This window comes from Lynx rufus, unplaced genomic scaffold, assembly GCF_022079265.1.
Source record: "Lynx rufus isolate CCGP_SWC_20201006 ecotype Redwood Valley unplaced genomic scaffold, mLynRuf1.p SCAF_2, whole genome shotgun sequence".
NCBI classification, from domain to species: domain Eukaryota; kingdom Metazoa; phylum Chordata; class Mammalia; order Carnivora; family Felidae; genus Lynx; species Lynx rufus.
The window spans coordinates 101134959-101207047 of record NW_025814834.1 but is presented as its reverse complement, the minus strand read 5'-3'; the positions used below and the strand labels follow the sequence as shown (position 1 = coordinate 101207047).

The window sequence follows — 72089 nt, the reverse complement described above, 5'->3', positions numbered from 1 at the left end:
TGCAATTCCCATTTTCTTTTTATCTCCCCGCAAGCCGATTTTTGGTAGGGGCATTTAATTTTCAGGCCCTGTCTGTGATTGAATCTATAGGTCTTTCCTTCCAGTACCTTTTCTTTTTGTCTGCTCCTACGCATTCTCTTTATCTTCATTGTCATTAGATATTTCATTTGCCGGACCCTTTTCTCATTTGTAACCTATCACTTGATTTTATTATTTTCTCTCAGTCTCAGGCTTGTTTTGAGTAATGTGTTTTTCTCACTGTCTGTCTCCCAGGGAAATAAAGAGGAAATACAAGACAGAGGAAGAAAACATCCTTTTTGTAAAGAGTGAAAAGCCAATCTCCTTTCGCCTGGCACTGTGTCTTCTCTTTCTTCACCTTCTTTATTTTTGCAAATCTTTTTTAGGGTAAGTGAAGAGTAATCTCCTGAATCTCAGATTACACCTGAATTCTCAGCCATTTCCCAGTTAGTAAAGAGCTCATTGTGCTCCTAGCCATTTAAAAAAACACCATACAAGAAATTCGTCGAAGCATATCAAGAAATAAAATTAAGAGGAACTTGTATTAATTAATTTACCCCCTTTTATTGTCAATATCTTATTAAATATAAGACTGCAATGTAAAGTTTATCACATAACACATCAGTTGCTATACTCAGAGCTATATTTTTAAATAACTTTTTAAAAATGTTTTATTCATTTTTGAGAGAGAGAGACAAAGACAGAGACAGAGACAGAGTGTGAGCAGGGAAGAGGCAGAGAGAGATGAAGATACAGAACTCTAGGCAGGCTCCAGTCTCTGAGTTGACATCAGAGCCCAACGTGGGGCTCGAACCTGCAGTCTGTGAGATCATGACCTGAAATGAAGTTGGACATTTAACCAACCGAGCCACCCAGGTGTCCCATAATAGAACTATCTTTTAAAGAAATCATATTTACAGACTGGCTGATTGTCTTGATATTTTGTTCCAGATATGTTTGGAAGTAATTTCTGACCATGCAGTAGAGTAGTTCCACTATATGATGGCATCTCATTTTCTGACTCTCAGTCCCCATCTGATCCAAATGGCCTTGTCCTGAAGGTGGTTTCTAGGTCACCTTAGAATGTTTACAAAAATCAAATATATACCTACAGAGGTGAGCAAACGCTTGTGATCAGTAATGGTCTGTAATTCAGTTTGTTGTAAATGATTTTTTCTAAGCTCTGAAGACCCATGTTAACCTGTTCACGTGCCTTCACCTTGGCAGATATCTGTGGAACTGTGTCTTCAGGAAATAAATGCACACCATGCCCATCACCAGCTTAAGTTCTCTTCTTCTCCTTCTCCCCCTCCTCCTCCTCCTCCTTCCTCTTCAATGTTTATTTATTTTGAGAGAGAGCATGAATGGGAGAGGGGCACAGAGAGAGGGAGAAAGATAATCCCAAGAAGACTCTGTGCTCAGCACAGTACCTGACACAGAACTTGATCTCACAAATTGTGAGATCATGACCTCAGCAGAAATCAAGAGTCAGACACTTAACAGACTGAACCCAGGTGCCCCTTAAGTGCACTTCTGAGAATGGCATAAAATGGATGACAGTCTTCACTTATACTTTATTCCATTAATCTTTTGGGTGGAATAATGTCATCTTATGTATTTTACCTCTAAGGTTGCTTTTTGTAATGATTTGCAGAATTCCAAAAATAAATAGAACTTATTCCGAATTCGTAAGGGTTGCCTCACAAAACATCACCACCTTGTCTTCAAACCCAACGTCAACAGGAGTCAGTGCTTTCAGAGTCTGTCTCTCCTTCTGTCACTCATTCCACCCTCTATCTCTTTACCCCTACATCCTGGGCTGCACCCTGGGCTGTTAAAGTGCTTCCCGATTAAGTTCATCCCTTAACACTACAGCCATACTGTTGCAAATGTAACCTACTCACATTGGTTACTCATACTGCACAACTTAGAAGAATCCTCGAATCCTCTTGTTTTCTCACATCTCATGTCCAGTCCATCAGTAAATTCTGTGGGCTCCACTGTCAGCCTCCTCCACCACAAACGCAGGGATGTGAACTATCACTATTTCTCACTTGGACTACTGAACTAGCCTTCCCACTAGATTCTCTGCACTTACCTCCTATTGTCAGTACAGGGGCCAGATAGAACCTTCAAATGCGTGATGCAGATGGTGCCAAGGTTTTTCTCCAGATTTGCCTGTGACTTCCCACAACGTTCAGAGGAAAAGTCCTTGCAATGGTTTGTGGGTCCCTCTATGACTTGCCTTCTCACCATTTCTCTCATCGTCTCTCTCACCACTGTTGCCGCCTCTGGATTGTCTGCTCTTTCTTAAACATGTCCAACATGGCCCTGCCTTAAATCCTTTCTGCATGTTATTTTCTCTGCCTGGGATGATCTTATTCCAAATGTCCACATGGCTGGCAGGCAGATTTTCCTTAGGAGCTGCTCAATCATCACCTTATCAATGAAGCCTTCACTGAGGTGACCACTTCCTGGAAACAGCACCCCCGCTCTGCTACATTCCCTGCTGTTTCTTACTTTCCTTTACCCCCCCATAGCATTTATTATCCGAATATGCTTGTTTATTCATTTACTGTCTGTCTCCATGCCTCCTTGAAATTCCGTGAGAGCAAGGATTTTTGCTTAGCACATAGAGAAGTTTAATAAGTATTTGTTGAAAGAATAAATCGATGAAAAAAAGGAAAGATATCAGCAACGCGTCTAAGAATAAAGTCTTAGGCATAAAATATATGTAGGAACAAGTGGCTGTGCAATCATGGGAAAGAACTCTATTGCAAAAAGGGAACAATAACACTTATCTTACAGGCTGGTCATATGAATTAAGTCATTTATAGTGTGAAGAATTTAAAAAAGATCCCATCGGTAATGAATACTCGCACAGAACTATGCTACTGCTGCTTCTCTTGCTGCGCCTTGAATTTACATCTTTGAGAATAACAGAGCAAGTTCAGTTGCCCACTGCCACTGGTCCTCCTTCCATTGTCCCAGGGTGTCTCGGTGGGTGAGCCACCTGCTCATCTGGGCCTATGAGGCAGTATTTTTTTATCGCAAGGCTATTTCCGGATATTTTATCTTTGTGATGCACACATCTCATTGTACTAAGACATTGATGAAAATCAACAATATATAGCTGCCATTCTTGTTGGCTTTTTACTGTTGAAATCAAATCAGGGAATCAATAAAACTGAAAGAAAAGAAATCTTTACAATCCGCTTGAGGTTGACATCTTCAAGGAGAAACCTGAGTTTCTGGAATGAAGATATTTGCTATCATTGCCAGATGAGTAACTGCCTCTTCTGTTTTGCATTTTTCTTCCCAAAGGAAACACACAACAACCAAATGTATTTCGCAGCTCAAGTACACTTCACTACACCAGAGGAATCCCTTGTCAAAATAGGTCACTTCGATTGTTTGGGAGTGATCTTAACAAATGATATTGATAGATACAACTACCCCAGGCAGAGCCACCATTTGCTAGGTAGGTGCTAACTCTGGGATGGGCATTGTTCCAGATTTTGATAAAACATTACATCAATAGACCTTCAGAGGAACCCAGTGAGTTAGATGTTATTTGTCATATTTTTTGGATGCAACACAAAAAAAGTGCGGTAAGATTAGTACAGCTGGCAAGTGGCAAGGTCTGGATTTTACATTGAACCTGCCTGGACAATATGGTCTGGGCTCTTGCTACAATCCCTCCCCATGAGGCGCTGAACCATTTGTAATACATGTCTGATTGTAGATGAATTTAAACTTTATTGAGTGCACGTACAGAGTCAGTGAATCAGGATCAGTGCTTCTCTTAGCCAGGTGCAAGAAATTTCTGGATCCCATTTGCCAGTCAAATCAGGCTTTGCCTTTGGATTAGTGGTTTGTCTAGATACTTTCTGTTGTGAATAAGTGTGTTCTTCAGAATCAGTGTCCTTTAAAAAAAACTGTGATAAAAATAATCTCCAAAATCTTAGTGGTTTGCAGCAATAAACATTTATTTTTCCTCATGATGTGCATGTGGTTTGGTTGATTTAGGCAAGATTTGGTTGAGCTCTGCACTTCAGGCTTCTGGATGAGTTCAGGTTTATGCCTTCATGACCTGGGATATATTCTCCTCACGGTGGACATCAGAAATGCAAGAGAGAGAGAGAGCAGTGACACGTGATTCTTACACATCCTCAATCCAAAAATGGCCGCTATCACTCTGGCCAAAGCAAATCGTCTTCAGAGCCATAATCTCCACTGTGATGGAGACACTGAAAAGCCCTCCAAGGGTGTGGGTGTCTAATTCTAATAGATGGAGAGAATGAAGAAATGAGAATAATGTGGAAAAAGTTTCTATGAAGCAGTGTTCTCTCCAAAGCCCACTCTTGTGGCATGGCTTTATCTATTCAAAATGCAGGTGAGAGCATTATCTCATGGAAATTTAGTGAAGATAACAAGAGATGTATAAGAAACAAAGGGGGTCATTTCTGACATAGTAAACGGTCAATGATAGCCTTTAGTGCTGTTTTTCAAGTTGCACTTCTATTTTTATATTATTTAATTTTTCATGCCTCTTTGATTCATATGAAACAATATATTCTGATCACATGTTTTATCCTTAATAAAAATTATTAAAAAATACTTATTGAACTACTACTCTGGGTCAGTCTTGTCCATTGGTGATAAAATTTATCTGGTTTTCATTCACTTGTTTGTTTAGTTTCTGGGCATCTGCCTACTTGGATTCCTGGTATGTGATTTCTCCTCTAACTTGCCATGGGTAACTTCATTTCTGACCGCAGCTTTGCCTGTCTGTGTGACGGGCTTTTGATGGCAGGTGATTAATTTTTGATCTTTACTAAATCTGTGATTTTTGATTATTCATGACTCGCTGGCTTTTGTAATTTTCCATTACTCTATCATTTAAACCCTTTTCAGTTGCAAGTCAAAGAAACCCCAGTGCAAACTGGCTTAAACAAGGGGAGCTTACCTGAAGATTCTCAGGGTAAGGACAGGTCTCAGGAACAGTCTGTTGCAGAATTCACTTTCCTCTCTTCCCCTTCCTGGCACCTGTCTTGCTGACTCAACTCTGTGTTCCTTATTCTCGTTATTCATTATTCTCATTCAGAGACCATTTTCCCATTTTGGAAGCAAAAGCCCTCAGCAGCTCTATACTAAATATGAGTAGCTAAGTTACTCTTCTCTAGAAGCTTCTCTGTAAATTTCATTGCATATTATTGAATCCCTTGGGAAACAAGTTCATCACTGAACTGGAAACCTTGGATTGGAAAACTACTCTGATTGGCTTCAGCCTGTGCAGCGTGCTCTCCCCCAGGAGGTGAGGGCTGACTCAGTCTCATCTGTGTTTGTGGGCTAAAAGTGGGGGAAATGTGGTTTACAAAAATCAGCCTCAGGAGGCAAAAACAGCAACCAAAACAAAAAAAGATTACTATATTTTCTGTATGTCTTTTCTTTATCATTTTTTAGGTATTAGGTCTAAACAGTGCTCGCTACAGTAAAACTTCAGAAAATAACAACTTCTGTATATCTGTACAGACAGAGATTCTAGGTTCTGATTTAGAGGTCCCTCTCTCTTCTCTGGCTATCCCAGTCTCCAACCGTCTATCTCCTTGGATGACTGAGATTAGCTACATGCACTTATTCTACCTAACAGTATCATTAGATTTTGTTTTGGGGGCTCTATGGACCCCAGTGCTAAATGAATAGTCTTCAATTTCTGCAAAAGTGTAAAATCTGACAATAAGTTATTTTTGACTGTTGGAACAAAAAAGATGAGGTTGCAGAACACTTGTTATTCCATGTCTGTTTCTCAGGTAGTTCACTGACCTTTCAGTATTTTATGGAAAATATCATCTTCCTCTATCCCCTGATCTTTTCCACTCTAATGAACTATTTAATATATTATGATCAACGTTTCAGTGTCTATTGCCGATTATGATGATACTAATGTGTGCAGTCTTTCACATTACTAAGCATTTCCTCACCTAATCTTTTATTTAAACCTTGTAAAACTTCTGGGAGGCAAGTATTTTTATCAATTAGAAATTGAGGCCATTTTAAAGTTGTAAAAAGTCATACAAGGACTACGAGGTTTAGGTTATCTGACCTCACATTGAATATCCTTTCCAATAGCGCTGCTCTATGATTTCAGAAACAAGACAGAACAAAACAATTCATCTCAGCTAGGAGCCTTGAGGAGAAGAAATAGAAGCTTATAGACATTTGGCAAAATCGTGATTTGTGAAATAGGAAACATCCTCTCCACCCAAATTGTCAACAAGTTTCATCTTTGAAGTTGGTTTTATTGGGTCCAGGTCTATCTTCAGAGGAGAGATATTAAATAAAACTACCTATTTCATAAAAGGCACAGATGCACTTATATTTTAGAAGTTTGAAAGGGTTATGTGGGTGTTCTAAATCAATTATTTCACATTCTTTGATTTTTAGATTCACCATTAATATACTGATAGAACAGTTGTACCTTAAGAATGTTACCATATATTAGAAATCATAGGCTCTGTAATTACATAATTCCTCTTGAAACGTTATAGTGCTAGATAATATATTATTACAACCATATATTATTTAGTCTTGCTTGACTATACCAGAACCAGTAAATTATTTTTCGATACCACTCCTTTGGTTGCGGAGGGAAATATTTCATCTGCTTCATTCTTACTGGTCTATAGAATCAAGAAATGTAAGTGCTTTTGTACATGTAAGACCATAGAATCTTTTTTGTCTAAAGGATTACTTATTCTTTCTGGGAAATTGCTGTAAATAACTTCTAATTCCTGACTTAATCATACCACTATTCATCGGGAAATGACTTTGCATATCACTAAGTTATTCTAAACTTACAATGAAATTTTTCTTGGTCTTTTTGTATAAATAAACCTATGAAATGATTTCTCCAAAACATTGCTTTCTTCTTTTCCCAGCATGCTGATAATTGGTGGTTCAGGGCCCTGAATACGGATGTATGGTGGCAAATGTGAGTAGTGGAGACATTGTGTTTTCTTAGTCTCACTGAACAAAAGAGGACTAGGATTAAACAGAAAAAACTGTTTTTGTGTGTTTATTTCTGGTGAAAAACAAATTCAAAGTGATACATGCAATTCCAAATGCACTTAAGGGTAATCTAAGCCAGTGAGTCAGTACCTGTTGCTGTGTTAAGCATGGGAGATTCCAGGAAGGCTCTACTCACCTCTTCGCCATCCTAAATAATACCCACATAGCTGGGACATCAATTTACAGGAAAGAAAACCAGGGCTTTCGTCAGTAGTAAGGTGTTAAGTCAGGAATATTAATGTCATGTTTGTATCTTTTTTTTCTGTTGAGACCGAGGTTGCCCCTAATTTAAGCACCATTGTGAGCCTATAAAATATCTATATATAAAATAAAATAAAATATAAAATAAAATATCTATATATAAAATCTATAAATCTATAGATCTATATAATCTATAAATCTGTAGATTTATCTATAAATATAGATATTTATATATACTTATAGATATTTATATATATATCTATAAATATATCTGTCTATCTATATAGATATATATAAATCTACATATATATATAGATAGATAGATAGATGTTTATAGATATTTACCTATAATATCTAGATATATATATATCTAGATAGATGTTTATAGATATTTATCTATAATATCTAGATATCTATATTTATATAGATATATATAAATATAGATATAGATATCTATACTTATATATAAATATTTATAGATATTTATCTATAATATCTAGATATATCTAGATATCTATATCTATATAGATAGATGTTTATAGATATTTATAGATCTATAAATACATAAATCTATAAAATCTAAAATCTATAAAATAAAATATCTCTATATAAAATTTATATATATATATATATTTATATATACACTATGCCTTTTGGGAGTTATAAAGCTGGTTTTGAAAGGTTGTTCGTGCATGAGTTTTGTCAGAACTTTGTACCTTCCTGATATATAAATTAGATGATGGATTGGCTACTCACCAGCACTGAAAACAGGGAAACTGATGGGCTCTGTATTTGTTTGTCAGGTGGAGGAAATCAGAGACAAATAAGGTGTGTTATCAACATGCGTTATTCTCTCTCTCTCTCTTTATATATATATATATATATATATATATATGTATATATAATCTATATATATGTAATATATATGTGTAATATATGTATATGTAATATATATGTGTAATATGTGTATGTGTGTGTGTATGTGTATATAAACATGGACGGACCTTGTAGTTATTATGCTAAGTGCAACAACTCAGACAAAGACAAATACCATATGATCTCACTTACATGTGTAATCTAAAGAAAGAAAAAAAACAAATTCATAGTGAAAGAGATAAGATTTGTGGTTACCAAAGACAGAAGATAGAGGTGGTGGAATTGGATGCAGTTGATCAAGAGGTACAGATTCCAGTTATAAGACAAGTACTGGGGATGTAATGTATAACATGATGACTATTGTTAATACTGCTATGTGGTATATTGTTTGAAAGTTGCTAAGAGAGCAGAGTCTCCAAGTTCTCATTGCAAAGAAAAAAATATTTCTTCTTTTTTTTCCTTTTGTAACTGTATAAGGAGTTGCATATTAAGCAAACTTACTGTGGTGATCATTTTATAGGATATGTACGTAAAGTCATGCAGTACACCTTAAACCTACACAGAGCTAGATGCCAATTATACCTCAATAAAACTGGAAAAAAAATGGGTAAGTTATAAGCAGACAGAGAGATGAAGAGATCCTGTATCAGGATACAGAGAGATATATGATGTCTTGCAGATACATTTCCCTTTCCATCCTGCAAAGCAGCACTTCTCACAGTCTGTCTGCCCTCTGCTTATCTCTCTGCTGGTCTGTGGTCCAGCCTCAGTCTATCAGGGTGTTGTCAGGGAGCGAGTCAGGGCTCGCTGTGTGTGCCCACACCTGAATGGCTACCCTTACCTGAGGCCAGAGAGGGGAGACATTAGTATTATGTTGAGGCATCAGGAACCCCAAGAAAGTTCCCATTACCTCCTTCTTAGCCCCAAATCACCTTCAGGTCTGTAACTAATGCCTGCCTTCAAAATTTCATCATACAAGACCTTCGATGTTTGAGGGATGTATCCAAAATCCAAACCAACCGAATCATTTCTCTGTTCGACCTTTCAATGGCTCCTGTTGGCTTACAGAGTCAATGACAAACTCCTGGCATGGAGTGCAAGGGACTTTTCATTTGGTCTTTTATGGTTTTAGTCCATCTGTCGCTGTCCAGCAACCAGGGTCCTTCAGGCCACAGCCAGTCTGTCTGGAGGTGTTTTTTTTCTCTGATAAGCCTCTTTTTTCTCAGCTCAAGAATACTTCCCCATGCTCCTCACTGCCCCTGGTGTCTCCAGTAAGCAGGGACTCGTTCATCATCACTCAGCTCATACATCATCTCTTTGCTGAAGTTTTTCTGACTCGCTCATTCTTTTCTTAAATAGATCAGGTGTTCTTCCTCTTTCCTCTATATTCTCAGCTTTTTCACGACCTGCCATTTGTCTCTGTGGGATGGGGATTCATGAGACAGAGCAGAGGCTGCACCTGTCTCGTCTGCCATTGTATTTCTGGTGTCTGGCACAGGGCCTGATACATAATAAGTTCTCTCTACACTCTTGTGGAATGAATAAGTAAGGAGCAAACACTAATTGCTAGCATGGGGTGCTGTTTAAATTAGTATAAAATTATGCTTTTAGTGAATTTAAAAAATAACAATATGAAATGCTTTGTGTAAAAGAGCATGAATCCCAGAGTCTCTACAAGCTCATGAATTTGAGAAAACATGGGTTGAGGCGGGAGACCTGGGGGCCTTCACCTGTTTTGAAGTGAGGAGTGAATGAATGAGTCTGATGAGCATAAGCCTGGCCCCCATCTTTCTGTCTGCTTGTCTGAGAGCTCTCTGGGGGCCGTGGCTCCATCCAACCTGGTTATTTGGACCTCAGTGCCACAGTGACACCTACTACATAGCTGCTTTTCATTAAGTATGTGTTGGAAAAAGAAAGTAAGGAGTACATACATTCCAATATTAGGTCTGCAAAACCATACTTGTTTCTACTAAGCTTATGCTGTAATAGATAGCAATCACTGTCTGCTTTTAGGTTTGTCAATCTCAATGCCCTTGTTGAGGAGCTAAGATTTCAGTACTGCTTACAGGCTACATTTGCCTCCTGGGGTAGGATTAACGTTCAGAGGTATTGGTATCAATTGGTCTTTAACTTCCTTCCTTCCTTCCTTCCTTCCTTCCTTCCTTCCTTCCTTTCTTTCAATCTTTCTTTCTTTCTTTCTTTCTTTCTTTCTTTCTTTCTTTCTTTCTTTCTTTCTTTTTATAACCACCTTCTTCTCCCCCTGCCTGAGATTCTCTGCTGCCCCCAACCACAACTTCCATCCAGTGTTCTCAGTTCCTACCCATGAAACTCTTAAATATGGGCAGATTTTCTGCTTCCAAAAGAGGTTTATAAAATACTTATGGATGGCCTAGAAACTAGGATCTTCTTACCTACTGTTAAATTTTCCAGATATCCTGGGATTCTAGAATGTTTCTGATTTGTACTGGCCTGTCCAGACCTTGACACATTGCCTTTTCATAATTTGCACATCTACGTCCAGCTAATTTCAGGCCATCCAGCTAGTTTCAATCATTATCTGTCATGACGCCAATACAGCCTCCAGATCTACATAACACCCCACTCTTCCCCTCTTCCAGCTCTTAGTGCAAGGTTTCCTTGCTATACATTTTTGATTTACAGATGCTTATGGCCTGAAAAGTGACAGAAGAAAAGATTAGGCTCATTTCCACACCCTTGAGCACCATCAAGGCCTTTGGCTAGGATGGATTCCTTTGAGTCCAGAATGATCACTCCTGCTGTATTTATAACTGGACACAGAGGCATGCCTTGCTTTAGAACCAACATTCACACATTGACTTATTTCTTTTCAAATGATGAAGTTTTCCTAAGGTGACTCATCACCTCTCAGAGGCAGGTTCTTTGATGGAGTTCTGGTAGAAGGATGGGTATTAGTCTCAGTGTTTTGAAAGTTTGTTTTATCTTTGTGTCTCTGACTACCATTGTTAAACATTTTAATTCTTACAGGTTTTTTAAAAAGGTTTCTCTTTTTTTAAAATGTTGATTTATTTTTGAGAGAGAGTGCTAGTGGGGGAGGGGGCAGAGGGAGAGGGAGAAAGAATCCTAAGCAGGCTCCATGTTCAGTGCAGAACCCCATGTGGGGCTCAATCCCACGACTGTGAGATCATGACCTGAGCTGAAATCAGGAGTCAGATGCTTTGTCCGACTGAGCCACCCAGGCGCTCTTTAATTCTTACAGTTTAACAAACATTTCCTGAGTATCTTCTGGGAACTGCTGTGGATACTGAGGTAAATAAGCCTTACTGTGTACCTCTGAATCTCATGTAGAAAGACAGACAAGCAAATGTGGAGTTTCAATCTAAGTTGAATGTATAGTGACACAGCTGAGTAGAAGCCCACATAAAAACACAACGAAGAGGCAGTCTATCTAACCCAGGGATTCTCAAATGTTGGTGCATGTCAGAATCACTCAGAGCACTAACACACTGCTAAACAGAATGCCTGATTTAGTGGGTCTGGGGTTGGACACAAGAGTTTGCTTTTCTAACAGATTCCCTGTTAATAGTCCTGCTGGTACAAGGTCCATTTTGAAGACCACTGGCCTGTATTTAGGGTTACTAAGGAAGGCTTTTTGGAGGTGATACCCAATCACATTTAAAAGGATAAATAAAACACCAAGGGAGGGAATTTCAAGAAAAGGAAGAGTGGACACAGAGGCACAGGGCATAACAGTGTTTCTGGAGAATGCAAACAGGAAGGGAAGAGGTAGGAGCTTCCAGACATAAGAGAAATTAAGCAAATCAATAAGCTGTGGAATATTCCCCACCCCCCACCCCCCCAGCACTCAGTCCTGGGGTGGTTTCTGTAACATTTCAAATCTGTACAATCTGAAAAGAATCACACAATTGCCAAAAATTATGGGTAATTCTTTCCTCCTGGGCCACATTCAGAGACTGGCCTTATTTAATGTGTCTCTGAAAGGTGAGGGTTGTAAGAATATTTTAAGCAGGCTGGAAAAATTTAGACACACAATGATTACAGGCTACATGAAAATGATGTAGAAACCCAGCAATATTCTGCATAGTACCTGTCAAAAATAGAAGCTTGAAAAGGTTTGTTTGGTAGAAATCAAGAAATATGCTTTATTGAATGTCAACGTGAGCCTAAAGCATATGTTTGTGACTACTGTTTGCCATTTCCAGTTATACACTCAAGTACATAGAAGTTAAAGTAAAATAAAATCCAGTCTAAAAATCCTTTAAATTTGTTTTAGTTTGTGTAATTAATTACCACTTATAGATAAAATTGGAGTTTCCATTTACATAAAGAGAGAAATCCTGGGGATAGCAATGGAATAATAGTTTTATTCCATACACTTTGAGCCTTTATTTGCATATATATATATATTTAATCAATGTACAGAAATTTATAGAAATTATATATCTATCTATCTATCTCTCTATCATCTATCTATTTACCTACAAATTTATTGTCAAGTTAACTAACATACAGTGTATACAGTGTGCTATTGGCTTTGGGAGTAGATTCCTGTGATTCATCACTTACATACAGCACCCAGTACTCATTCAAGCAAGGGCCCTCTTCAATGCTCATCACCCATTTTCCCCATCCCCGTCAACCCTCAGTTTGTTCTCTGTATTTAAGAGTTTCTTATGATTTGCCTCCTTCTCTGTATTTTTTTTCTTTCCCTTCCCCCATGGTCTTCTGTTAAGTTTCTCAAGTTACACATTATGAGTCAAAACATATGACTGACTGACTTATTTCACTTAGCATACCCTCCAGTTCTATCCATGTTGTTGCAAATGGCAGGATTTCATTCTTTTGTGGTTCCATACCAATTTTAGGATTGTTTGTTCTAGCTCTGAGAAGACTACTAGTGCTATTTTGATTGGGATTGCATTGAATGTGTAGATTGCTGTGGGTAGTATAGACATTTTAACAATATTTGTTCTTCTTATCCATGAGCATGGAATGTTTTTCCATTTCTTAGTGTCTTCATTTTTTTCTTAAGCTTTCTATGGTTTTCAGTGTACAGATATCTTACCTCTTTGGTTAGGTTAGTTCCTAAGTATTCTATTGTTCTTGGTGCAGTTGTAAATGGGATTGATTCCTTGATATCTCTTTCTTTTGCTTCATTATTGGTATATAGAAATGCAACTGATTTCTGTACATTGATTTTGTACCCTGAAACTTTGCTAAATTCATGGATCAGTTTTAGTAGCTTTTTGGTGGAGTCTTTCAGGTTTTCCATGTAGAGTATCATGTCATTTGTGAAAAGGGAATATTTGAATTATTCTTTGCCAATTTGGATGCATTTATTTCCTTTTGTTGTCTGATTGCTGAGTCTAAGACTTCCAACACTATGTTAAACAACAGTGGTGAGAGTGGACATCCCTGTTGTGTTCTTGATCTCAGGGGGAAACCTCTCAGTTTTTCCCTACTGAGGACTATATTAGCTATGGGCCTTACATATATGGCTTTTATGATGTTAAGGTATGTTGGTTTTTATTAAAAAAAGATGCTGTAGGGGCGCCTGGGTGGCTCAGTTGGTTAAGCGTCCGACTTCAGTTCAGGTCATGATCTCGCGGTCCATGAGTTCGAGCCCCGCGTCAGGCTCTGTGCTGACAGCTCAGAGCCTGGAGCCTGTTTCAGATTCTGTGTCTCCCTGTCTCTCTGACCCTCCCCCATTCATGCTCTGTCTCTGTCTCAAGAAAATAAATAAACGTTAAAAAAAAATAAAAGATGCTGTATTTTGTCAAATGCTTTTTCTGTATCTATTGACAGGATCATTTTTATCCCTTCTTCTATTAATGTGATGTATCACATTGATTTATTTGCAAATATTGAACCAGCCCTACATTGCAGGAATAAATCCTACTTGAACATGGTGAATAATTCTTTTAATATACTGTTGAATTCAATTTGCTAGTATCTTGTTGACAATTTTCACATCTATGTTCATCAGACATATTGGCCTGTAGTTCTCCTTTTTAGTGGAGTCTTTGGTTTGGGAATCAAGGTAATGCTGGCTTCATAAAATGAGTCTGGAAGCTTTCCTTCGATTTCTATTTTTTGGAACAGCTTGAAAAGAATAGGCATTAACTCTGCTTTAAATGTCTGATAGAAGTCCCCTGGGAAGCCATCTGGCCCAGGACTATTTGTTGGGAGATTTTTGATAACCGATTCAATTTCTTCGCTGGTTATGGGCCTGTTCAAGTTTTTTTTATTTCTTCCCTTTTAAGTTTTAGTAGTGTGTGGGTATCTAGGTATTTGTCCATTTCTTTCAGCTTGTCCATTTTGTTGAAGAACATAATTTTCATAGTATTCTGTAATAATTATTTGTATTTCTGTGGTGGTGTTTGTGATTTCTCCCCTTCATTCATGATTTTATGTATTTGGGTCCTCTCTCTTTTCTTTTTGAGAAGTCTGGCGAGGGGTTTATCAATTTTGTTTATTCTTTCAAAAAATCAGCTCTTAGATTCCTTAATCTGTTCTACTGGATTTTTGTTTGTTTGTTTGTTTGTTTGTTTTGTTTTGTTTTTTTGGGGGGGTGGGATTCTATATTGTTTATTTCTGCTGCAATCTTTATTATTTCTCTTCTTATGCTGGCTTTAGGGTTTCTTTGCTGCTCTGTTTCTCATTCCTTTACCTGTGCGGTTAGATTCTGTATTTGGGATTTTTCCTGCTTCTTGAGATAGGCTTGGATTGTAATGTATTTTCCTTTTAGGATTGCCTTTGCTCCTTTGCTGGATCCCAAAGCGTTTGGGCTCTCATGTTTTCATTTTCACTTGCTTCCATATATTTTTTAGGTTCTTCTTTAATTTCCTAGTTGACCCATTCATTCTTCTTTCTAAAAAATTTTTTTTACATTTATTCATTTTTGAGAGACAGAGAGAAACAGAACACAATCTGGGGAGGGGCAGAGAGAGGGAGACAGAATCTGAAGCAGGCTCCAGGCTCCCAGCTATGAGCACAGAGCCCGACATGGGGCTCAAACTCACAAACTGCAAAATCATGACCTGAGCTGAAGTCGGATCCACAACTGACTGAGCCACGCAGGAGCCCCTGGCCCATTCATTCTTTAGTAGGATGTTCTTTAACCTCCATGCATTTTATTTCATGTTTCATAGCATTGTGATCTGAAAATATGCATGGTATGATCTCAATCCTTTTATATTTGTTGAGAGCCATTTTATGATCCAGTATGTGATCTGTTTTGGAGGACATTCCATGTGCACTTGAGAAGAATGTGTATTCTGCTGCTTTTGGATGAAAAGAAATGAATATATCTGTTAAGTCCAACTGGTCCAATGTATCATTCAGAGCCATTGTTTTCTTACTGATTTCCTGCATAGATGATGTGTGCATTGTTGTAAGTGGGGTATTGAAGTCTCCTACAATCACAGTTTTGTTATTTATACATTTATTTATGTTTGTGATTAATTGATTTATATATTTGGTTGTTTCACATTGGGGGCATAAACATTTACAATTGCTAGCTTTTCTTGATGGATGGATGCCTGAATTATGATATAATGACCTTCTTCATCTCTTGTTACAGTCTTCATTTTAAAATCTAATTTGTCTGATATAAGTATGGCTACTTTGACTTTCTTTTGACTTCCCATAGCATTATAGATGGAGAACCATACCTTCACTTTCAATCTGCAAGTGTCCTCAGGTCTAAAATGAGTCTCTTGTAGGCAGTCTATAGATGGATCTTGGTTTTTTATCCATTCTGATACCCTGTGTCTTTTGATTGGGGCATTTAGTCCATTTACATTCGGAGTAATTATTGAAAGATATGGGTTTAGTGTCATTATGTTATCTGTAGGTTTCATGCTTATGGTGATGTCTCTGGTCTTTTGTAATCTTTGCTGCTTTCCACTCACAGAGTCCCCCTTAGGATCTCCTGCAGGGCTGGTTTAGTGGTCATGAAGTCCTTTAGTTTTTGTTTGTCTGGGAAAGCTTTATCTCTCCTCCTATTCTAAATGACAGCCTTGCTGGATAAAGAATTCTTGGCTGCATATTTTTCCTATTCAGTGTATTGAATATTTCCTGCCACTTCCTGCTGGCCTGCCAAGTTTCGGTGGACAGGTCTGCTACTAACCTTATGTGTCTACCCTATAGTTTAAGGACTGTTTGTCTTTAGCTGCTTTCAGAATTCTCTCTTTATCTTTTTGTATTTTGCCAGCTTCACTGTGATATGTTGGGTGTCAACCTGTTTTTGTTGTTTTTGAAGGGAGTTCTCTGTGCCTCCTGGACTTGGATGCCTCTTTCCTTCCCCAGATTAGGAAAGTTCTCAGCTATAATTTGTTCAAGTAAACCTTCTTCTCCTTTCTCTCTCTCTCCTTCTTCTAGAACTCCTATGATATGGATATTATTTTGTTTCATTGAATCACTTAGTCTCTAATTCTCTCGTTGTGGTCTAGTAATTTCCTTTCACTCCTTTTCTTAGCTCATTTTCCATAATTTTATCTTCTATTTCACGTATTCTCTCCTCTGCTTCTTTCATCCTTGCTGTCACTGCATCTAGTTTATTTCGCATCTCATTTACAGTGTTTCTTAATTCATAGTGACTCTTTCTTAGGTCCCTGATCTCTGCAGCAATAGATTCTTTGCTATCTTCTATGCTTTTTTCAAGCCAAGCTATTAGTCTTGTGACTATTACTCTAAAGTCTTGATCAGATACAATGTTTACATCTGTTTTGAACTATTCTCTGGCTGTCATTTTTCCTGGAATTTCTTTTAAGGAGAAATCTTCTGTTTCATCATTTTGGAGAGTTTTCTGTCCTTTACATGTTTTAATAGCTTGGTGTGTGTCCTGCACCTGCAGGTGCTACTATATTAAAAATTGGTCATACTCAGTTCAGGGCCTGGCACTTCAGTAAGTTTTTGGAGTGCGTTACATGCACTCTGTTGTCGTGTCTTGGCATTTTCGTCTCACTACTCGTGGTGGTGGATTGGACCATCCACCAGGGATGTTTTGATTTGTTCCTTGAAGTCACCCTGGAAAAGAGGAGAAGCAGTGGGGGAAAAACCTTATCCCAAACAAAGAGAGAAATGATAGGGGCAGAAAAAGAGACCAGGCAAAGAATCAAAGAAACTATACGGCTTAATCTAGAAAGAGAGAGAGGAAAAAAAAGAAGGGGATGCAGAAAAGGTATAAAAAGAAGAGTAAAACTGCCTGATTAAACAAACAACAAGACAAGAGAAAAAAAGAAAAAGAATAAAAATATATATATAATAAGAATTGCCCAAAGATCAAATCCAAAACTCTAAGGCTGATTTGAGGGGAGGAATAAATGAGGAGAGTAGAGTAAAAGAGGGGAGTAGAAAGATAAAGCAGGGAAAAGAGAATAGAAGGAAAGAAAAGAAAAAAGAAAATAATAATATTAATTTAAAAAGAAAAAAAGAAAAAAACAGACTAATATACAAAACTGCAGGACAATTGTCTGTTGGTGTCTTGGAAACGGTGGTTGTGCTGGTCTGGAGGAGGGGCCCACTGGTTAGGTGAGTGTCAATCTCACTCTGGTAGATAAGCAGTTACTAGGCTTGCAAGGGTGGGGCTTGGTGTAAGTGGGTCCACCTCCACTGGGTGCTGCTGTCCTGTTCCCTGAAGCCCCACCATGTTGGTCATGGGGAGGAAAATGGCAACACCTTAATCTCGTTTCCCCAGAGCAGGTGTCTAAAACCTCACTGTTCAGGCTGCCCTGACAGAGCAGCACAGGTGGGCCACTGTGTCCTGATCCACTGTCTCCCGCACCTCCTCAGCTGTTGACTGGGATTCAAAACCCAATGTCTTAAAGGATCCCAATCAGCTGGACCCAGTTCTGGAATAGCACCACCCCACCCAATAGACAAAGGGCCTCTGGCTGGCACCTATAGGTTCTTTTGTCCTTTGGGGGTAAATAAGCCCTCTTCCCACAGTACTTGAGGGAGGGAACAGCTTTCTCCCAGGGCACCCTCAGGATCCTACAAAACATGGGGTTGACTCCCCTTTCCCCCCAGGCACACACACCTGTAGGGGCTCTGGCTCCAGTCGGTAGATAGTCCCCAAACCCTGAAATCTCTGATCCAACCCCCTAAGACTGTTTGCAAAGTAGAAACTGGCTTTCTTCATAGTCTTGGTTTTCCGGACCATGGTCCATAGAGGTTTTTCTCTTATCCAAATACAATCCCACACTTCCATAGCCTCTCTTTTGCTTCCTTTTGTTTCTCTACTCAAGGGGTTGCCTGTTTTATCTCTCCAAGTTCACAAACATACACCTCTGTCCTGCCAAGCTGCCTCCACATGCCCCCAGTCTGTAGCCTGGATTCCTGGAATTCCAAGTGTTCTGACCTCAATGCTACTGTGTTTGAGGGAAGAGGGAAATTCTGGTGTCCCTATTTCTCCGCCATCTTGACTCCCCCTCCCTGCATTAACATTTTTAGTAATAAAATACATAATACAAAAAACATATCCAGAGAATAGGCATAATTTTAAAGAATGTTAATAATATGAATCCTATTCTGCTTTAGAACATTACCAGCATCTTTGAGGCATCCACTTAAATCTACCAATGTAGGTAAATTCCCCAATCACATCCCAATCACATCCCCAATCACAAATTCCCTTCCATCCCACCCAGAGGTAACCAAGGTAACCAACCACTAACCTTACTTTTGTTTTAATAATTGTCTTCATTTCATTATATTTTTACCACATGTGTACTTACATTTATTTTCTAGCTCTGCCCTTTTTCTTGAAATGTGCACAAACAGAACATCACTGTGCGCATTGCAATTTTTGCATAACACAATACTGTTGAGAGTTGGCTCTGTAGACATAGCTAAAGGTTATTCATTTTCATAGCTGTTCCTGTTATAGGAACAACCCCAACTTACTTGTCCAGCCACCTTTACAGAACAGTAGGTGTTTTCCATTTGTGCGTGTGTTTCATTGTAATCAGTGCTCTTACTGTGCCTTGCTATGCTACAGGGCATGTGCATGTTTAGCTGTATTAGGTAATATTAAATTGTTTTTGAAATCATTTGTTAAAAATTCTTAGTTTCTTCCAGAATTGGATGTGAGTTCCTTTTCTTTGTGTCTTTTGGCAGACTTCTCATTTATTTTTTGTCAAAATGGAAAAGTGTTAAATCATTGTTTTTTTTAGTCAGCATTTTCCTGGTGAATAATAAAGTAGATAAGTACATTTATATCTTTTTTTTTTATTTTTTTTCAACGTTTATTTATTTTTGGGACAGAGAAAGACACAGCATGAACGGGGGAGGGGCAGAGAGAGAGGGAGACACAGAATCGGAAACAGGCTCCAGGCTCTGAGCCATCAGCCCAGAGCCTGACGCAGGGCTCGAACTCACGGAGCGCGAGATCGTGACCTGGCTGAAGTCGTACGCTTAACCGACTGCGCCACCCAGGCGCCCCAGTATATTTATGTCTTTATTCACGTTTTCTCTTCTCTGAAAATCTTTGTTCATATCTTGTGTCCACGTTTATGTAGGTTGACTGTTTTTTAATTTATAGAATTTTTAAAAAGTCCTAGAGACTCATCGTTTGTCAGATTTGCATTTTCCAAATGTTTTCTTATAGTTGTAGCATTTATTTATGCATCTTTGATAAACAGAATTTGTCATATTTCATAAGGTTGAAGATATCAAACTCTTCCTTCACAATTTGTGTTTTTTTAAAGCATAAACTCCAAAACTTAGATTTCCTCCCAAAAGTTTTTACATTTCATGTTTTTCTTTTCACTTTTAAGTCTTTATTACATTTTGAGAGAGAGAGAGTGTGTGTGTGTGTGTGTGTGTGTGTGGTGTGATGTGTGATATAAAGTGTATGCTACACCCAATGATCTGCAATTTTGGCTGTATTTACATATACATGATTTTCTGTTTCTAGGCTATTTTCAGTTTCATTGATCTTCTAGTCTATTTATATGCCACTACCACACTTTATCCATTACTACAGTTTTATTTTATTTTTTCAAGTTTATTTATGTATTTTGAGAGAGAGGGAAAGAGAGAGAGAGAGAGAGAGACCGAGGGAGGGCCAGAGGTGGGGGGGGGGGGAGGGAGTTCCATACACTCAGTGTAGAGCCCTACACAGGGCTCCAACTAAGGAACCATGAGATCATGACCTGAATCAAAACCAAGAGTCAGAGGCTTAACTGACTGAGCCACCCAGGTGCCCCTCTGTTACTACAGTTTTAAAGTGAAGTGATATTCTTTAAGGCAATTCCCCCAGGCATGGTTATTTTTTTCCAGGGATGTACCAGCTATTTAAGACCCCTTTGTATTCTATATACATTTTAGGCTTTGACTTTTCAAGTTCCATTAAAATCAGGTTGAAATTTTATTGAGGGTTTCTTTGAGTCTGCAGATAATTGGGGTAAAATCAACATTTTTCAATACTGCATTTCCACAACTAAGAACAGTGTATATCTTTTTTATTTACTTAGAGGTTTAAAATACCTTTAATTAGGTTTTTTTGGTACATGCTATCATTTTTCACATTTACTTTTAGGTTCCATATATTTTGTTCCAACAATATATGGAATCTTTTTTTTTAATTCAGTATTGAGGAATTTATTGTTGGTGTATACAGGTGCAATGAAGGCAGTAAACTTTTCTGTATTGATCTTATATCTGGCAAATCTCCTAAACTATTCTTATTTATTTTTGTTATTTGTTGATGAAGTTGACTGAATATACCATGTACAGAATCTTGTATTTTGTGACTAAAAATCTACTGTTCCTTTCTAATTTCTATACCTCCTTGTTTCTTTTTCTTGTTTTATTATGCTGACCATGACCTCTAACATTCGCATACAGTAGGATGTTTTTTATTTTTTTATCAAGTGTATCAGTCAGGATAACCTTGGCTGCTCAAACAAACAACTTCAAAAATTGATGAGTGTAAGCACAGGAGTATATTTGTTGCTCTGGTCACAGCCCGTTCTGTTTGTGAGTTGTGGCGGTGGGCACTTTGCTACAGGTAGTCATTCAGTAACTTCCATCTTGTGGGTCTTAGCCCTCAGAGTCCAGTCAGCTTTGTAGGCGACAGAGAAAGTGCACAAACCATGAGAGAGAGTTTATGGTCCAAGCATGAAAATCATGCACATCTCTTCCTCTTCCAATCTCATGTCCAGAATTCTGTCACATGATCCCATCCAGGTGTGAGGGAGGCTACAGGAGTGGCCTTATGTGCTGAACTAAGAGGAGATGAAGGATGTCATAGAAATTTGAGAAAGTTACCTTCTATTCCTGGTTTGCTTTTTGCATTTATTTAGATGATCATGTGGTTTCCTTTTTCAACAGGTTAATTTGAAAAATTGCTCTAATGCACTTTCAACTATGGTAAGCAATTTTATATCTAAGGAATAAATCCACTTGGATATATTGTATTTAAAGTTTTTTAAATGCACCTCTCCTTTTTATTGGCTTTGTTTGTTTGTTTGTTTATTAAAGTACAGTTGACACACAATGTTACATGCTTTGCTTGGAGTGTTTGTGTCTATATTCAGGAGTGAGCTTGACCAAGAATACTCCTTTCTCATTAACATCTTTGCTTGATTTTCTTACTGAGGGTAACTTAGACTCACACAATTATCTGAGGATTTTTTCATCACTTACTGTTTTTAGAATGAAATTTATCCACTTATTGAATTATCTCCTCCTTGACTATAAGGCAGAATTCATGAGATTCTGTATACATGGTAGAACTTGCAGAGAAAATTCTCTGGGCCTATTTCTTCTTGGTCACAGTTAGTGATTCATAGTTTTCTAAAAATTAGTTCATTTTATCTAAACCTTTGTGTTTGTGGGCAAATTTTTGCTTATATTAAACTCTAAATAATTTAGATTTATTTATTTATTTATTTATTTATTTATTTATTTATTTTTGAAAGAGCAAGAGAGCATGAGTTGGGGGTTGCAGAGAGAAAGAGAGAGAAAGAGAGAGAGAGAGAGAGAGAGAATCCTAGACATGGGTGTTAATCAAACGAACTGTGAGATCATGACCTGAGCCAAAATTAAAAGCCAGTCACTCGACTGACTGAGCCACTCAGAAGCCCCTCGCTTATATATATATAAGTATATATAAATTTATATACATATGCATATATACATATATATGCATATATATTATATATATTTATATATATTATGTATATATTATTATACATTAAATATATATTTATATATATTAATATATTATGTATATTTTATATACATATATATGCATATATATTATATATATTTATATATATTATGTATATATTATTATACATTAAATATATATTTATATATATTAATATATTATGTATATTTTATATATATATATACATATATATATTTGTTTTGTTTTTTTTGAGAGAGAGAGGGAGACAGAGCACCAGCCAAGGAGAGGCAGAGAGAAAGATGGAGATATAGAATCTGAAGCAGGCTCCAGGCTCTGAGCTGTCAGCACAGAGACTGACATGGGGCTCAAACTCATGAGCTGTTAGATCATAACCTGAGTGGAAGTCAGACGCTTAACCAACTGAGCCACCCAGGGACCCCCTCCCCTTATTTATATTTTTAATCTCTGCTCTGTCTGTACTTACAGCTTTCTTCCATTTTTAATAGTCTTTGGAGGATGCTTCTCTTTTTCTCTGTGTCTCTTATCTGACTTGTTTTCATAATTCTTGCTACAAGTTTATTGTATTTGGTTTTCAAAAGAATCAACTTTTATATGAGCTGTTTTTCTCTATTGGTTTTTTTTTGAATACTTAATTTTGGCTCTTATGTATTTTCTTCCTTTCGTTATCCGTCGATTCATTCTTCAGTTTGTTCTTGCTTCATAATTTGGATTCTTTAGCTATTATTTTCATTCAGTCTTCTTTTCTAACAGAGAAATCTTTGTCAAACATGGGGTTACACAGATATTATTTTATATTATCTTTTGAAAGTTTTATCACTCTACCTTTCACATATAATTCTACAAACCGGCAGAAATGTATTTTTGCTTATGATGTGAACTAGGATTTAAGATTCATTATTTTCCATACGCATATGCGATTAAACAAAAATCCCACAATTTATGTTTAAGCCTCTCTTTTCTCTACTCTTCTGCAGAATCACTCTTTTATCTACTGAATATCTCTGTATGTGTGGGTCTCCCCATGAAGTCTCTATTCCATTCCATTTCTGTTTGTATTTCTTTGCACAAAACTACGTCATTTTAATTACTAAATCTTTATAATAAGTTTTCCATCTAATAGAGTAAGTTGTCCAATTCAATTCTTCCCCAAGACTCTTTGTGCTCTAATGTCCCTGTGTATTTTCATAAAAATTGTTGAAAGCAGCTTATCAAAATTTTACAAAAATATTCAACAGAATTTTTAAAAATCCTGCATAATTACATACAGCCAAATTCACAAATCTTAAGTGTATATGTGAATGAGTGTTGACAAATTTATTCACCCTGGTTGTTATCATAAACAACACCCCAAATCTCCTTTCAACTTGGAGATTTCGCTCACGGCCATTTCACGGCCTGGAAGCTGCTGCCGTCTCAGTTATAAGATCATTATAGAATGTCTCCAGAAATGTTAGTTTTCTGTGTTTTAAGATGGGAAGAAGACAGATTGCTTGTGTTCCTTGGTATATTCGGGATTGGATTTTCAATAGCTCTTATACTCCCCATTTGGGGGAGGCATCCAGAGGATTAATGACTTACCAGTAGAATGGCTGGGAAAGCATTTTGTGCTGAGACCATACCTTTCTTCAACAAAACTCAATGGGCTGCCTCTCTGTAGTGCCTTCTGTCTTCAAAGCCTCCCACAAATTGTTACCCTTCCCTTTCCCACCCCAGACTGGATATGATGCCTTTTCTCCAGGGAGAGTTTTTATGCCGAACGCTAGTGGGTCCTGAATAACTCATGTTATCTCACTCCTCTTAAATGGAAACAGTCTGTCAGTAAAATCCGTGGGCATCTTTTGTTTTTTTTTGTTATATATTTTTTCATCTTTGCTGGCAGCTACTTTAATTTTTTTTTTTTCCTGAAAGACCCCCAGATGTGGCAAGATGAACGTGTCTTGACTTCTAGAGTAATTATTTGGATTTTCAGTATAGCAGAAATAGCTATAAATATGTGTATTTGATCCATTTATATTTCTCTATTTATGGTCTTATAAAAATGTTTTCTATCAAGCACTATGACATACAAGTATCTAAAATCTTGTCGGTTTTATTTCATATAAAAATTTTTAGTTTTCCTTTCAACTTTATTAAAGGCTTGGAGTGTATGATATTTTTAAAGGAAAGCTCAAAGATGTATAAAGTGAACAGGGGATCAATGATGTGAACTCTAGCCTTCACCTCCAGCCTTCACCTTCACAAGCAGTGTCTATTCTGCTTGACTCACGAGTGAGAATGTCAACACATAAGCTGGTATCACACAAGACTTTTCCCAAGATGCACCACCCACCATTCCTTGCAACAGATAACTTATGCAGAATATTCTAGTAGGAGATTGATTATGCTGGAGGTAGAAACCAACTGTTTTAAAACATTGAAGACAGAAAAAGAAAATTAAAACAAATTAAAACAAAAAGCTAGAACAAATGAAAGGAAGAAGATGTGGCATTTGAAGTCTGGAACAGGCTACAAAGCATAGAAGTATTTTAATATTTTGATCAACTGCAAGAAATGTGTAAATTCCAGAGTTTGGAAGAGATTGGCATTAATTTTAAGCCAGTCTCAATCACAGAGAACAAGAGACTCTGATACAGTGTGTATAGCACAAGATCTGGAAATCTGCATGTTTAACAAAATTACAAGGTAAGTCTGATGAAGGAAATCATGAGTCACATTTTGATAAATCGACCTTCTGGTGATCTTTCTGCATGTGTATGTGTGTGAGGGGATGCCTGTATTCAGCTGTTGATGAAACTAAAGACAAGTTTCTTTCTTCTAAAGGCTGCAAGCAACACACACACACACACACACACACACACACACTCATAGGAAGTTTGCCTGCCATCCCACAATATATCATTTTCCACGTTGATCTTCTGAATGCCCACATTTAGGTATCAGTGATGGCTACCTATTGTAGAAGATGAGAGAAGTAGCAATTCCTCATCTTATAAGCCATCCAGATGTTCTGTCTTGTTCTGCTAACATTCTCTTGATATTGGGGTAAAGAAAAATCAGAGCCATAATGTATACAGAGCCTTATGAAAGATAACACCAAGGAGTTTAAACTGTGACAGATGCATGCTCCTTTTACCTCCATATCAAGTATACTTTGAGCGTGGAAGCTGAAAGGGAGAATATACTGCTTGTTACACCAATTTTTCCCTTTAAGCATCAAGCAACTTGGGGAAGAAATTATAAACTTTATTTATGCCACTGCTTAATATGCTATTCTGGAGTGTTGCCTTCCTTTAATATATCAGAATGAGAATCACATCTGTTAATGCAGATGGCTGAAGATAGAACAGAACCCAAAGCAGAATTCACGCATTCTCCTGCACTCACCCAATTATGCAACTTGGAGCGAAACCAAGAAACTTACTGGTGTAAAGTGTTAATGGAAAGATATGTGTAAGTTTTAACGGTCATCTTCATAGAAGCTAATGACATTTAGTCTCCCATTTTAATATGGGAAAGATGGGGAGAAAGAGAAGTTAGCAACAACCTGAATGAGTACAGCCTCTCCTTTGGCAATTGGTGGTGTTCCCGCCACTTGGTAACACATCTAAAAGTGTGGGAGCCTAGGATACTCAGAAAGTGACAATGACTACATGGTCTAAACTATCTTAAAATCTCCAGCTTAAAGGAAAACACTAAAAGACAAAATAGAAGATCAATGTAATGTGTTTAGTCCACGCAAGCCTCTCCTGCCTGGTAGGGATCTTCAAGATTCAGAGTGACGAAAATTTTAAAAGCTCAAATCAAAGCATCTGAAACCTAGTCATCACCCACTCAACCCACAGCGAATGGAAAACCAGAAAGCTACAGGAGTTAGGGAGAACTGAGCAAAATATTTCCAGTTGGTTATAAGTTCTGGCTGTAAAATGAGGTTTTAGAGGAAATTGAAAATTTAAATGCAATTCAATGAGCAGCGAACATGTGATACACACAGTATGCTTGTCTATGGGGAACCAAGAGCAAATTGAATAAAATGAACAAACTCTTGTTAAGTAGAAGTACAGTTGTCCACCACAGAAAAAATGCTCCTGGGGTGTTTCTATTTATATTTGTGGTGTAATGAGTTGTAATTGTGCCAGCAGCCTTTCGCATTTTGACATTATTGGCTGAGCTACAGGGAAACATTTCAAGTTGAGGTTTCTAACCACCAAGAAGCTGCTATTGTGTTCAACCGAAGCTACTTTGCAAAAAATTTGTGCCACAACTTCCCATCTTCTGCATCACTGGCTCTGGCCCCCTCAGGTGTCAGGAAAGAGACAGAAACAAAATGATAGTCACAACAAATTAACCTTTGAAGTTGGCTTCATGCAGAACAATTCTGCTTCTAAAGGTAAGTAAATTAGTAGAACTATTCCTTTGGCACTTATCAGAATTCAAGTAAATTATTTCTGGTACATTTTAATCAAAAAGTATTGAAAATGATTGAACTCAGTTTGTGTTAAGAGCTATCGTGATTAAAAAAGGAATAAGATAATTTTCGTGGCTTCATAGCTCTTAAAAAGTAGTAAGGAAAATACAAGTGTGAACTTTAAAGCACAATGTACTTTAAGGTAGGTGTGAAGAACATTATAATGGAAATAGTTACAAGGTGATGATAATGAAAAAACACGTAAGGACTGAGCTTTAGCGTAGGTTTCATGAAAGAGCAAAGTAACATTTTCAAAAGGCTATAAATAATATTGGATAATGGTGTCTGGGTATGAATTAAAGAGCAGAAAATATTCTTGGAAGAGAGAGAAGAATGAACAAAGACAGTGAATATGTTGGTTTTAAGGAGAAAGGCCACAGGTTGAGATGACTGATATCTTGCATGCTTCATAAAGAGCACATGAAGGAGACATGGAGGCTGGAGATATGGAAATAGAGGTTGGTGTCAGTCTGTGTAATGGCTGAAATACTATGTTAATGAGTCTTGAGTTGCAGATGATGTGAGCAAATTTGTATTTTAGAGACAGAGTAATGTGTACATGACAGGGGGTACAATCTGGGAACAGACTTAGGAAGGGTGGGAATATTCAGAAAGAGATTCTCTAAAGGACATCAGTAGGGAAATGTAGTGATAATGAAAATATAAGAACATTATGGAGAAGGAATAAGAAGGAGTTGGTGATCAAGCAGATGTAACAAAATGGGGGAAAATGCCATTCATTGGGATTCCAGAAATCCAGGACTAGGCGTGCTGGCCTGGTGGGGCTTCTCACCAAGTAGAAGCAGGGCAAGTACATGTGGGAAGCAGAAGCTGAATGTGGGGGAAGGGTTGCCACCCCCAGCACATGGGCTGGGGGAAACCCAAGTTGGAAGACAGAGTGCCAAGAGGGTATGGAAACTAATGCAGGCTGGATATGGTCTCTCCTATGTGACACTCCATGATCCTCTGGAAAGTTACTGTATTCACAAGATTGTTGATTTGAAGAGAGTTTTGTTGATTGGAATTAGATAAATAGAATATATTGAGTGCCTCACTCAGTGTAAATGCTGCATCCAAGTTAGTCTTTCTTTTTTATGGCTTCTTATTACTCTCGTGACTGAAGAGCTCCAAAGAGAATAATCCAGTGTAGGATAAAACCAAGATGGCACATGCAGAAGAAGCAACAGAGTTGGGAAGGCCTGAGGAAATGGAAACAAGAGTTTGGGGATGTTTGCCTATGTGAGCTGGTAGAAAAGAGTTCAGGTTGCGTTCACTTTTGTGTGCTAGATGTAGGGAAGTCCCATTTGATTCCTGAGTTATTGAGATATGAAGAGTAAGGAACAACAAGGCCATGAGGATAGCTCATGTTTTAAAATTAACTTCCTGGGGGTGTGGGGGGGTGCCTGGGTGGCTCAGTCTGACTCCTGATCTCATCTCATGTCATGATCTCACAGTTCCTGAGATCAAGCCCCAAGGCAGGCTCTGTGCTGTTAGCACAGAGCTTGGTTGAGATTCTATCTCTCCCTGTCTCTCTGCCCCTCCCCAATTCTTATGCTCGTGCACGCTCTCTCTCTCAAAATAAATAAACTTTGAAAAAAAAAGTTTCCTGGGGAAAAGGTGATTCATTTTTTAATAAATGAGGAAAGATTAAATAAAGATGCTGGAGCAAGAAAAGAAATTTGTTAAGCTCAAAGTGTTGGCAATACATTAAAAGATGTCCAGGAATAGCAATCTGGAGCTCCAGTTAGGAGCTAGGGTGATGATGTGTACTTGTAAATCATTAGCATGGAAGTGTCAAATACCACTTAGGGGATTGGAGGACAGATGGTGAGGACAGAATGTTGGAATTCGTCCAACAATTATTTGTTGAACATGCGACATGTATGAGAAACTCATCTCAGTGTTGGGGATATGGCAGTGAACAAAGTAGACCAAATCCCTTTTTTTTATGAGGAATGTGGCTGGTGTGAAAGTGGGGTGAAGAAGTTACTTTAGTAAGAAGAGAGAATGAGAGAAGACAGATGGTAGAAATTCTTAATAAGAAAGAACGGGTACAAGAAGGATGCAAAGGGAGGGGCACCTGGATGGCTCAATCAGTTGAGTGTCCGACTGGCTCAGGTCATGATCTCGTGGTTCATGGGGTTGAGCCCCGCATCAGGATCTGTGCTGACAGCTCAGAGCCTGGAGCCTGCTTCAGATTCTGTTTATTCTTTTCTGTATACCCCTCCCCTACTCACTCTCTGTCTCTCTCTCAAAAATAAACATTTTTTTTTTAAAAAAAAGGATACAAAGGGAAAGAGCACACGTCTTGCAGTCAAGCAGAACACAGTTAAATAACATCATATCCACTTTGTAGAAAGTAGGATCTACATTAAATTATTGAATCTCAGTTTTCGGTAAAAGGGGAATTTGTGTGTCTGTGTGTGTGTGTGTTAGATAAATAAAACATGTTGAGTTCCCCATTCATTGTAAATATTCAATCTATACTAGTCTTTCTTTTTAATCTTCCCACCCTCAATACTAAGAAATATAGTAACCACTTGTGCATCTCGCCATCTCTTGGACTGGAATGGTGGCTTTCTTCTGCTCATAGTATAAATGGTAAACTTCCTCCTGGGTCTGAAGAAGATTTGCAGATTGATTTCCTCAGCCCCACATGCCACCGTCCTTTGTTTCTCCCTTTGTGTGCTCCAGGGATACTGTTCTTTATGTGGCAATTTCAACATGGTCGTGACCAGTTGGAATGCTCTTGTGTTCTCCCCAGTTCACCATTCATTGACTGGTTAATTCAGATTTCAGCTTCACTTCCTCAGGAAGTCCTGACTTCACAGACCAGCCTAGGCCACATAGCTGGATTCTCTGTGGGAGCCCAATTCTCCTTTGTGGCACCTTTTATAGTTTTAAGTAAATAATTAACAGTGTGATTAGTAGATAAATGTCGATAACCCTCAATAGGACATAAGTTCCAGAGCTGTCTGTGCCCCAGTTAGCAGTTAGCTTGATTCGTGGCTATAAAACAGATGCACAGTCTACACCTGTTGCATCCATGAACAAACAACACAAGGTAGATGTCCAATAAATAATTGCTGAATAAATGAATGGAAACATAGGAGTAATACATCAGGATAATGCCATTGCAAATATGCTCTAGGTTCTATTTCTAGTTGGAAGCAGAAGGACACATTAGAGAAACAAAAACTCATTCTTCACAGTATTAACTTCAGGGTCTAGGGTCACTTCATACAGGTAATCCCTTTTAATAATTTTATGTGTCTATCACCCAAAAACTTTTCTAAATGTTTCGGTTGTACTAAGTCTTACACAGATATTATAAAAACTTACTTCCCTTTTTCTGACATAATATTTATTTGCAACGACTTACACTCTCAAGCTTTTCTCTCCCTCTATTGCAATTCAGAATTTCTAGCAGTAGCTAAACAGCCCCATCAGCTTTTGTTATTCTGGATGGAAGCTTCTGACACATAGAGCCTGAGTCTAACCTAGTCCTTTCACATGATAAGCTTGCATATTGAAATCTTTTCTATTTTTACTTGATTGGCTACCTCTTTTCCTCCTTGGGCTTTTCTCTTTTTTTTTGCACGCTTATTTATATCTTTTTGGAGGTACAGATGCAGTGATACACAATGTGCTTTTAGTATTCACACTGTCTGAGAGTAGGAGGATAATTTCATATCAATTCAGAGTCTTCTTTGATGAAACTCTGGATTGGACTTACGTTCCTGTATTTGATAATTGCAAATGGCTATGTGGTCACATTGAATACTTTAAAAACACAGAATACATAAAAAATTCAAAAATAGCCCATCATAATGAACTATACTACAAAGTCAAGTAACTGAATTATATTTATTTTTTATTTAATTTTTTTTTGAGAGAGAGAGAGAAGGAATCTCAAGTAGGCTCCAGGCTCAGTGTGGAGCCTAACATGGGACTCGATCCCATGGGGCCGTGAGATCATGACCTGAGCCAAAATCAAGGGTCAGATGCCCAACTGACCGAGCAACCCAGACCCCCCGAAACAATTGAAGTTTTATAATCACTCTATAATGTAAAGACAATGTGTCTTAGAAACAGACATGGGCCAAAATTCTGGTTCTACCATTTATGAATTATACGACTTTGGTTAAGACACATTTCCTAGGCTTCAGGTTTATTTTCTCTAAAAGTAGGCTATATCTAGTCTATACTATTGCTTTGGGGATTAAACAGCAAATTGTGGAGGTGGGAACAATGTCTCAGAAAATGTTACTTTGCTTCTTTGTTTCTCTTCCTTTCAATGAAGAGTATCTATTTTAGAATATTCTTTTTCTCCGTCTGCATTGCTGTTCCATCACCTCTTTTGTTTCCATTTTACTTCCAAATTAATGTCTTTATAAAGCTATCCCAATTTGGAAAATGAATCTTACAAATCATCTTTGTAATGTATGAATAACCATATAACTTTGTCTTCTAGAACACTAATATTTCTATAAAACTTTTGTTGGTGACCTAATGTAGCATTTAGTTACTCAAAATTCAATTTTACGTTAACAAATTTCTATTGAATCACTGAATCGGGAATGGTTAAAACAGAAGGGTTGGGCCATGAGAAACAACAATCAGTATTCTGAAAACATTTCTGACAAAAGCATGTTTTATATCCACAGACTTGGAGGAGGTGGGGACCAATGAGTGTGAACTCAAGCGGGAGACAGGGAAATCAGTCATCCATGGAGAATAAATAGTGTTAATGGTAGAATGTGTTAAGCATAGTTCATCAGAGTTACTCAAGGACAAGCTTTATTTCTTTATATTTGTACTTTTAGTGCCTCAAGCAGTGCTTGGCACTTACCAGGTACTCAAACAAGTGTGTTTGAACTTGACTAAAATTTATCACAATTTTCAACTCCAAACTCTTCTTTCTATAACTTTTTAAAAAGTTTATTGCTGTTCATTTTTCAAAATTAGAATCATCGGCCACTGGGATTAGATATTTTTTTTTACATATTTCCAACTAATTACCAATTCCGCATATGCTTAGGAATCAAAACATTGAGTTCATGTCCCTGGAGTAAGTGCAGTGTCATCTCCACTTTTTTTTAACTGCATATAAAATGTTGTCACTAATTAAGTTTTAAAACGTACTCCTGTTGTAAACACTAATGAATTTGGCTCAATGAAAAAAGTTGGTTTTTCAGATTGAAAGTAGGTGGTTTGACAAACTGATCCAAATGTGAGGAAAGTGAGTCAATCCTTGATCAATACGAACAATGCGTCCGTGATCCCAAGCTCATGGAAACCTCTGTTGTCCACACAATGACCATCACCTCAGCAACAGCAGTAACAACACTAACAATGATCCACCACTCTGGATAGCAACATCTTCAAGGACTACAACACTGTCACCTGAGCGATGATGAGGCATAGGTGTCGCTCTAACTGCTTCACCTGCATTTTCTTATTCAGTCCTCTCAATGGTTTTTCCAGCTAGAGAGTACTACTAGCTTGAATTGAAGACAAAGAAACCAAGGCTTAACTAACACATAACTAAGCTTTTTAAAAACATCTTTGTATGTCCTCCACGTCCATTAGCTGTGTGAGTGGTAATATTTCCAATAAACTTGGGCCAATGAGATAATGATTTAACTTATTGCATTAATTAAAGTCTTAATTTAATTAATCACTTATCTCTGCCTAATCATCAGTGGTTTCACCGAATAAGAGTGAAAGGGGACTAACGGGTGGGAACTGAGACTTCCGAAAATATTCATAAAACCATCCAAATGCCTGAATTTTGAATTAGGAGCTGATGTTAAGACGGTGTTAGGAAAGACAGGATATGGTTAGAATACTGAAAACCTCAATAGGGGAGTTTTGCAAGGAGTCGGTCTGTCTTACCATCTTTCTATGCAGAGTACTCAGTCCAATATCTGCAATGTAAGGGGAACTCACTATATCTTCATTGCACTGGATCACAATTTATTAATCCCTCTATAATAATATATATGTATCTATATATCTATCTCTGTATATATATATATCCTATATATAGTTATAGATTTTGCAGTTATATACTCATTTGTGAAAAATGGAATTTATTTTATTTTCCTACAATATTTTAATTTCCATCTGGAGCCTCCATTCTGCCTAATAGCAAAATATTTAATTTAGTTTTAAAAATACTTTTGAGACCAATCAGGCCAACTTGAATACACATTGGATATTCAGGAAGAGTAAGAAATTGTTGTTAACTTGGCTAGATGTGATAATGGCACTGTATTTATATGAACAGCCGATAGACAAAACAACAATGAAAGCTATCTATGAAAATATTTCCGGAAGAAAGACATCTGAAATTTGCTGTAAAATAATGAGACAACAAAATGTCATAAAGCATGACACAAGATTGTGTTGGAGGAAGTCATTGAAAATACTTGGCTGTTGGTTGACCCTGGAGCTGGACTTGGGCAATCAGAGACTCCTTACCCCTCCTCTGTCTTTGAAATGTACATCCTATCACTCTGCATTGTTCCCACTGTGGGAGGCATTTCAAGGACTAAGTCGCAAGAATGTGTTGTTGAGACCATCTGGACTGTACCCATGATTGAAGCTTGTTAAGGCTTCTATTTAAACTTTTAAAGATTCTGGTAGGTGGTGGGGAGATCTACTCTTTCTCTGGTCTCTCTTTGCTCTCTGTGTACAGGGAATGGCTTCAGATGATACCCAGGGAACTCTTGCCAAGACTGGCAAATGTATCTAGTTGTTGAAGGTGAGTGATGTCTTTAAGATTTGCCTCTGTAAGCATTTGAGTATTTCCATAGTAAAAAGTGAACATAATAAAACCCAGAATTCAAGAATTTGAAAGCTGTGTCTCAAGTCTAGATTTACTCTTGCCAGCACACCCTTCAACATGATGGCCAGCGCTTTGTGGCAGCAGAGACCAGGGGCTTAATGATAATGATGGAAATGATAACATTTCCTCCCACCACATCTGCTTTTTCTAGGATTATTTTCAATTAAAAATAAAACACACTTGACCATTTTCCGTAGGCTGAAAAATTTGGTATCTCACACCAACATTATACGGTTCATCAACTGTGTGTAGAAGTTCTTGTCCTTCATTTCACAGACATTTGTTTAAAATATTATTGGATTTATGTGGTTATTTGATCACTGTGTATGCTCTCAATTAATCAATAGTTGAATATAACTAGTGTCATGGGGAGATTCACCACTTTTGTAGTTTTAAAGGAAATTCTCATACTAGAAAAGGTTGGAATCCACTTATGCAGACAAAGGCAACTGTTTGACAGAAGTTTTTTTTTTTTTTTCCTTTTCCACCCTAGGGGTTTTGACCCCAAGATAAAGAGAACGTTAGAAACAAATGTCAGCTTTCTGGCTGGTGTCTGCAACTATCCTCTGTGCCCTGGGCTTATGCCTATTAGCCCTTCTGTTTGCATCTCTGCATTGAAGGCAGACAGCTTGAAGGGCCTTCTCACTGTTCTTAGACCTGCCCATGGCCAGGCCTGAACCCCTGAGGATGGAGAGGGTGTTCTTTGAACTTAAAGATAATCCCGATGATGATCGTGTGGCAACATAAGCAGAGAGGGCCAGTAAGGAGCTTTGTGTGATTTGCTATCCTGGGAACACTTTGAACCTTTTTCCCTGGTTTTGCCCCTTGGCCATTCTTAGAAGCAGATCCCCCTCTATGCTGTCTGTGGGCTGCAGGATGAATATGTTTAAGAGAAAATCTGCTTTAGGATGGGTTTCCTTTCATTGCCCAAATGCCGGTTCACTAGTGGGCCTTCGTGGGGTTATTTCTTTTCTGTGTTGCATGCACATGCCTCTATGGCTTCTTTGCCACTTGGTATTTAAACATCTAATCCCACAAATCTGGTCACTTTTGGAGCAATCTGTTAGGAACTTCAGGGACAATGAAAGAGAAGAACCAGAATTCACTGAGCACTGGTTAGGAGAGCATCAAATTAAGACTCAAGAAATCCTGCTTCTATTTTCATTTTCTCCATCATGTGTTGGTGTGACTTAGACAAATCTATGCTTTCACCAAAAATAAAATAAAATAATCAAATAAAATAAGGTAAATTAAAGTAGAATAAAACAAAGTAATTCATACATACTTGCTAGTCTGTCTATCAGAAATGTTGGATGAGGAACTTAAAATCGAATCAAAACAAAACAAAAGCATGAAATGAGACATGCGAATGTGCAATAATTTTAAAGCAAGAGTTATTTGAAGGAAGAAAAGCATCTTCGTGAATCGTCTTTTATTGCCCAGGGCTGTGGATACAGATGATATTTGACATTGGCTGAAAAGCTGCTTAATTATTCAGTTTCTGACAGTAACACTGGTTTGTTGACATTTAGACCTTCACCCTAACGAAGAGAGCAAAGACGTTTTTTAAAAATTATAATTGTGTGCCAGATAGTTAGTGGGTTTGATATTTCTCTCTGCTTTGTAATGTCTGTGACAATTTCATTTCCTGACTAAAACAGGAAATGTTTCTGGGTTATACTTGGAAAAAGTAAATTGCAAAAGCTTGTTTTTGTATCACAGGACTCGGCTTCTTTCATGGGCCCCTTTTGATCCCATATCTACATGAATTATAAACTGATAATTCAAGGGGAAGTGAATGGGCTTGATTAAAGAAACAGAGAGTCTGAAATTCTATCCCTTTCCATTTCAGATTTGGAGGGCCTTCTGCATTGATGGATTCCTTCTGAATGCGCAGTGCTGCAGTTTCCACAATGGATTGCACGTGCCTCCTGGTATGTTTTGACTCTAGCCCCACAAACACTTCATTATGGACCTCCCTGGATTTATTGTTTTGATATTTAGTTACCATGGTTTTAAAGTCATTTCTGTGACAACTCCCCTTCTTCGTATCTTCCCACTTTGTGCTCTCTCTGGACTGCCCAAATCAGTGTAACTGTAATTTAGACCATGACTTTCATCACCAGGGAGTAACTTGGTGCTCTCACATTTACCATGCACCCAAAGGGCATGCCAACCTCCACTGGCAAGGAGCTCAGTAAGCCCCGCCATTCCCATAGGTCAATCTTAGGATGCCAGGTCGCTGATGCAGAAAGCCTCAGCCTCCAGGGATGATGGTAATCAACTCCAAAGCACCAGGCAGCTGCTCTATGCAGTGGGTTTAATTCACATTGCATAGTAATGCTCATAAGATGAGGTCCCTGGGGATATGTTACGATGCAGGACTTTTCACAGAGGCTTATTACTTTTCTCATCAGCTTCTAAGGCTGCTTATGAATTCCGCATGGGTTCCTCTTTCCCTGCAGGATAGCATTTGCATAAAAAACAAACTACTGGATAAACAAGACTTCACCAGTTATCATTCCCTCTAACACGCCTACATGGAAGGTTGACAGGCGTGCGTTTGGGTGCAGTTTATATATTTTGTGTACCTGAGCTCATGGCTCACACTGTTCCACTGCTTCACAAACTCATGGGTTTCTCTTGCCCAAAAGGAAGCCCCAGCCCTGAAAAAATGAACTGAAGTGACAATAAGTGGTGTCTCTTCCTCTAATCTCCTCGGGACTGGGAAAGGATTTTCTATACCTGCCTCAAACGGTGCCACTTCCTTATTCCAATACTCTTAGACATCACCGGATGTGGCTAATTGTGGTTCAATGTTGCAGAAAGAAACCAGCACCTGGCTAAATGTGTTCTGCCTATTTTCTTACTGGTGGGCACACTGAATCCCACATGAAACAAAGAGCTTCCCGTGGGATCAAAGGAACCAGAAATGTTCTCCACAGCCCAAAAATACTGATTCTACCTGCCCCTTTCACAAGGCCAGAGGAGATGTGGGTAAAACAGTAAGGATGGCTTTGGGATCGTACAGACTTGGATTCAAATATCACTTTAATTATCTCTCGATTAGATGCGTAAATTTAGGAAGCTCTTAGATTCGGTTCTCTTACCTGGAATGATAAATTATACATTTTTATTTATTTATTTATTTTTTATTGAAAAATTACAAATGAAAAGCATGGCTGTTGTAACAAGTTTTAGCACTACAAATATTCCCAAAGAAAATAAATGAGAGTCATGCCAATTACCCTTTCCATCTGGGCCCCTACCCTAAACACACCCATGGATATAGTCAATATTATCTGAGTGCTGTATCTTTGTTTGTGCTTCTACATTTATGTATACCTTGGAAAAAAGCATATGTAAGTATTTTCTTTATTATTGTTTTGTTTTGTGACAAGATTGTATCATGTATCATGATACCAAAGGGGTGCTCTACACACTCTTTTCCAACCCAATTTCTTCACTTAAATTTCATGTCCCCTGCAGGGACTCTTTGCTTTAACAGCTCTAAAATATTGCAAAATCTAGATGCTCTGTAATTTACTTGACTACTACTTATTTATGGAAAATCCCTTTTACCTTTTTTACCACTAAAAAATGTGCTAAAACAAATGTCCTTATAGTTACATTCTTGAGTACTGTTTTTTTTTAATCAGTATGGCACATTTTTAAAGTATAAATACTGAGTTCAAAGATTGTATGCATTTAAAAATTTTTGTTTACTGCCAGATAACTTCCCCCAATTAGTAATGATCTACATACCCATCAGCAAGTGTATGAGAGGGTCCATTTTCTCACATGCTTGTAAAATCTGCTGTTATCAGTATCTAATTTTTGCCCGTTTCGTGGTTGAAAATAGTTATCTTGCTTTTGGTTGAATTTGTATTTCCAAAAATCTAAAATGTGTGCAGAGAGGTCACCTGGAAGTGCTTGATGAATCAAAGCAATTAGCAAGAAATCATGCTTAGTTTTACCGGCAGAGAAAATAGTCTTGCTCAGGTTCTTTCTTGAACTTTGGGAGATGAGAAATTGGCATGAAGAAGGTAGATTACAAACAGTGGAGAAGCAGAGTACAGAGATGGTGTTGGGGCAACCCAAAGGAGTGTTTCCTTCCACAATATTCCAGAGAACTAGACTGCTGGCAACATTAGACTTACACCCAGAGCCATACTTTTGGCCTTGCCCTCTGGCTGCCAGTCGGTCAGTCCATTCAAGCTCAGTTTTCACCAAGCAATTTGACAGATGTGGAGCAGAGTTGTGTTATGATCTTTGCATCACACACACAAATGTCGTACTTAAAAAAATAAATGAATAAAATTATTTCATGTATTTTATATGCTCTCTCTGATGTTTTTCTAATGTTTCCTATACAAAAGAAATCAAAACAGTGAGTTTATTTCCCCAGAATGAAAGCACTGCCCTCTCATAGACCACAGGTGAACGCTGACACTAAGGCCCATAGCCTTATCCTAAGCATTTACCTAAGCATATACAGATTTGGTTCAATGAGGAGAGATGATTTGCCGGATTACAGCTCAGAGTTTAGATGATCTCTTTCAGACTGTGATGAGAAATGCACACACTCCCGCTTGATATATGTTAGCAATAAAATACTCTGAATTCCCACATTTATGTGGCAAATGAAAATAGGAAAGGAACAATGTTTTAAGGGTCAGATGAATTTCTGTTTGTTTTTAATTATATCACCTATTACTCACTAGAACCTTAGGAATTTTAGATAATCATTACCCCCATTTTATAGGCAAGGCATGGAGAGGTTGTCACTTACACAAAGTTAACAGATTTGGTAAGTAGAAGAGATCTGGTTTGAACCCCGGTCATCCGGGTTTGAGGCCAGATGCTTCTTTGACTGTTAACTGGTCCAGACTCACCAACTAGGGAGCAGGAGAGATGTTATCACCATTTCCCCCTTCCCCCAGCCCCCTCAAAACACACTAAGATTTGAATGCATTGCCTAACAACAAAGAGAAGTGAAGCTGCTTAAAATGGCAATGTAGGGCAACGAGTTAGTCTCCTCCATGATATCCATAAATTACTTCTGCTGCCCAGTTTCAATGGACAGGATTAAAATTTGACTCTGTCATGAAACCTCCTCACCGTATCCGCTCAGTGTGGTTAGGAAAGAAACTACACGCGTTATTGTAATAAAAATAATTGAAGACAAGGATTTATTCACGCGTTATTGTAACAAAAATAATTGAAGACAAGGATTTACTAACCAGTTAATAGAGAACTGGAAATGCTCAAAGAGGACACAGCATTGTCACAGAGAAAGGAAGTGCAGGCAGTGACCATGGCAGTTCAGCTTATAGAGGAGTGGCCTTGTGCACCTGGGGTCCAGAGCCCGGGGAGGGGACGCCAGCTGGCAAGTGTTGCTATCTGTCAGGCACTGTGAGGTGGTTGGGTTATGGAGAAAATTGCAAATGGAACGCCCAGATGCTACCCACCATAAAAGCAATGGATGACAAGGAGAGGGGGAACAAGTAGATTGGTCTGACCATTTCTCCATCCTCCAGCCTCCTGTCACCCTCAAGAGCCCCTCCTACCAGAGTCTAACAGGGACCTGATGACATGCCAGAAATGAATTTTATGGAGTTTTATCCCTGGTATTACAAGGCTGAGTTTGAAGCTGAAAGAAAAATATTTAATATCAACCCATTGCACACTTTCAACTATTTGACATTCTTTCTGATCTTTCTACACATACAATGCATTTGAATTCCAATATCATGACAAAATAACTTCATACTTCCCCCTAACAAGATGCAACTTCTTTCTTACAAACAAAGGTGCCCTAAATCTCTCCTCAAAATGAGGAGAAAGAGATTAATCAGTAGAAAAATATTTTTAAATTACTTATATATACTTATATATATACTTAAATACATATATACACACACGTGTACACACACACACACACATACACACACACACACACACACACACACACACACACTTTTCTTCTTAGGCTCCTCTCACACATTACCACGGACTGGAGGACTTAAACAACAGATGTTTATTTCTCACAGCTCTGGAGTCCGGGAAATTCAAGATCATGGTGCCTGATGTCTCGTGAAGGTCCACTTCCTGGCTAATGGATGGCCATCCTCTCGATGTATCCTTATATGGTGGAGGGCAGAGAGAAAGGCTCTCCTATCTCTTCTTATTAGCACACTAATCCCATTCACAGGGGCTCCACCTTCATAACCTATTTACCTCCCTAAAGCCCACCTCCTAATACCATCACATTGGATATTAAGTTTTCAACATAAGAATTTTGAGGGGGCACATTCAATCCCTAGCAACACTGAAGTGGAAATATTCAGGGGTGAATGGGTAGACTAATCTGTTGATCTAGAAGTCTGTGAGGAAAATGAGTGATAAGAAGGTAGTTTGGCTGTCCTGAAGGGTTTTTTAGGGACCTGACTTTGACTCCATGGCTAATAAAGGGATAGCGAGGTTATTTGCATCAAGAATGGTGATACAAAGATAGTCTTTTACACAGTGATTATTTCAGAGGCGCTTGCGGGATTTTATGAAAACAAGCACAACAGTCCAGGTAGGAAATGATGTGGGACTGGAATTGGGACATGGCAGTAGGGACAAAATCCAGTATGACTCTGAGCCCACTACAGCCTCTACAACTGACTGATGTAGAAGGAAAGACACTGAGGCTGGTGACCTCACCATAGGGATTGGCCCACGGGTTTGCAGAACCTTAAAGGGAATGGTCAACATTCCAGATCCCCTGCTTCAGAGAAGTGTGGAAATACTAGGGGAATATCAATGAGAATAAAACTGTAAGGCATCCAGCCGTCCATGGGTTCCAGAGCAGTCCATGCTCTTCTCTTTTTTCATCTGAATCACTACTGTAGCTTTATCACCAGTTCTCCTCCTTTGCCATCTACCCCCCGCAGACCTGACTGATTTTTGATATGGCAACTGGAGCCATCTTTTTGAACATCACCTAGACCACAACTCTCCCTTCCTTGACATTATTCAGTGCTTTCTCTGTGCTAAGAATGAAATAAATACTTGATGCCCTATCTAGCACGGTTTTGCCTGATATGGCCCCTGATGACATGTCTCGTCTTTTCTCTTTTTGTTTGCTCTAGCTACCTTGGCCTTTAACATTTTCTTGCCTATTTATGCTTTCTCTGCTCAAAGGATTTGACCATGCTGCTCTTGTATGGGAATGTTTTTCCAGTTGGCTTCTCTTCACCTGCCCAACCCCTAGAGGCCTTTCCTGACTTATAAGCTCTGCTACTTCCTGTCTTGAAACCCCCTATTTTTCCATAGGGTTTTTTTTTTCACGATTATAAGCCAGGACAAAACGAAATATAGACCTTTTTTCCCCTTTTACCTGAATCTCCTGATAAGGCCAGGCAGAGCCCAACTTCCTGTTCTTTGTCTCATGATGGATGAGCTAAGATCAGAACTGTTTGTCATGATTGATTAGCTAAGATTAGAAATGTTCATTCTAAAGCAATTATCCAGAAATTAACTTTTCACGGAGAAAAACATTTTCCTATGACTGCTGCTTCCCCTGCCCACAGAACGACCCCCCACTGGAGACCACCCCATGGGCACTTGTTTTATCCTCTTGGGGCAAAACCACCTTGCTGAGATACTCCAATCTTTGGATCTAAGATGCTCTTTCTATTAAAATAACCTGAATAAATTTAGTCCCTCAACTTTTCCGGTTTTGGTCTTTGATAATTATACATTTTCTGATGTGTTTTCCTGTTTAATATGTTCTCTCTGACATGTCTTTGCTTCTCTCCTTTCATGTACACTAGATCCTAAGCTTTATGAGGGAAGGGACCATGCCCTTTTCAGTATACAGTAGCACCAATGCTTCTCATCCACCTGACCATAGGAGACGCCTCATAAACATGAGTGAATAAATGAGTGAATGTAAAAATATCAGGTGTCTCCAAGTAGTGACAAGACTTGCAATGATGCAGGAGGCAGTATCAGAGAAATGAGTGTCCAGAAGTGCGTACAACAGTATTTGTCCTCCAGAAAGAGGGGCTATAGGGCAAGGCGGATTGTTAGGGCAGCATCCTGGAGACCTGGAGTTCCGGTGAGGAATTCTACCATAGCAGATGATCTAGCACAGAGATTAGTAACTTTGGCCCAAGTTCAGACATAGATACCCCTCAGGAAGAGTCAGATTAGGCTCTAGCAAAAAGATGCAGAGGTTCACACTGGCATGCTGAATCTAAAGCAGAAAAACCAACTCTAAAACTCAAATTTCTGAGTCCGAATGTGTTGATTTACTGGCAGCCTTGTTTTACTTTGGCTCTGGGCATGCAGGGTAAAGATATTGGTTTTATATTTCAACTTAAATGGGTAAACACACCTACTTACAATGGAAAAGGAAGAACAGAAAAAGATATAACTTGAGGCATAATCTAAGAAATGAAAACATTATTTTTCACCTACATGTTTGGCAAAGATTGGGAAAGATTGAGTGTTCAGGGAACCAGACATTTTTCTACACTAGTTGTTGAAGTCTACATTGTTTGAAGTCTTTGTGAAGTCACCTGGTAATATGTACCAGTAGCTTAAAATGTGCATTCCTTGAAACAGTACAGTTTCTAGTAATATGTCTTGAAGATACATATATGCACAAAGATTAATCTCTAAATATAATTACAACTCTATGTATACTATAAATTTGAAAACCACTGAATATTCCACAACAGTAGAATAGCTATATTATAACTCATTTCTATATGATGGTGCATTGTTTCGGATTATGTTTGCTACCCTAACAATAAACCCCAAATCTAAAGCTTTTTAAAAATATTTATTTATTTATTTTGAGGATGGTGGGAGAGGCAGAGATAGGGAGAACAGAACTGAATCCCACGCAGGTTCCACGCTCAGCACAGAGACCCATGGGTTGGTGGGTGGGGGAGGGTTGAACTCACTTACCGTGAGATCATGACCTGCGCTGAGATCAAGAGTCCAACCCTTAACCGACCGAGCCACCCAGGCCTCCCATAAACCCCAAATCTCATTGGCTTTATAGAATGGAAGGCATTTCTTTCTCACAGAATGTGTGAACAGCAGGTGCAAAACACAGTGACCAGTTCTGTAGCGTGTTAAAGGGATGGTGAGTCAGCATCATTCGTTTCTTGCCATTATGCACGTGAAGAGTCCCTCGGTTTTCGCCCAGAACTCTGAGGGCTCTGCACAGAGTTCTTGGTTAGGCACAGAGGCCCTTTCCAGAACAATTTAAGGACATCTCATAATTTAAAATCGTATCTCTAATTTCTAGTCAGCAAAGTGCAGGCTAGTGTCTATCACTATGTTCTTTTCTATTCCTTCCAAACGTTGTCCCTCCCAAACAATTTTGGGTCATTCATTTTGTAGTAACCCAGGGAGCATGTCTGGGGAAGTGACTGATGTTGGCACTATAGAATAACTGTGAATTTTATTGTCTCTGTCTGTTACATATTTGAGCAAATGGTTTGACTTGCAGTGTCTTGAAAATCAAATTTAATATCAGGAAGGGCTTGTGATGGTTCAACTACTGCTGTGCTTTCTTTTTGTGAAATGAGTTTGGTCCTTTTCAGTTTTTTGATCAGTTTTTAGTTTTGTGCATCAAGGTTTTCATTCTACATTATATGATAATACTCTTTTCGCTCTTTGAGGAATTAAAGAAAAAACATGTTTTGAGTTAAAGACTTAAGGATGTGAAACCATGAATGATTCACCAAATGTTTTTGCTATTAGCACCTACACTCTAATTGAATTGTCCTAGTAATGATCAGCGTGTGCAGCTTTGAAGACACCAGGAAATGTAGATTAGGATGAAAAAAGTGAACTGTTTTCCTTATTTCCCACTATTCCTCTTTATATGAAAAATGCACTTTTTTTTTGAAAAACACACTTTGAATGCTAAACTGTTTATAATGGAAAATTAAAATTAAACATCTGCAGTCTCCCTTAGCACCTCTATCTATCTAATAAGCCAGGTAGTGTTTGATCAATATAGTAATTACATTTCTAAATCGAATCTATGAGTGGATGGGTGGTATTTATAATTCTAATGGTCTCAGATTTTAAGATATTGGGACAAATGACAGAAAGAAAGTAGTTCATTTTATTATACTTTTATTCAGTTTTAAAACCTGTGTTTTAAATATGCCAGATATAAAACAGGCATGGAAGTGATTTTTAAGATCTATCGTCTAAGGGTTGGTAGCCTGCCCATGAAAATCAATATCATTTTTGTTGAAAGAAGATTCAGATTTTTTACGTCATTAACATACTACCACGAAAGGCTAAGTTCTTATACTGTTTGGAGAAAGTATTTGTCTTCATTGTTGCAAGCTTCTAGTACCTTTATCCTGGATTTCACCATGTTTAAAACATTCATAACTACTTACCCTGCAGCTCTAGCCTAGCATGTACGTAAGGGTATGTAGGTATGTTGGAGAAGAGGTTATCTATGGTGTATGTGTATATATATAATATCTATATCTACATATGCATATGCAATTCATTTATAATACATGCACAGATATAGTAAATACACTTGCATGTAATATAATAAAATATATGATATAAATATAATATGATGTTTTTCTGGCTTGGCCCTGAAGAAACTTCGTTCCCTTTCAATTCCCCCAGTGAGTACTGAGAATTTCCCAAGGCATGTCTCCCAGCTGCACCATGGGTCATACATCTTGCTGACAAGACTTTTTTTTCCCACCTCTTGTAGTGGCTTAGTGTGGTGACATCTACCGTAGCTTCAATACCTAATGCAACAGTTATGGCGTTAATACCTACAAAGCTGTCCCTGTCCCTGTTTCCAGCCAGTTACCACCACAGTCGTTTCTGGTGCTTGCCCGTTTCTGGAGCAAAGCTCTGCACCCCCAATATCAAACATGCAGAGGTGAGCAGCAAGTACCTTGTCCTAGCACTGCTGGTTAGTAGGCCATCCCTGCAGAAGACTTTGGCACAAGTTCTTTGTGAAACAGTTGTGTTTATATTTCATTCTTCACTGAACAGTCTTAATCTCAGGCATATGTACTGGGGGCTGGGCTAGAAGGTAATTGAAATAACCTACACTGTTATATTCACCATCACTGCTCCACTTTGATGCAGGCCCAAGGTCTTTGGATCACGCTTGTAAACTTGATTTCTTCTGCCCTCACAGTGGGCTTTCTCTCTGAAGTTTCATGTTTTATCATGTAACTAGAACCCCAGAAGACTCACTCTGCAGGTTTCCCCCCTATACAGACAAGGCTGAATCCTAAAATGGACAAACCTTAACCTCAAGTTCTGATCCTGTTATGAATATTTATGACACAATGTATCATAAAAGAAACTTTGCTAGCCAGAAAAATTCAGATGAAGAGAGATTGTGTTTACTGCTGCCATAACAAATACTTGAGAGCTACTTTAACATAAACTAAGTAGAGCATTTGATATCTATATTTCGAAAGGGGAGGGGACTCTAGCAGTTTGCAAAAATGAAAAAAAAAACATTAGTAGGGTCAACTCAGGTAACACAGTAACATAATAACTCGTTACCCTCACATCCTGAAAATCTCTTATAAGGAGGGTAGAGACTGGGAAATCAGTCGAACCACAAATTCATCAGGAACCTTGAGACATTCTCCAATCAATCCAAGTCTACTTCATCCTGGATAGATAGTGTGATTAGAAAACAGTTGAAGTGATATAAGAGTGAGGATTCCAAGTAAAAAGACCCATAGACTTAGAGGTTAAATGTTACCGAAAATATAAAGAGCACAGAGAGGTAAGTCCTGACCTGCGCAGAAGGGTCTAGGTGGACCCTCTGATGCATGTTCCCGCTTCACTCTTTAGCACACCTCCCTGCATCCACATAACCACACAGGATAGTTGCAAAAGCTCGGGATGAATAAACTCTGGGGAATTAAGAGTGTTGCTGGGGCTTCTGAGAAGGATAGAGGATCCAGGGCAAGGATTGCCTCACCTCTCTTGTGTGAGTGAAGCAGCTCATGTAGCATTACTAGAGATAAAGAGGGATATTTTTCAATGAGATATGACAGCCCAAAAGAAAGACATAATGGTAATAAATTGCCATGTATCCAAGAATATACCTCTAAATGATATAAAACAGAAAAGGACAGAAATAAAAAGGAAAGTGGACGAATCCTAGACCATGCTGGAAAGCTATTACATGCTTTCACCAAAAACTTGTAGAACTAGCTGACAAAAAAAAAAAAAATTAAAAGCATAGAAGATACAAATAACACAATAAATAAAGCTTGATCTAACCCATATATTTTGAGCAATACAACCAACAACTGGAAAAATAGTGCAGGTGTTTAAGTACAGATGGGTTATTTACAAAATTCACTACAAAATTGATCATTGGCTAGTCCATTAAATAAGCCACAGAAAAATTCAAAACATTGAAAGAATTTGAATTATGTTCTCTTACCCCACTGGAATTAAGGCGGAAATCTGTACAAAAAAGATAACCAGTAAGTGCCCCTACGTTTGTTTATTTATTTTTGAATTTTGAAATTTATGAAATTAAGCAATGCATTTAAAAATAATCCATGAATCAGAGGGAATCCTAAGCAAATAAGAAGTATTCTGAAACAAATGATTGGGAAACTATGACGTACGGGTGACGGTGATATTTTTAGTTTTGATTCAGCTGATGATTGCACTGGAAGATTCACGAAGTAGTACTCTTGAAACTCTTTCCTTTTCTCTTCTATATATTATATTTTTAAAAAACTGTACAAGGGTATATCTGCTTCAGCTAGGTGATTCAACATTATTAAGAATACATCTTTGGATCTCTTAGAATCATCTTCTCTCCTACACCATGAGACATGACATTATAACTGAATGTTTATCTTTGGCAACCTCTGTGGATATAGAATGTGTGTCCCATCATCATAAACTTCTGGGACTGAGGTCTTTCTTGTCATAGGTCAGGCCCCAAATATATATGTATTTTAAGTTTATTTATTTATCTTGAGAGAGGGAAAGAGAGAGAAAATTAGAGGCAGAGAGAGAGGGGGAGAGAGAGAATCCAAAGCAGGCTCTACACTGTCAGCACAGAACCCAACGTGAGGCTCAATCCCATGGAATCATGAAATCAGGACTTGAGCCGAAACCAACAGTTGGACACTTAATCAACTAAGCCATCCAGGCACCCCTCAGGCCCCAAATATAAATGTCATCTTCTTCCTCCTGACTTTGGAATGTAGATGTAGGTGAAGAGTTTCTAGAAGTTTTCATTCTTAACCCCTTTTTCTTCCCCAAAACTTCATGATGGAGATCATATATTTTCTGCCATGTTTTAAATTATTTTTGTATTTCATTATCTGTGTATACCTAATTTATTTTCTTACATTATGATGTAGTACAGCTCCATGAGCAAAAACCCATTGCTGTCAGACAGCCCTGGTTAAAACTCTCACCTGTGTATTTTTTTTTTAACTGTATGATATAGGGAAACTTACTTAAGCTCACTGGGACTCAATTTTCTCATTTCAAAATAAAAGTAACAATGCTTACTCTGTAATTTACAGTAAGGAATAGAGTAAAATAACCTATGAACAATGCTTTGTATTGAATTTGTCTCTTAGAATACTAATTCCATTCCCCTCATAAATTATTTTTTGAATCAAAGTGGTCAATGGAAAAATATCTTTTATGTAATAGAGAAATTAATATCTTTCTTTTTCTTTGCAAGAGTATAGAATATTTAGAGGGCATTGGTATTTTTAGGATGAAAAATGTAGAGTGAATTAAACTCATTAATTTTCCATATATTCTCTGAAATTATTTTTCATAATATCTTGCTTGTCAAATAAGAGATTCATATAAAAAGCCTCATAAGAAATTCCAATAGGAAACAAAATGTATTAAAAGTATTATTAGCTCTTTAATGGGACTCCAATTTCAACATTTATGTAAAGATTTTTCCTTTTAGTGTGGCTGCAGTTTCATTAAAATCTAAATTAAAAGAAGAGAAGAGATGCTTTTCTTAAAATGACCAAATCTGTATATTTTTCCCCCAAAAGTATCAGAGATGGGAAAAAGCTAGTGGAAGCACACAAGGCTTTTAAGGTCTATGGTCAGACCCAGTGAACCATTGTCATCCTTGCCTTCATGCCATCAACCAAAGGCAGTCAGAGAGCAAGGGGATCACGAATGCACAGTCACCCCCACTGAGGTTGCTGGGGGCGGGGGGGTGAAGCATCAGTTTAAAGCACATAGGTACCATACATTCATGTAAGGTTAATTAGCATATAACTAATTTTGGGCTTAACCAAACACAAAATGTCATTATTTCATGTATTTATTCACTCATTAATGCAGTCAACGACCAAATAAGTATTTAAGGGACATCAGGGACTTCTGTGAAGTTAGCCTAGTCACTGACCCTGGCTTTAAAAACATTAGAATTATAACTTCATTTGTTCATGTATTCAGCAAAAACTTCTTGAACTTCTATTAGATGTCAAGCTATTTGGCAAATGATTTCCAAAATTTAGCTATCTCTTTTACCCAACGATTCTCTGTACTGGATAAAATAATTCAGTGACTTAGATGTATCATATACAAATAATTATTCCTGGAGAGTTCACCAAGATTCTATATTAAATAAAAGTAGACGCCCACTTTTTGGGTCGTCTGGGTGGCTCAGTCCGTGAAGCGTTGGACGTAAGCTTAGGTCATGATCTCATGGTTTGTGGGTTCGAGCCCTGCATCAGGCTCTCCACTGACAGTGTGGAGCCTGCTTCAGATCCTCTCTCTCTTTCTCTCTCTGCTCTTCTCCCATGTCCTCACTCTCAAAAATAAATAAACATTTAAAAAAATAAATAAAAGTAAACACTTTTTATAGATGATTTATGAGATTATAAATGTAGACGAGATTGGTAAGATCTCTTTGTAAAGAATTTTGGGCTAATATTTTTATGGCAATATTTTTTTGCCAGATGTTGCCAACTGTTGGCAACAGTTGAATTTTGTTTGGCCAGCATAGAGGTTACACATTCTTGCATTTGAATATATACAGGTGTGGCACATACCCTCTGGTTCATCACATCACCCTCTACTTCTATACTAAGGACTCAGTCTATCCGTACACCGGTTAACCTTTCATGGCCCTGCAGCATTTGATTTTATAAACTGTGCTCAGTGGCGTATAACATTGGAGCACTGGTTACCATTCACACATGCATTTGAACAGTTCCAAAACTAGTGAGAAAGACTTAAGTCTTAATAAGTATTATGTGAGATGACCCATTTATTCAGGCACATTAAGCAAAAACATGTAATATCTGCACTTCAGATGGGGAATATAAACTAAGTAATCAATCGAGGTATCTGTCTGAGTTAAAAACCAAAGGCAAATATGACAGTTATTGTCCTCACTGAGCTCACTTTTTAATAGGCAATCAACAAACTATGTTTGATAAACCAGGACAAAGCTTCCACATGGATGTGATGATACCTGGACTGAGTTGAGAAGAGGTTAATAAGCAATAAATTTAATGAAGAGGGCAGAGAAATTAGAGTTAAAGCAGGACCAGATGAGGTCCTTATACTTCCCTGAGTGACTGGAGTAATAAGCACACATGCAAAGAACAACACAAGGAAGCAACCAGAAAGTCCAAGTCTAGGCAGAGTTGAGAACTAGTTGAATTTTGGAATCTTTTGGGTTTTCCATCAAAGTGAGAATGTTTTAACCCTGAGAGTGTTTTGAACAAAATATTTTTATCTAAATAATATGAACCCCAATAAATGTCATCTAGAACATTTTATCCAGAGATTTCAATAATCCTTTTGATTTCATTGATCAATTTTCTCTTCATCATAGTCAAAAGATTTCTATTTATTTTTATCTTATTGAAAATATTTTCACTTGTACAAATACTTTCTCAATTAAGTTGGTAATAAAATGCAATTCATTAACTATTTTTTTTGACCAAAATAAATTTTTATTCATCAATTCTGATATAACCTTTTGTGATCTTTATTTCCACTAATTCTAATTTTCCTGAGTCAAAAATGGGATGTATTTAGTTCTTAGCATATGTGAGGAATTTGTGAGTCAGATCAAAGAAAGACAGATATGAGAAGGAGAGAGGACAAGTAAGACAAGAAAGGTGAGGACAGAAAGAGAAGTGAAAAGAACATAAGAACGAAAAATGGTCTGTTAGACATCAACATGAGAGGAAGAATGTGGTGTTGACACAAACCAGAGAGCCAAGATATCATGTTGGCCATATCCTAGATGGTGGCCTAACTCAGGTTCTTCTTCTGACTGAATTCAACTCTAGCCTAAGAAGGTGAGATTTGGTATGCCCTTCCCCTGCAGGGCTCTACCTTCCATCAGCCTACCCACTATGGGCTAATACCCAGCCATCTGGCTAGTTGATGGACCTAGAGCCAAACAGCGTTTCCACTTTGGCTCTGACATCCTGCACCACCAAAGTTCAGCTTGTGTTCGAGTGTTCATGTATTTTTTTTTTTTTTTTACTGTCTGACTCCACTTGAGCTATCATTTTATATTTGAGTGGAAGACAGATGGAGCCCTGAGAGTGAACTTTCAAGCCATCCCAAGTATGAGACAAGTCAGGATCACATTTTAATGAATGAATGAGCACATATACACTACACATTGCCATCATCATATTAGTCACCTGCAGGTACTTAAGTTTATATTTGGCGATTGGAAGCATTCAGTACTCTTTAACCACCTTTTTTATTTATTTTGGAATTTGTTTCTTTTATAATCATATTTCTTCATCTTGTTCAATACTTGGAATTAAATGAATATTCTTTCTATAAGACTTTATTACCAATAGGGATACATGCTAGATAAATAACACTCTTAAGTTGAACTATTTCAATCTACAGTTCAGTAACATTGACTGAGTACCTACAAAATATCAAGCCCTCTAGTTGTTTACAAAGATTTGGAAAGCTTACAAATTATTTGGCACTTTAAGTTACTTACAAATGCACTTTTTATTTGCTTGACAATGCTATTCATTTTCCCATAAAAGGATGATTTATGCTGGCTTTCATTTTTACATTATCTATGGACTCCAGTCAAATGCCAATGTCACCCACCAGTTTCTGGGGATTGTGAATTCTACCCTTTGAGAGTTATTTCTTTAATTGGAGTGATAGAGTCTGGAACTGCTCCCGTGCCTTGGCTCATAACCCCAGGGTGTCCCTAAATGTTATGTTGTCATCAATTATCCAAAACAGAGCCATTATAGTCTATCCAAATCATCAAGAGATGGATGAGCTTGCCACTGAGAGAACAGTGAAGGCAGCTGCAGGTGGAGATGCTGGCCAATGTATATAATATGTGTTTCCCAGGACATGACAGGAAGAAACAGACTGTGATCCAAAATCATGGCAAATATAGGTAAGGCTTTATTGCACAAAATATGTTTCTGAAGCTTAAGACCTTTTCTCTGGCCATCACGGTGGACCAGAGAGAATTATAAGTTGAATCAGACATGCAGATTTTCATTTTGGTAGTAACTCTTTTTCTTCTAATTCAACAAGTATCTGTTATGTACCCACTATGGGCTTGGCGCAATGCAAGTGCTAGTGATACAATTAAGCTCAAGAAACTTAAATTCTTGGTACTTAATTGAGTAATGATATGAACAATGATTGAGGTATAATTGTGATGAGTGTTACACAGAAGAAGCAAAACATAGGTAAATGCCTACCCTGAGACAGTCTAACTCGGTTAGAAGTTGGGAGAAATCTAGAAATGTTTTCCTGAAGAAATAAAATTTAAACTGAAACTTGAAAGAGTCAGTTAAAGACAGGCAGGTAAGGACAAGATACAAAGGAGCATAAAAAGTGCCAGGCAGAAGAACAGCACGTAAGAACGTTCTCACAGGGGTGGTTGGCACACCCAGAACATACACGATCTGTAGGCCATGAGTTACTTATATTACTGGGCATAAATAGCCTCTTCCATGAGCTACCATGATAGAGATACTTTTCTTGGACTGACATAGTAAAAAAGAATGAGTTTGTATAAAATATCTAGTGCACACACATACACATACACATGGGGAAAGACGGCAAAATACAGTCTGACCTGTGAAGCTGAATTTTATGTGAGCTGTAGAATTGTAGAACTAGGAATGGCCATGAAAATCATCCTAGATGACACTTTATAGATGATGTCAACAAGATCAGAGTTTGTTATTTACCCTGGATTACAACATTGCTTAAAGGCAGAGCTAAGAATGCGTTTTCTGATCCTGAATTCATTGTTTTTTTTTCTTAGACAGTGAGTTTTAAAATAAATTATTGGTTCATATCACATATTACACCAGATTACATATTAACTGTTGAAGTCAGAATTTGAACCCAGACCTGCCTAATAGCAAAACCCATGTTATTTATACCAAATCATAGTGATACTTGGTAAATGAATGAACCAAATTATATAAACGAATGAGTGAATAAACATGTGAAGCTTGTAAAAAGAATACAAGAATAAAAGAATAAAATAAAAGCAATAAATAAAAGAATAAAAGAATACAAGCAATATTTTTTTAATGTATATTTATTTAGTTTTGAGTGAAAGAGAGCATGAGCAGGGAAGGGGCAGAGAAAGAGGGAGACAGAATCCCAAGCAGACTCCATACTGTCAGCACAGAGCCGGATGCGGGACTCGAATTCACAAACTGTGAGATCATGACCTGAGATGAAACCAAGAGTTGGATGCTTAACCAACTAAGCCACCCAGGTGTTTTAACAAGCAATATTTTGAATTAGGCAGTGTTTTGATTGAATGCACAGTAATGGTTTTGAGAAGAATATTTTTATCCTTCAGGAATTTTTTTTTCCTTTAGAGAGAGAGAGAAGGAGAGTGCCAGCACGGGAGAGGCAGAGAGAGAGAAGCAGAGAGAGAATCCCAAGCAGGCTCCACAACGAGCACAGAGCCCCCTGTGGGGCTGGGTCTTAAGACTGTGAGATCATGACCTGAGCTGAAAGCAAGAGTCAGAAATTGAACTGACCGAACCCCCAGGCATCCCTCGTTCAAGAGTTTTTAAAAACAGAATCCAACTCTGGAATAGGAGATAAAAGGTGGGGGGTTGTTGTAAGAACCTAAATTGGAGGGAGCCTCGGCAAATAAAGAATTCCAGAGTTTGGCAGCAAGAGCGCTGGGGCCAGGATTGTGCTGTCACCTTCAACATGGACTCTGTGGTGAGAGAGGACACATTCCAGCCATCAACCCATCTCTGTGGCGCCTGCTGTCGATTCTAGATTGCTTCCTGGGAATGTCTAATTGGCTGAGCAAGGGTCAAATGCTTCTGCCAGGGAATGAGGAGTCAAAAGTACCCCCACCTTCAATTTCCAATGAGGGAGGTAAGATATTATGTCCCTCTTAATATTGTAAGCAATGAGGATTTTTATAAAATAGAAAAGGAAATTAGACATTTGAACACCAAAATAATAAAATATTTCACGACAGCACTTTTTCTGAATAGTGATGAGAGTAGGAAGTAAAAAATAAGTTTAAGTCAACTAATACTTTGAATTTGTCTTAGATGAGTTTTCAGTCGTACTACGAGAAAGACGAAGATTAATTCTAAACAGCTAAAAGCAAGAGAGGAAAATAAATCAGTATCAAAGTTAGTAATTCTAAAGCCACATTGAAATGAAAGCAAGGAATTAAATATCCAAATGCCCATTTTTATTTGAAAGATAGCAGTTTTAGGGTGCATCTGCTGACCTATCACAGGAGAATAAAGAAATATTAGGGAGAAAAGAGCAAAAACTAAAGACTTTATGTATATATATATATGTATATATATATATATATAGAGAGAGAGAGAGAGAGTTACATAGATATAGATATATAGAGATAGAATTAATTACAGCTTATTTTAGAGGCAGTAAAGAACAGTAAAGAGCACTCAAATGAAATTATTCACACTGTGGGAATGTATAGTAAAAAAATCCATCACACTGTTTAGAAAATAAGCCCAAACAAATGAACACTCACGCCCAGATAAAATGAGTTGTTTTTTGGTTTGTATTTATCTGTTTATTTAGTTTACAAAGGCTTGAAGCTTTGTTTCTGTAATCTATTTGGACAGAAAAACAGTTCCAACGTATGGGAAAAAACAGTGCATTTTTATCATTATACACAAGCACATGTATTCATAAGAGGGGATTTTGTAATAATTGGCTGGAATGAGGGTTGTAGTATTTGTGGGTCTCATCTTTCCTTCATTCCATATCCTCTGTCACTACCAATAGCAAAAACCTAGTTGATTCAATTCTTTGTATTTCAGTGACGCACTTAGACAAGGAGGTCTCCAGATCACACTATACTTACAGGTCACAGAATGCTATTCTCATCCTTTTAGAGGATTTGAATGAATGCCAAAGGTTTTGGGTGTTTCCCGCATGCAAATTTCTAGAGAGAAATGTCTTTATAAAGAAAGCAGGCAATTCTGGGTACCATCTGAAATTTTCCATGCTCCATGCAGCTCTTCCTGAATGCCATACTTCTTCCTCTCCAAGACTTTAACAAACTAACAATTGAAGATGTACAGACCACTAAAGAGAGACAGGATAAAGGGCATCTGGATGGCTCTGTTGGTTAAGCGTCCAACTTTGGCTCAGGTCATGATCTTGTGGTTCATGGGTTTGAGCCCCGTGTTGGGCTCTGTGCTGACAGCTCAGAGCCTGGAGTCTGCTTCGGATTCTGTGTCTCCCTCTCTCTTTGCCCTTCCCCCATTCATGCTCTAGCTCTCTTTCTCTCTCCAAAATAAACATTTTTAAAAAATTTAAAAAGAGACACTAATAACACATACTGAAGTCTTAACGTGGTACCAAGTGAACATCATCTACAGATGCACTCACTTAATCTTTACAAAGACCCTATAAAATAGACACTATTGCCCCAAGTTTCTTCGAGAGTAGGAAAATGAAGCCCAAGGAGGTTAGCTAAGTAACTAAACAGCTCACTATTACACAGCTCCTAAGTGGAGGGTTTAAACACAGGCTCTTCAAGGCCCAAGTCCATCCTCCTAACTTCTTCTCCTTTGGCCACCAAACTGTGACTTTTCCTTTTCTTTTCCTTTCCTTTTCTTTTTTTTTTTTTTATACATCTTCAGCCATGGAGCATGCTCTTGTCACATGTATTTTGTGCCTCCTCCACTTGTGTTTCAGCATTTGAACTTTCAGTTTGGTTGCAAAATAATCAAATAGAGAAGCATGTATGGGAGCATTTGCATCAGCTATGAACATTTTGTCCCTTCACCTGAAGTAAGGTAGGTTTGGGGGTGTGCCTCTCTTGAGTTGCCAAATAGGGTAAAGTTCATAAAATGGTAGTAACCAAAAGCATTAGTTTGTTTGGGGTCCCTTTTAAATTCCTATCCTGCTAATGTTTTTTAGATTCTCCTTTGTGTTGCACACATCCCCTGCTGCAGGTGAACTGTAGCTCTTTCTGTTCCGCTCTTACCAGCAGCTATTTCATGAGTCCTTACGGTGTTACTCATGATCCATGTAAATATCATTTAATTTTAAATATTTATAATTACGTACCCCTTGCAGAATCTGATGAGTTCTACAAAAATCATCTTCCGACTACTATCAAATTAACACAGTCACGTAAAATATTCAAAATCTAAATTTAGTATCCAGAGATAAAGATTCTGGCACGGTAGCATGAAAAGATCAAAATATGCTCTCCCCAAAATATAAAAGTGGGGGGAAATGATAAAAAAAATAACCACTTCAGAGCTCTGGAAGTCAACCAAAATAAACAACAAATGGAGAAGCACTTATTCATAAGAAGCGACTGGCACCTGTAAGGACAATGGGAGACACAGCCCTTTTTTTTCTGGGGCTGCTCTTATCCCTTTTGCCCAGTTCAGGTGAAGGTTTCTCCAGGGCTCATCTGGCCCTGAAACATAGTCGTCATGTGGCCAGAGGGGATGACTTGATTTGGCATAAAGGCCAAAATCTATGGTCACATTATTAGTAGAAGTTACAATTTGGGGAGAAAACAAACTGAGAAATCTGCTTCTCTGTTATAGAAGGTTGAGAAGAGGTTAATAAGCAATAAATTTAATGAAGAGGGTGGAGAAATTAGAGTTAAAGCAGGGCCAGATGAGGTCCTTATACTTCCCTGAGTGACTGGAGTAATAAGCACACATGCAAAGAACATCGAAAGGAAGCAACCAGAAAGTCCAAGTCTAGGCAGAGTTGAGAACTAGTTGAATTTTGAATGTATTCCACAGAGAGAGTTTTTTCAGCAAAGGGAAAACTCCTTGTGGAATCGAGCACAACCTCTGCCTAAAATACTAATTGGCCACTAAGCCATAGAGACACAGTGGTGTCCAGTAGGAAAGTAGAAGTACATATTTTTAAAAAATGGAGTAGAGAGGCACCTGGGTGGCTCAGTTGGTAAAGAGTCTGACTCTTGGTTGCAGGTCAAGTCATGATCTTACGGTTCATGAGATCTGCTTGAGATTCTCTCTCTCTCTCTTTCTCTCTCTGCCTCTCCCCTGCTCTCTCTCAAAAATAAATAAATAAACATTAAAAAATTGTTTTAAATGGAGTGGAGCCTCTAGATTTGAAAATTATACTAATTGAAATGCACATTTCACTAGATGGGTGCAACAAAATATTTAAATGGTAGAAAAGTAACCCATAAACTTGATGGTAGATGAGTAAATATGATTTAATGTGAAAGAAAAATATTGATGATAAGTGAACAGAGCCTCAGAGACATGTGGGACATCATCAAACATCTCAACACTCACGTAAAGGGAGTGGTACAAAAAGTAGTTGAGGAAATAATGACCAAACACTTCTCAAGCTTAATGAAAAACTTTATAGATCAATATAATAAACAAGTAGTCAGATATACACAGAATATTTAAATTTAGACATTTTATAAACATTTATTGTAGCAGTCAAACTTCAGCAAGATAAGAAAATGAGAAAATCTTGAACGCAGAGAAAAATGACGTATCATATACAGGGGAAATAACAATACAATTAATGCCTAGCTTCTTATCATAAATGGCGGAGATTACAATAAAGCAGAATGACATATTCAAAAAAAATGAAACAAAAACTCTCAATAATTTTATATATGACAAAAATATCTTTCCAAAATAAAGCAATATATATTATATGTATAAAGCAATACATATATATTATCATATGCATTTATATGTATTTATATATTTATATATGTTTACTGTAGTAGACAGACTTAACAAGAAATACTGAAGGAATACGTTTAGTCTAAAAAAAATTACACTGAACAGTAACTTGAATCTAGGAAAAGAAATGAAAGTCATCAGAAATGGTGGGTATGTATATAAGTATGAAATATAGTACTTAATTTTTAAATTTTTCTTATGAATTTGTTTTAAAATATGATATTTTATAAAATAAGAAATATGCCATTCAATTTTTGGGTGTATGACATATATAGATGTATGATACATATCCATAAGACCACAAAGGACAGGAGAGGAAATGGATAATTATTAGAGCAAAGTTACTGTACATTATTGGAATTACATAATTATTAATCTGAATTAGTTTATGATAAATTAATATCTATATTATAATATTTAAAGCAAGTCTCAAGAAAATAACTTTAAAATACAGTTTAAAAACTGAGTGCAACTGGGGCATCTGGGTGGCTTAGTGGGTTGAGCATCTGACCCTTGATTTTGGCTCAGATTGTCATCCCAAAGTCGTGGGATCGAGCCCCACATCAGGCTTCTCATTGAATGTGGAGCCTGTTAAGATTCTCTCTCTCTCTCTCTCTCTCTCTCTCGCTCGCTCGCTCGCTCTCTCTCAGCCCTTCCCCTGCTCACATGCACGTGCACGCATGCACTCTCTGTCTCTCAAAAAAAAAAAAAGTTAAAAATTGACTGAATTAAAACGGTACACCAAATATATTTATTTAATATAATGAACAAAAAACGTCATTGATATGTTTCAATAAAGTAAAATAAAAGTCATATCTTTGAAATAAAACCAGTATCAGTAAATTACCTTTATTCTTTTTTACCTACCCACTTTGATAAATATTTTTGAGTAATCCAACGTAAACGTATTCATATGCATAGGCCTACCTTGCTGTTGTTTATGTCCTTCTAAGATTAACTATGTCCTTCTAAGATTTTCCCTTATGTAAAGTGTTATTGTCAAGGTTATATTCTAAGCAATATATCAAAAAAATAAGTCATCCAGGCTTCTAGTGATTCTCTAAGATACAAGGACCAAAATAAGTTTCTCATACTCTCAGTGGTAAAGAACCAGCTTTACTTTTATTTTTAAATCTGCCACCAACAAGTGCTTTTATAAAATCTAATAAAATAAATTACTATGAAAAATGAAATTTTTAGGAAAACCAAAAACATGAGGCAATGTTTTTGTCAATGTGAGAATCAACACATTTCATCAAATTGCTGTCAAAACTTCTAAACACTCAATTTCTATACTTAACACATTATGATGGTTAATTTTATGTGTCAACTTGACTCGGCCAAGGGATGTACAGATAGCTGATAAAACATTCTGTATGTCTGTGAGGGTATCTCTGGAGATTAGAATTTGCACGTGTGGACTGAATAAAGAAGTTTCACCCTCACCAACATGGGTAGACATCATCCTATACAATGAGGGTCTGAATAGAACAGGTGAAGGATGGACACATTCCCTCTTTCTGCTTGAGCTGATCTTAAACTTCTCCTATGCTCTGGCATAGGGGTTCCTGGTTTCTAGATGAGAATTTCTACCATAGACCCCCAATTCTCAGACTTTTGGACTCACGCTTACAACCATCTGTTCCCTGGTTCTCAAGCTTTGAGACTGAGACTAAAATATACCACCTGATTCTTCCCTGATTCTCCAACTTGCAGATGGTGAAATGTGGAATTTCTCAGCCTTCACAATAGTGTGAACCAATTCTTATAATAAATATCCCATTTTAGTATCTATCTATCTGTCTATTATCTATCTATCTATCTATCTATCTATCTATCTCCTATTGGTTCTGATTCTCTGGAGAACTCTGACTAATGCAGTCTGAAAATGAAGACTTTAGGTAATGACATTAGGCCACAGAACATATTTTTGAGTAGTTCTGCTCTAAAAGACCACCTTTAGTTTTGAGGGCAAAGAGTCTTTAACAGTGTGTTCAAAGAATGTTTATTTGAACTCCAGTAGTTATCCAGGTTTATGTTGCATAAGAACAGAGCAGATGGTCAATTGTATGATGTAACATCAAAGGCAGAGAGGGAGTTACCCTGTTCCCCATTCTAATGCTTTCCAACTTGAATACTTAAAGTTTCTTCCTTTCTCGCATGAAAAATTTGTTCTTCTCAAAAGGTGAAAATGTAAGAGACACTTGAGCATGGTTAAAAGATCTGAAGGAACAAATTGCCTAGAGAGGAAACAAAGTTAGCCTGAGAATGCTGAAGGGGAAGAGGGAAACAGGAGATAGAAAATAAATTATCCTATTGAGAAGCATGTTTATTCCCTAAAGAAGTTTGCTCGGGATGGTGATAAAATCCAAATTACCTTGACCTGGTGATGAGTTTCTTTAGCAGACTTTATTAGACCAAGCTATAGCCATATGTAAAGTTTAATCAAGGCGATAAGATGCTCTTACTTTATGAATGAACTCTGATGCCCTTTAACCTAGTTTAACAATAGTTAAACAATATCTTCTGAATTTGTGTAAGACAACTTTCTATACGGCCTTGCAAACACACATTCCTATTTGCTAGAAAATAGCAGATAGAAAAATAAAAAGAAGATGGATTTTGGAAAGTAGTACAAATCAAATGGAAATGAGGAAATTGTGCATAAGGGTAATTTATTTTTTAGACAATCTCGTGTGCTTTTTTAGATATAATCAATTCCTAACACATTTCTGAATGGTGTTTTTTTCGCATATAAACTCCCTTTTAAACAGGGATGAGGAAAGCTAATGGTTTCCTTTATCAGTGCTAGAATTGGGTTATGATGCAAACATATATGCAAAAATTTGTAAATCACACAGAAAAAAGTGCGTATGTATAGAAACTATTATGGTTGAGTTTTCTTCTGAAGCTGTGTTCTCAATATATAAAATGTCTTTGTAAGTAATGTTTAAGGACGGACTAGTTCTTGTAGTTTTATGGAATATTACCACAAGGTCCCTTCCAGTTATGGTCTATGATTCAATGTGAACAATATTCTGGTACAATAAAAGAATCAGAAGAGTCACTTTTCCTTTTAAGGGACCATGTGATGCCACCAAAGAAATGACACTGAGAAAGTTAGTCCTGGCTTCAGAAGTTTGAAATGCATAAGTCCAAAGAATAAATTTATGGTTTGGTGAAACTGAGTCGATATTCAATCTTGACACAATGGTCATTGTCCTTTTTATATAATCTTATTTTTATTAGTATATACCTAACATTTTATAAATCTAACTTATTTTTTAAGTATTTATCTAACATTTTATAAATCTAACTTATTTCTTAACTATTTATCTAACAATTGTGAGTAGAACCTGTTGATAGAATGATGCTGGGTCTGTGCTGCCCATTCTCTTGTTGGAATCTTAGTCACAGATTAAAATGTAGGAGAAAAGAATGTGTCTATATTATAGAATAACCAATATAAAATGGATTTCTCCAAAGTGGAACTTAACACAGTTCAAACATGTAGTAGGTATTGAGTAAAATTTGTTGAATGAATGTACAATAACTCATTGCTATTTGATCCAGAGATTCTCTCTCCATAGGCAGAAAATTCACTTTTTTTTAACATGGAAAACATTGTAAAAATTATTAATGTGATGTTTTTCCTCCTTGGTTTCTTTAAAATTTTTTAACATGTATTCATTTCTGAGAGACAGAGAGAGACAGAGCATGAGTGGGGGAGGGGCAGAGAGACGGGGACACACAGAATCCAAAGCAGGCTCCAGGCTCTGAGCTGTCAGCACAGAGCCAGAAGTGGGGCTCAAACTCACGTGCCGTGAGATCATGACCTGAACCGAAGTCAGATGCTTAACCAACTGAGCCACCCGGGTGGGCCCTCTCTCTGATTTCTTAAGCATGTGATTTTCACCCTACTTGACTCATATTATCCAAATCCTGGGCTTGTGGAAAGGAGAGAAAAAATTAGGAATTTTAATATTCAACCTCAATTCAATATTCAACCTCTTACAGTAAAAAATAGGATTTTCAAGCAAGACTATAATGTTCAATTTAAGCTACTTTCTTGAAAAAGGACTGCTTATATTTTATTTTTGGTTTTCCTCTTTAAGCATATTAATAGGACGTCAGGCTAGATTTTACATGAGAAAACATAAATAAAAAGAAGAGAGCAAGTTAGATCCTCTCTTGAACTAAGGTATTTAGGAAAAAGAGAAGAAGGAAGGAGAATGAAAAAGCCAGATAAACATCAAACTCAGAGAGAGAGCTGACTTAGGTACTAAGACAAGCACTGAGAAATTATTTACTATGCTGCTGGAAGGTCATCTCATACACTCTCCTGTATCACCAGTCATATTGACCAGTGTGCTTAGGCAGAGAGAGTTGCAGCACTGAGCTGTCTTGATCGCTCTTGGTTCCCGTGGAGTATGACTGTTGATTTGCTAGCTAATGACCTGCTGCGAGGGTACTCATGGAAGGACAAGGTGACCTCATCAGAGGATGTAGGTAAACATCCATGCTAGGGGACAAGAAAGAGGATGGACCAAGAACAAACACCAATTAAAGCTGAGTTGAGGGGCGCCTGGGTGGCTCAGTCGGATGAGCGTCCAACTTGGCTCAGGTCATGATCTGGCGGCTTGTGAGTTCGAGCCCCAGGTCGGGCTTTATGCTGACAGCTCAGAGCTTGGAGCTGGCTTCTGATTCTGTGTCTCCCTCTCTCTCTGCCCCTAACCCACTTGCATTCTGTCTCTGTCTCTCTCAAAAATAAATAAACATTAAAAAAAAATTTTTAAAAAGCTGAGTTGAAGTGAAGTCAACAGAGTACCCCAAAACCATTGCTGAAGCCTAGAGAAATTAGACCATGAATAAACATTTCTCCACCTGTATCAGTAAGGCATGCTACAGCCAGAGATGCAAAAGAAATATCATTCTGGAGATCTAAGGATTGGCATAAGGTCAGAAAGCCCCTTCTTTCCATGTCCTACTTTCCATGAAGCATATGGTGTTTGCCCTACCATACATTTAGATGTTGGGGAAAAGAGTCCAGGAGATGGGGAAGGTTATTACAAAGACTGCTCATATTTATGCAAGAAAGATAGAAAACTCCCTTTAAGGAAGTTTAATGATCAAACTGGACTCAAATTTAGTCCAGCTTAGATATTTAGTAAATTTTTCCTGCTAATTGGGGTGTGAGACCTTGTATGAAACAACATATTCAGTTTAGTCAAAAATAAAGATATTAACTTTAATTTTGAATATTAAAGTTGCATTGTTAGGTAAAATTTATTACTTGGAGACCCTTTCTCTCCCTACAATTTTAATTTAAAAATTAGAATTATCTCTCAAAAACAACAAATATTGACAAACCATGTTGTTTTTTCCCCTCAAATCAGTTGGTTTCTCTTTTGTTTTCTTTGTTGAATCTCCCAGAAGTCTTTAAAAACAGATACACAAATAAATAAGATACAGTTCTGCCTTTCTTAGCAAGAGGTGGGGGATAGTTCTAGAAGCCCACCTTTATAGCACACTATTATAGCATGTGAAGTGTGACAGTGTGATTTATACAAAATGTCACAAGAATACCAAAGACAGAGTGACTCCCTGGATCAGGGCAAGTTTTGCAGCTGAAGTGCTATTTAACCTAAGCCTTGAAGAGCCAATAGTAATTGGCCAGGATGGGAAGAAGACAGAGGGATATCCCAAAGAACTTATTTAAAAGCCCAGAAGTGAAAAAAACCGGCCATGTTTGGGGACTCTGAGAGTTTGTTGTGACTCAAACATATTGAGCATGCACATAGAAGGGGAGAATGATTAGCTGTAAGGACAGAAGCAATGAGCCAGAAATACAAGCCTGTGTACAATTAAATATTGAATAGTGAGCCATCCGATATTCGAGTATTATGGGAGCCATGAGTATTATGGGAGTGTAGAAAAAAAGAAAACTAATGACAACAGAGTGCTCAGTGAAGGCTTCATGAAGCAGATGTAATTTATTCAGATGCCCTCGGCGTTACAGTTCTCATGTTAACAGTATTCTTATTATGCCTCATGCTACCAATGGGCACCAGTCAATTAAAGCATCGGGACTGGACGGAACAGCATGTAGACCTTCTGATTGAGATGTATGGCTGTTAGGCTGACTGATCCAGCTGTAGGTATAGGGAAAAGACTAGTTTTTTCTGGAAGTTTTTCCTAAGGACTGCTCCTTAGGTACCATTTCCATTGGTGGTTAGGTGTTTCCTATAACAAGAATTTTGTAGGCAAAACTCAATGGTCTTCTATAATGTTCTTTATGAATATTCTGATGGATTTTGGATTGATTCAAGTGGTGATAATGTAAACTATGTTTCCTAAAAAAAAGGTAACCACAGAACCCTTTCCTTGAACATTTCACAGGATTAACCTTCCACAGAATACATTTTAAGGAACACAGACATGGTTTGGCTGTTGACAAGAGAATCTAGCATGTCATTGGGCAATAAAATAATTCAAAATATAGCAGGGTGCCCTAGCAGGGTGTGGAGGTCTGCATCAGGAAATACTTAAGTAGGAAATGTTTAGGTAGACAAGCAAGGAAATGTACAATGTACAAGGAAATTTTTATTGGGGATGCTTCACAGTATCATACCTGACCCAATGTACTTAAAGAATTCATTTCTATGGAAAACCTTTCTGTCTTTTATCTTGTCTCTGAAATGTACATTCAACCGTTTTGACTAGTTGCTCTTGAGTCTCTCCTTCCTTGTCCTTTGGTTTTCATCCCACATCACTACATCAAATTATTTCCTTTACAATATTTTTTAACCTTTTTTTCTACTAAATTGTCTCTCCTACCAGAAGGTAAGTAAGCTTTTTGAGACCAAGGACTTTAAGATAAGATCACTGCTGTATCCTCAGTACCTAGCACATAGTAGGTCTCAATATTCACTGGAAGGATGGATGGATGGATGGATAGATGGATGACTTAATTAATAAATCTGGGCATTTGGAAGCTCTTGAGAAATGGCGATTGTGCATTGTCTCATTGTCCTGTAAAAAACTACAAGTAAAATTCACCTTCCCATATTCTTGAGTTTTCTTTTCATTGAAATGTCTTTTAAACTGTCTCATTTCTGTACATGTTCGAAGATATTTTCACACAGAATTCAAGCAAATTGACACGGTTCTTGGATGGAAATTTTAATTCTTCTTCCTTTATAATTATACTTAGCATATGCTTCACACGTGTTCCTAATAGCTGAGAAATGCTGTCGTTCAGAGTGATTTTTAGTCTCCTGGTGTCTTCAATTAAAGGGAGCCTCCCATACCAGCTGCAGAGCCAATGATGACATTGTTGTTATAGTGTTATTTCTAATTATTTTAGCATATGTTGACCACAGAATATTTGTATTTTAAAAATCCATAATTAAATAATTAATCCAGGCAATGATCATAATGGCCGTTAACATAAAATAGGAGACATTATCTGCCTTCTCATCTAAGTGTAAAGCTTCACTTCTGAACAAGTGTTGCAAAAAAATTGTTTTTAATCTTGAATCAGATTAAGCCTCTAGCTCTGGTGACCAGTGTCCATTAAATACAGAGGACATAAATATATCACATGACCCCATATGTAAGCAATCAGTGAAATCTAGACTGTGGAAAAGTCTGGTCAACAACCAGTCCATTTTTTTTTTCCAACAAATGAATTGCAAGACATAAAAGATGAAAAGAGGTACATTTAATGTGTGGACCTTATTTTGATCCTAATTTAAAAAAAATCGATGGCAAAAAGAAAATAAAACCAACAAAAAGCACTCTTATAAGAAAGTCCTAGAAAATTTAATACCTTATTATTTTCTAGAAAATGATCAAACTCACTTGAGGAGATCCAACTAAAGAGATTCATGTTACTGTATTAACCAATACACCTTTCATACAACTATTTTAAAACATCATTATGTATCCTTTCTGTGCTACCCAGGGAGAGAGCCATAAGGTGTTTTATGTTCATGTCATAACTTAAAGGGAAACTTTCACAAAGTCCAGAGACCTTTATGTCCTGCAAGTGAAGGAGGAGGGTGTCCTCAAATTCCCTGCAGCAGGAACCCATTTAGGTGGCACCAGCCTTGACTTCCAAATAGAACAGTGCATCTACAAAAGGAAAAGTGATGGTATCTACATCATAAATTTGAAGAGAACCTGGGAGAAGCTTCTGCTGGCAGCTTGTGCCATTGTTGCCAACTGATATCAGTGTCATATCATCCAGGAATACTGGCCAGTGAGCTGTGCTGAAGTTTGCTGCTGCTACTAGAACCATTGTTATTGCTGGCCACGTTACTCCCGGAAATTCACTAACAAGATCCCCGCAGCCTTTCCAGAACCGAGTGGTTACTGATCCCAGGGCGGACCACCAGTCTCTCTCAGAGGCATCTTACGTTAACCTGCCTAGCATTGCTCTGTGTAACACAGATTCTCCTCTGCCCTGTGTGGACATTGCCATCCCTTGCAATAAGAAGGGAGCTCACTCTCTGGGTCTGATATGGCAGATGCTAGCCCAGGAAGTCCTGTGCGTGCTGGCACCATCCCCCGCGAGCATCCATGGGAGGTAGTGCGTGATCTCTACTTCTGCAGAGATCCTGAAGAGGTTGAAAACGAAGAGCAGACCGCTGCCGTAAAGGCTGTGACCAGGAGCAATTTCAGGGTGAATGAGCAGCTCCAGCTCCTGAGTTGACTGCTACCCAACCTGAAGTCCCGGACAGGTCTAACGGCCTGCAGGAGCCCTCTGCATCGCCCTGCAGCGGTTCCCTACTGAAGTCTGGAGCACTCAGCTTGCCACTGAAGACTGGTCCACAGTTCCCACTGCTCAGGCCACTGAATGGGTAGGAACAACCATGGAGTGGTTTTAAGCTGCTCTCTACAAACGCAAACAAAATGGAAATAAGGTTGTCAGAAAATAGTTTCTAATAAATAAATAAACAAATAAATCCACATATTATAAAAAAAATAGAATTGCGCGTTGCTATATACAAAGACATATTACTAAAGGTCAAAATATTCTCAGGAAAGTTGAAAGTTCTGGGAGAAAAAAAAGTTTTGATCTCATTTTTCAGCAATTTCATGGCTATCTTTATAAGAATTTAAAAATTATTACCATTCCTCAGGAAAAATTCTTCTTTGTCTTCTGGGGCTTGATGGCAATGAATTTACCTAATCACTACCACCTGCCTTACTTATGACTCACAACTCAGGGCTAGATATGTCGTTGTAATTTCTTTCATGTATCAAATAAAAAAAATGCAGCCCCTAAACTTCCAGTGATTAGTGGGTGATCTTAGAATGTTCTTTCCAGTTTCTGAGGCTAAAGTTTTAGACCAATGAATGAAGTAATGAGATGGGAGGTATCTAGAAAGCTTTGGGTAGACTCTTGCCTTCTGTAATCTGTAGAGGGGAGTGATTATTAGAGACCAATACATGCCAGCCACAGTTGAATGTTCAACTTTATCTCACTCACCAACTTCTCTACCTTCAAAACTTTTGCCAGAAGTAAAAGAACAGGGGCGCCTGGGTGGCTCAGTTGGTTGAGCTACCGACTTCGGCTCAGGTCATGATCTCACGGTTTGTGAGTTTGGGCCCTGCGTCAGGCTCTGCGTTGACAGCTCAGAGCCTGGAGCCTGCTTCCAATTCTGTGTCTCCCTCCCTCTCTGACCCTCCCCTGCTCATGCTCTGTCTCTCTCTGTCTCAGAAATAAACATTAAAAAAATTTTTTTTTAAAAAAGAAGTAAAAGAACAGATTTATAGAAAAGTCATCATTTTCTTCCTCTTTCTGTCTCTGCTATGTACACATATGTTATTGACGGGAAAAATACAGTGGCCAACATGAAGCAAGGGAGTGGAAAAAGTGAGCCAAAATTGAGAATATCCATTTTCTGGATAGTCAAGTGTTAGCTGTTCTGATATTGAAATAGAAAGATCCTTATTCATTTCATTCTCTATGTATAATCCATATGTGTATGCACATATGTGTTATGGATGTGTATAAATAAATGCAAATCCATACACTCATCTATATATGTAAGACATACAGAAATATTTATATACAGAGAGAGAGAGAGAGAGATGAAAGAGAATAAAATTCCAAAGAACATTCTTTTCTCCTTAGAGAGTAATGTACCGTATCTCTTCATTTCCTATATGTTTTCATAATGAATGTATGACTTACATTTTTCTGGATTTATGATACATTTCTAGAGATATAATTGCTATAACTTTACTGTTATAAAGAAAGATATTATTATAATACTAAGTGATTAGTATTATGTTATTAATAAAATAATCACATAAAATAGCATGGACAATAATATTAGAAGATTTTCTCTTTACTGGAAAAATTATCATTAAGGAAGGTATAGGAGAAAAATAATCCCCTCTCCTTTGTTTTTTATTTCTACATGTAGACATACCAAGACACATGAGCATAAATTTTAAATGACAATTTAAAACATGCTTCATATAAAAATATAAATAAAATAGAACATTCTTTCATATTTAAGATTATGAAAATATAGCATATTTAGAGCTTTGAGGGGGAGGGAAAAGAGGGCAGAAATTTCTTTTTTCTTTTTAATTTATTCATTTTGAGTGAGAGGGAGAAAGCAGAAGTGGGGTAGGGGTAGAGAGAGAATCCCAAGTAGGTTCCATACTGTCAGCACAGAACCCGACACAGGGCTTGAACACTCGAGCTGTGAGATTATGACCTGAGCTGAAGTCAGACGCTTAATCCACTGAGCCACCCAGGCACCCGAGGGCAGACATTTCTAATGTGAATTATAAGTTTCTTAAAATAGTAACTCCAGTGCTACTAGGCTGACATGTAGACCTATGCCCAGCATGTACAGGCTACTCACGATTATTTTTTAATGAATTAACTAAGTGACAAAAGAATGTCAGCCTGATAGGAGACAGGGGAGATAGAAAAGCTGAAGATTTTTAAGGGAACAATGGAGACAAAGTAGTAGAGTCAGAGGGTTTTTAGTAAAGGGATGGGAACTAATTCAGAAAATGTTTTCTCCCCTTATAAGTATAGATGCAATGTTAATGCTTTTCTTCCGTCCCTTGAGAGTACAGAGAAGTCTCAAAGGACTTTCCAGACCTACTACTGACAAGCTGATCTTCTGCTGCAGGGTTCTTCTGCCCGCACACCCTACACCTGTCCTTCTGAGTTTCATAAAATGGTCAGGACCGGGAGTTCCAGGCTTACCGCCACAGTATATTACAAGAATCAACTCAGATGGATGTGTTGGCACTTTGAAGCAATAAAATTCCCCCAGTTATGGAATGTTTACTATTGTTACTATAATTGTTATTTTTAATAACACGTGCAGAAGTGGCTCAAACATTGTTCAAAATCAAACTCACGTCATTTCGATAGTCACAATAGTTGTGATCCTTTCATTTCCACCCCCCCAAGTTAATCGCTAAATTGCTCATCACTACAGTGTATTTAGACCTGAATTTAAAACCCACCAACCCCCACAATAACAGCAAGGCCCCTTCCCACTCTTGCCTAATAAGTGTCAAATACCTATGCACTTCTCTAACGATACTTTACACGTAACCTATTATTCTATAGAGTTTTTTGTGTTTTAAGAAACAAATGTATTTCTGTAGAAGCATTTCAATTTTATTATGTTCTTCAGGTTTTAATTAGACCTCCGGAGAAACATCCAGACACATGAATTAAAAGAAAAAAGGTAGAGGCAGCGGGAACACTCTAAAGATTACATAATCTTTAGATTTCATTAGTCTTTGGAGTTGAGTATTTTACTGTGGACGTTCCAGATGGAGATTTTACCTGTAGCACTCATACATAAAATGCCACCCCACAGGTTGAACTTACCAGAGCCCTCTGCTAGATCCAAACTTGATCAGGCATTTGGTGGCACAGGCTCTCAATATGGTAGCTATTAGCGGCTTAAAAAGTATCATCAGCTTTTTATCCTGCTGTTGTTCCATGCTGACTTTTGTTTCTTAGCAGTTTCACTGAGTACAAAACAAATTGATAGGGTATTTTGCTTTGTTGTATCTCTGTAGACATCCCTTCATCTTCTTCCATTTTAATAGGCCAATCTCACTTTTCAATGCACATACGTTGTTCATTTGATTTTTGCTAATCAGTTCAGGTTGATGCTGATTAAGAACTTCCATCTGAAGTTTAGCGGTAGACCCAGGAATAAACAATAAGAACTCCTTGTCATTAAGGAGTCCAGGGTAAAGAAGGAGATACCAATGTGTAATTAATTGGTTGTAATATGGCAGGATACATGGACAATGGCTTAAAGAGTTGTAGAAGAGATGTTGATAATTTCAATCTCGAAGTCACTTGTTATCTTTGACATGCCATCCAACGAATTTCACAAAGTGTGGCTTATCTAGTATCCTGTCAATTATAATTTTCTGTGGGTTACTTTTTTTTTTTTTGTAGTTTTCCCAAACAAAATCAACTGATATCCCTGATAACGAACATGAAGCAGTCTAAGACAAAAAGAATGCCTTCTGAACATTAAATGGCTTAATTAAGCCCTGGGTTATTTTGTTATTAAAATTTCTTATTTATTATATTCTGTTCCATTAAGAATTGAAATTGCTTATCTGATATGTAAAATCAGTTTTCATAAGCCAGTTTGTCAAGGAGGAAACAGTTCTCTAATTATGCTAGAGTTTACAGTTTCTCATGCATGGTGAGGATGTAGAAAATAATGACCATATACTAAAAATTATTCACTAGGCTTTAAGCTCTATTTATTCTTATATCCTCCAGAATGAACTCATTCCAAGAAAAGAGAATATTTTGTATTAGTAATTGCAGAGAGCAGTAACACACTCTTGATTCTGTCATGTTTTGATATACAAAATTCTAACCCATCAAAATGAAATTTTCTTTGTTACCCATATATTTTGCTTCTTCGCATTCCTAAAAATTCAGGGCAAAATAAAAGAAAATAAACTATATCAAAGAAAGTTTCCAAAATCAAGTTTTTAAATGGGACTTTCTCTTGCCAGTTTTGATATTTGTACCTGGTTTCTGTTTTGTATTGTCTACTTTCCATCTCTGTTTTTTTCTTCTGTCTCTGAGTTTAGGTTTTCTGTTTTCTACACTTTGCCTTCTCTTCTTGTCCACTTTTGGTTCCCAAAAGGAAGCTTGAACTAGCTCTGCTTTATGTCTGTTTGTGCTCTAGAATGAATCATCACCATATCGAAGAATTCATGAAAGTTGACCTTTTTTTTTTTAACTATTTTTGTATTTTGTGTTTATTTATTTATTTATTTTGAGAGAGAGAGAGGTGAGAGCAGGAAAGGGGCAGAGAGAGAGGGAGAGAGAGAATTCTAAGCAGTCTCTGATCTGTTAGTACAGAGCCCAATATGGTGTTTGAACTCACAAACCATGAGATTATGACCTGAGCTGAAATCAAGAGTTCAGACGCTTAACCGACTAAGCCACCCATGCACCCTGAAAGTTGAATTTTTGTAGTTACCCAGGGATCTTTGTATTATCACCAGTGATTCAAACAGTATGGACAGCTCGTTTCTAAAAAAATGGAGGTGTTGACAATCTTAAAAGAATATTTTTATTAAAGAGGATGGTGAAAGATGCAGAAGTCCAACTGCAATGGATTGTGTGGCTCCCACCTCCTGAGACTGACCTCATGGAGTGGGATTCACAACCTATCTTTCTAACTAACCAGCTAACCAACAAATTAACATCAAAACTCTTATCATTGCTTTCTTCCCATCATCTTCCTTTTGCCTGACTGTTCCTAGGCTGCTTGTTTCTGGTCAACAAAAACAACAACAAAATTGCGCTGCTATGAAATGTGTAGTCAAATCAAAATGATACTCACCAATCTCGTCCAGGCCCTCAATGTACCTTTCAAATCCTGTGTGATTCATATGGGATTGTCCTTCTTTGTTTTCAGTTCCCTCTATCCTCTCAACACTCTATATTCCAGCCACTTGAAATCCCCAATTTTTCTCATGTTCTCCTTCAATGCATGATATAATTTTTCCTTTCATTTAGTATGAGTCAAGTTCCAGTGCAGGGATATCAGATCCAAAATATGTGACAGCTAGCATATCGTGTTAGAAGTCCCTTCTTTGTGCTGTTTGAGATTCCCCTGGAAACATCTGCCACTCATCAGAAAATACAGTAAATTATTTGCTTATTTGTTCCTTTTCTCTGCTGGACTATGAATTCCTTAAAGACAGACACTGAGTCTTTTATCTTGATTTCTCTAGCCACTTTTCAGGGTTAGCAAAGTTTCTGATGCTGAAGCTATTCCTCTAAGGTCAATTGAATGCATTTGAATGTATTTGGAAGATGACTTAAAAAAAAAAAAAACATTTAACTCAATGACAAGTGAGAATATTTTATACACCAAAATGTTGAAAACCCCATCTGCTAGTGTTTGGGCCCTAGCATTTTGTTGAAGGCAGTGTTGAATGCCCACAATATTGAATTCAAAACTAAAGCTCATTGGGGCGCCTGGGTGGCGCAGTCGGTTAAGCGTCCGACTTCAGCCAGGTCACGATCTCGCGGTCCGTGAGTTTGAGCCCCGCGTCGGGCTCTGGGCTGATGGCTCAGAGCCTGGAGCCTGCTTTCGATTCTGTGTCTCCCTCTCTCTCTGCCCCTCCCCCGTTCATGCTCTGTCTCTCTCTGTCCCAAAAACAAATAAACGTTGAAAAAAAAATTAAAAAAAAAAAAAACTAAAGCTCATCAAATTCGAATAAGGACATAAGATATGCCTGTAGACCAGTTTATATTCTGCTTTTGATTAAAATCACATATTTGAAAATTAATTTTTCTAACAACTGATTAAGAACTTCGACGGTAAAGTTCTACATCTCCCCAAAACAGGACACATAAAGTAGTAAAACACAGTGGGTGCATGAAGTAGCAAATCGATTTCTAAACCCCTTCTACAAATGTGTCTTCAAAGAAGGTAGACACAGAAGGATCATTTCTCAGAAATCTAATTCCATCAAATATGACTTGGGATCTGTTTAATGTGAACTAATGTTACTTAACCACTTACCAAAGTCAAGCCCAGTGCTTCGTGCCTGAATTTTCAGGAATGAAGGAGTCAGCAGTATATTTATTATTGATGGGAAGCCATACTGTCAAGTCTTTTGAGGGGTTCTTAAATGATGAAAATCATTAAAGTCTAC

The 72089-nt window shown here is 37.7% G+C and overlaps 1 pseudogene; it reads left to right on the top strand.

The window, feature by feature from the left end:
- Positions 1-38908: 38908 nt before the first annotated feature.
- Positions 38909-65773, top strand: LOC124514226 (40S ribosomal protein SA-like; annotated as a pseudogene).
- The last annotated feature ends 6316 nt before the right edge of the window (positions 65774-72089 follow it).